Consider the following 72,089-nt stretch of genomic DNA (forward strand, 5'->3'; position numbering starts at 1 on the left):
CAAATTGACTCAGACAAGCACAGACTGGATTGAACTGACCGTTTGTTTCACTGCTAGCAATATTTTTAATAGGGGTACCCCCAAAGAAACAGATCTGACATCTTATGACATATTATTTTTTGGATCCATAAGTAGCTACCAATGAAGAATTAATATGCCGACTATTTAAATGAGCGTTTTCAAGTCTTTACATCTGCAGGTGAAAGCTGTTTTTTCCTAGTGCATCGTAGATGACAGCATTTGAAGTTGAACCAGAGATTGGGCTGTGATAAAGGTCTGCAGATAAACTAATCATTCGATTACAAGGAGAACTCAGCCACACTGGAGATGGAATCAAGTCGTGGATCAGGCCATCGATCAGCTGACTACTGGACAATGCACTTCAATTCCAGTCCAGGCATCATGGATACCTGCTGCCAAGAGCTCAACTGTACTGGTGATATTTGAGCTCAAAAAAAGATCATCGTGGATTCCGAATCATAGATGACATCTGTCTGCTTTTGTCCAAGACTTCTAGACGTGGTCCTTTCTACCTGGGATATTCGACCCCAACATCTTCAGTTAATCCTTATCAGAGAAGAAAATTTGTCCCACTTTTACTGTGCAGAGCTCAATATTCTTTACCGGAGCCTACTTTGACTGTCCACTTGTTTGACAACTAGCAACATCTTTTTAATTAAAAGTATTTGAGCCATAAAGTTATGAAAGCTATAAAAGGGAAAGCTAATTATTTGCAAGTAAAACAGAATATAGGGACTCCTAAATAATATGTATTTAATGAACATGATTATTATGAATTCAAAGTGGTTAAAAATATATATTTTTAGATAAGTGTTTGTTATATGCCTTTTGATATTTAGTATGAGATAATAAGTTACCTTTGAGGACCAATAATTTGTTATTTGTATAATCAGAATCAATCTAATATAACATAAGAGATCTATTAGAGATTGTTAAGTGATTGTCATTGCAGGGGCATTCCATCAGTGCTAGTTAGGGTCAGTCCAGTTTAGATATTCTAGGTTATTAATTGTAGTATTATAACAAATAATGTAAAGCTTAACGTTTAGGTACATTTATTTAATTAAAAAGAATAAAAGTAAGCCTATGGGATGGCACACATAACTAGTATTTTGGGAAAAGGGACACTTACTATAGGTCAGAACATCCATAACCTGTTCAATCTATATACATCAGACTTCCAATACGACTCGGAGTCCTGTCACGTGCAAAAGTTCGCTGATGACACTGCTATCATGGGCTGCATCAGGAGTGGGCAGGAGGAGGAGTACAGAAAGTTAATCAAAGACTTTGTTAAATGGTGCGACTCAAACCACTTACACCTTAACACCAGCAAGACCAAGGAGCTGGTGGTGGATTTTAGGAGGCCCAGGCCCCTCATGGACCCCGTGATCATCAGAGGTGACTGTGCAGAGGGTGCAGACCTTTAAATATCTGGGAGTGCAGCTGGATGACAAATTGGACTGGACTGCCAATACTGATGCTCTATGTAAGAAAGGTCAGAACAGAATATACTTTCTGAGAAGATTGGCATCCTTCAACATCTGCAGTAAGATGCTGCAGATGTTCTACCAGACGGTTGTGGCGAGTGCCCTCTTCTACACGGTGGTGTGCTGGGGAAGCAGCATAAAGATGAATGACGCCTCACGCCTGGACAAACTTGTTAAGAAGGCAGGCTCCATTGTAGGATTAAAGTTGGACAGTTTAACATCTGTGGCAGAGCGACGAGCACTAAGCAAACTCCTGTGAACATGAAGAATCCACTGCATCCACTGAACAGTGACATCTCCAGGCAGAGGAGTAGCTTCAGTGACAGACTTTTGTCACCGTCCTGCTCCACTGACAGACTGAGGAGATCGTTCCTCCCCAACACTATGCGACTCTTCAATTCCACCCGGGGGAGTAAATGTTAACATTAATTTTGTTTTAATTTTTTTCATGTTTATTACTATTTAATTTAATATTGTTTCTTTGTATCAGTATACTGCTGCTGGATTATCTGAATTTACCCTTGGGATTAATAAAGTATCTATCTATCTATCTATCTATCTATCTATCTATCTATCTATCTATCTATCTATCTATCTATCTATCTATCTTTAAAATAGGATGATACACTTTAGGCTAGCATGTTGATGGTGATACAGGTCAAATGATTAACATTATGGCTTGTTAAGCATATGTATTATAAAATTAGTGAAATGAAGTAATAATTTGGCCCATAGGAGATGGAGTGTCTTATACATACAGTGGTGAACGTGTGGTCTGTGAATTAAAAAGCCCAGATGAAGTCTGAAGATCTCTGAAGATATGATTCCTTAATGTGAAGTTTGGGTATAACCCTTGAAATTGAAATTGAAATGAATGTGACTTTAAAAATGACCCGGTGATTTGCATTTTGGAAAGTAGTGCTGACATCTTCCGAATGGAGGATTGACACCTACTGTCCACAAAATGGCTGCTTTAATGTGACAAAGGTGGCTCAAGATTGAGACCACAGCTGGGTGTATATTTGGGCAATTTTATGAATGAGTGTGTTAGGATGAGAGGATGATCAGGTGTATAAGGACTTTATCTCTGATTATCATTGTGCACAGCAGTGGCAACATAAAACTGAGAACATTTGAGTTAAGATAAATATGTATGCCATCTGTATCACCACCAACAATATTATTAACAGGTCTGATTGTGGATGAAAACACAAAACTAGGTACATTAAATAGTTCTTTCACCATATTTAGGAATTGGGACAGTTCTGACATTATCTGTAAATTCATTTTTAGAAACAAAAAAGGTGAAACCAGCATACTTAGTATTAGCTTTATTTGAACCTGGGAATCATGGAGACTCATGTTTGTGAAGAAGAAATTGCTCTCCTAATGGTATCATTATATTCTTGAATGGTATTTTGCTGCTTATTACCAGTTTTCTAATTAGTTACTACTAGAGTTGCTGTCAAACAAGTGTGCATCCAATTTCTTGAACCGTGAACATCTTCAGCTACAGATTTTGATTCTCTTCTTGATGAATGTGGATAATGAAATACTAAACCAGAAGAAACCTCTTGGGTGAAGTGCTAGTAACTGCTCCCCAGGGAGGTGACCCTCTACGGTGCGCAAAGTACCTGGGTTGAAGAAAAAATGATTATTTCACTGGAAATATATTTCTCCAAGTGAAGAAAAAGCCCTTATTATGGACAATTGTTTTATTATTTTAAGTCTTCTGTATTATTTTGTAACCATCATGGATTATGTTATATTCCCTTGTTATTCAATATTATCTGCACTGTGATTGATTATGCATATTTTAGGGTAGGGCCAGGAAGTCTGTTACTCCTCTTAGTTAATTGAAGTGGGAGATGTTTGGCTCCTGTGCTACCAGAGGAGGGGTATGGGTGTTGAAGATTAAGAAGAACTGTGAGGGGTCCGTATTGGGCTCCGAAGTAGAATTGAACCAACATCCCCTACCTTTCTTTTGGAATCAGGTTAGATGTTGAGGCTTGATTAAGCATCAAAAGGGAGGAGTGTCGAAGGAAAATTTTTATATTAACATAGAGAATAGCATAAAGACATATAACATAAAGACCCATAAAAAGTAATTAAAAGCTTCTTAAATATTAAGATTAAGCATAAATTAGAATGTTAAGCAAATATGATAGGTCGCGCAAATTAACACGCACACGTACCGGTCCCGGGACATAACAGCGTTTTAAAAACGTTACAGCCATGTGTGCATGCCCATCTGCCGTGCATCTCGACATACTACCCATCAAATGAAACTTCAAAGTCTCGTCTTTCCGATGATATAAACCATTTTGACACACAACAACCACAGCACTGACACTAAAGCCTTTTTTACAGAGAAGTACATACTTTTAAGAGTTGACTTTTCCTACCTTTGAAGGCTCCCTGCAAGTCAAACATCAATATTTCCGAGCAGTATTGATCCCATTCTGTCCGTAAGGCTCCAGCGAATATAATCCAGTAAAACGATTAGGTCCAAAACACACGATATATCCTCAAAGGGACAAAAACTCCAGAAAACGTTTCATAACTTGAGACCACGTACGTAATTTTTTTTCATTTCTGTTGATCATATCAGACGTAATTTGTTTCTGTCGGCGATAACCATGCTACAGCATGTTACACGGAAGTGTTAGCTTCTGATCGACACCTAAGTTGGCCAATTACGACGGGTCTGGGGTTGACTGGCACCTCGTATAGCCAACGAGTGTCACAGACAGCTGAACGATGACGTACAACTCCAAACCCTGGTAGAATCTACCAGTTTGATTGGACACTGTGAGTGACACTCAAAACTTACAGCCAATGAGCAGCCGAGCATTTTGATATGTAACTTGCCATACTAACTTGTAAACAAAACGATCGGAGCTGCGCGAAGGTGGCATTTGTGCCAGTCTGCAGAGTTGGTGCGTGGTTGTTTATTGTGATTTTTTTTCGCATTTTAAATATGAATAAAGTACAGATAAAGCGTAAATAAGCGCTCGATTAAATAATAGATGCATGTACGCGCCGTGAAAGTATTCAATCGGCCCTATAGACGTCTAATGGCAGAGAGCGACATGTGACACGCCCTTGTGCTTCGGCCTGCTAGTGATTGCTGCCATCAAGTGGCACATGGAAAAACGCTGAGCTGTGTTGTAACAGTTTGTAAAAAAATGTATATAGTTTGTGTGCATTTTATTAAAAAAAAAGTAAAAAATAAAAATATATATATATTTTTGGCCCATAAGACTTGTATTGACTATTTTTACATAGAAATGTGTATTTTTTATTGTTTTTATTATTTTTATAACTAATAGAGTGACACTGTGTGTAGATATAGATTCCTTTAGGTGTAAGCTTTCAGTAGAGCCCTCATTGATATCTGTGGGTTGAAGCATTCAAAAGTTATTACACTTTTCCATATGTTCCAAAATGTGGATAATGGTCCCTCTAAAAGCCCCTGGGCATGCCCACATAAAACTGGTGTAAAAAATGTCATTTTTACAGGTATTCTTTTCAAATTTGAAATGTGAGTAGTCAACAAGTTATTCTGTTGGTACATAGTGTGTTTCTGTCCTCACCTACCTACTGCAGCTTTATTTTCCTTTATTTTCATAAAAAAACTTAGGCGAGAACAAAAAAATTTGTTTTTTTTGTGAGTTCTAATGTGCGTAACTTTTGATCAGTCACACCTACAGTGATTCTGACTACTAAGGGTGAAACTAGAGAATGTTACCTTTACAAAGAGACCAAACATGTGTTTATACTCCAGATAGTTCAATAACAGCAATGATTCTAATTTGGAGAGGTCGAATTACAAGCGATTTAGCAAAAATGACCCCGTTTGATAAGGGGTTAACTAAAAATCAGTTATATTGTATCATTTTTTAAACTTACACCAAAATATCTAGTATAGGAAATTGGAAATTGATACACCGAAACCAGCTTCGGAGAAGATAAGAGTTTGACAACACCTGTGATCCAAGGCTTAGGAAGCTAAGGAAGCGATAACAGAGAAAAATGGCTCTCGAAGGCGAATATCGAAAACCAGCTGGGTTGATTAATCAGCAGAAAGACAACAAAAGGCTTTTGCTGTAAGCAAGGTCACACTGACATAATGCATGAAGAGAAAATCTTAGTAAATTCAGGCATTAGCAATAATATTAGAAGAAGATATTAGAAATTAACTTTAGTGTAGAAATTAAGACAAATCAAGCATGCCAAGCAATGATCAAATGAAAGCACATACTATACTTCTTTTTAATTAAAGCTTAAGCTTCAGGTCACTATTATAAAAAAGTTTGGAAGGTTTAAGAAAGGAAATGATGAGAGGAAACCCATATATGGAATTGAAGCCTTTGGCCAGTTAGAGAAAATGGGAACAGCATAGAAAAATAATAAATACCAGGAGGGGGCCAGTGATAGGAAAGTAAGGAGATAATAAGGGTTCCCATGGGAACTCAAGGTTCGGCCGGACAGGAGTAGAAGGGAGTCAGAGAAGATGGGCAAAAGAGGTCGGTAAAGATAGAAAGTGACATAAGAAAAGCCCAAAGATGGTAAGAGGAAGCCATCCAACCAGTCTTAGACCAATCAAAATAAGCCGAACAGACACCAAGAGGAATAATGGACAGTAAAACTAGGTGCAGAATGAGCTAATTGAATGAGTTAAAAATGATTAGAAATTGTTATAAAAACTTAATTTGCTGTAATGTTCTGGGCTCGATCTGATTTGGCCGTATTGGGTTGAGTCCTTGTTATTTTTTGTGTTGATTTATTGCAATAAAGCCTTAATACTCTGTCTGTCTATCTCGAGTCCTAATAACATTTATTTTTTAGGTAAAAAGCCTTCTGATGATGAATTTTTTGCCACGACACGTGGTGTTTATTAATGAGCAATAATACCAGTAGAGAAAAACATCAAACACAATATTGAGAGCAAAGTCTGGATATATATAGTCTTTAGGAAAAGATTACGAATCAATAAAGTTTCTAATGTTTTAACAATCTCCTGTCAAAAGCTGTAATGTCCAGTCCTATAGCATCCCCTTCTTTTCACAGGTTGTAAAGTAATCAACTACAGCTTAGACCACAGCATGTCTTCATCTCCCGAGCTGTACACCAATGTAGTCCTGGTGCCTTTCACTCCACATGTGATCAGATCATCAGTACAGCTGGAGGGTCTCCTGAATTCCTGCTCAGCTCAAACAGATGGCACTGTGATGGGTACAATTCAGGAGAACAGACTGACTTTGATGTTAACCATCTATGGCAGTGCCCTGTGTTTAAGGTCATCTGTTTGGTCTTGAGCTAAATATCATGAAGATAGAGAACACAATTTACAGACTTTACACAGCATGACAGGCTCATTTCAAACGTCATGTGACCCTGAGGGACACTGGCACCATGACGTCACTGGCATCACCGCAGCCACTATGACACAAACACTCACACAAGGCTCTGACCACTGTCACGAAAGAAAGAAAGAAAGAAAGAAAGAAAGAAAGAAAGAAAGAAAGAAAGAAAGCTTTGGAGTTTTCAGTATACTTTTTATTTTATTACTTTTAATGTCTTTTAGATGAAAGCGTCACCTAAGAGAGTAAGTGTAAATATAGACATCCATCCATCCATCCATCCATCCTCTTCCACTTATCCGAGGTCGGGTCGCGGGGGTAGCAGCTTAAGCAGAGAGGCCCAGACTTCCCTCTCCCGGCCACTTCTTCCAGCTCTTCCGGAGAATCCCAAGGCATTCCCAAGCCAGCCGGGAGACATAGTCCCTCCAGCGTGTCCTGGGTCTTCCCCGGGGCCTCCTCCTGGTTGGACATGCCCGGAACACCTCACCAGGGAGGCGTCCAGGAGGCATCCTGATCAGATGCCCGAGCCACCTCATCTGACTCCTCTCGATGCGGAGGAGCAGCAGCTCTACTCTGAGCCCCTCCCGGATGACTGAGCTTCTCACCCTATCTTTAAGGGAAAGCCCAGACACCCTGCGGAGGAAACTCATTTCAGCCGCTTGTATTCGCAATCTCCTTCTTTCAGTCACTACCCATAGCTCATGACCATAGGTGAGGGTAGGAAGGTAGATCGACTGGTAAATTGAGAACTTTGCCTTACAGTTCGGCTCCTTTTTCACCACGACAGACCGATGCAGAGCCCGCATCACTGCGGATGCCGCACCGATCTACCTGTCGATCTCACGCTCCATTCTTCCCTCACTCGTGAACAAGACCCCGAGATACTTGAACTCCTCCACTTTATATAGACATATAAACAAAAATATCTCTGGCACAGTAACATCACACACACACAGGACACACAGGACACACGAAAGAGCGCAGACCCTCAGATGTGGAATGGAGAGCACTGCTCAGGTCTATATGATCAATTTCACTGCTAAGCTTACAAATCAAATATTCAATCCAAATCATCATCTTATTTGTTACTCACCCCATTATCTTCAGAATTAAAAAGCATATTCTGACGTTTCCAGCGCTATTAAGAAATGGATCATCAATACGGAGTGTTATATCTTCAGATCAGACAACACAGGAGATGTGACCAGAGGTGGTGACAAGTCAGAAGGTCACAGATGAGCAGATTTGACAAATGTCAGTCATCCTTACTGTTTATTCACCAAACACCATTGGGAGTTTATTATACAAAATGTAAATTATTAGATTTGTATTTTGTAAATACATAACTGGTATTAAAAAGATTAATTCAAATAAATGTTCTTTTCTCACAGAGAATCTTCCATAACCTAACAAAGCTGCTCTGTCCTTAAAGCTAATGACAATATTAAGAAATCTCCACTAAATCTCCATTTGATCAAACCCAAATCTTTCCTCCCCCTCAGCCTTGCCATTCATTTAATACTGAGAGTGGCCACTAGAGGGGGCAGTTTGGCTACAGAAGAGTCAGCTCACCTGTCAGCTCTGAAGGTCATGTGACTGTGTGATCGTGTCACCCTTATTTTTCTCTTAATTCATTTAAATTTTAATTAGTTTTAGATATAATATTTAAAGTTCTTTATATCAGGTTTTTTATTCCTGTGTTTTTATTTCATTCTTATTTCTTTTACTCTATTCTCTTCTCCCCCTTCACTGTCCTTTCCCATGTGTGTAATATGGCGGGTGTCCACTAGAGGTCGCCACTGCACTTCAGTCCCACCCCTCAGTCCTCCTGTTAAAGTCTCCATTCGTCTGACTCTCTGATTGTTTCTCATTTTCTCCTTTCATTTTTCACTGCTCAGGATTTCACTGAATGCTTTCTGCTTTTATCTTTTAGATTTCCTTTTTGTATAAATTGTTGTGTAATATTCAGAGTGGCCACAAGAGGCAGTAGTTTGGCGACTGACCAATCAGTGACCCCTTCTGTCCATTCCTTGTCTTTCTTATCTGATTTTCAATTTCAGGTTTGTGGACAAGGTGGGCCAACCCTGGACGGGGTGCCAGTCCACTGCAAAGCCACACATGTGCACCCATGTCAAGTGTGTGCCAACTGACCAAGAATTCATTTTTGAAGATGTTGGAGCTTTCAGGGTACCAAGAGTGACAAATCTGGGGACAAGGAGGAGGTGCAGTTTAAAGTTTAATGTGACATCAACTAAAACACCAAACTCTGTCAGTATGGCTGACATCTGACTGACCGGTGAGTCCTCGTCTTCAGACATTCACAGTGAATTCATTCTGAAGTGAAGGACCCTTTAAGTGACCAATGGGGGGTCACAAAATGTCTGGTGAGTGGACAACACTCCAGTCCCATCTGTCACTCTCTGCTCCTACATATAGTCACTATTCAAGAGCTCTCGATACTGAGTCTGTATAGCGCCTTTCAGTTGTGCTGATCCAGCAGGACCACATGCCTGTCCTACTTAACAGGTGACATTAAGTGACACTTGGGGGTCTCAGTAGTTGTTGGGGTGTCAGCCTGAATGACATGTGGCTGTGAATCAACAGTGACTCCTGCTGATCAGACTGGTATTTGCAGGACTAAGGTGTCTCCGCCCCTCACTTTGACACACACACCTTATTCGCTACTCAAACCCAATAATAATAGACACCCCCCCATCCACATTCTCATTCGCAAATTCAATCACAGAGGTACTGCCCCCTCCATCCCACCGATCCTGTAAAATTAATTTCACCCTAAACTACAAACTCAAAGAGGACCTGCGCTTGTGGGGACATCAAGTGACCGGTGAAGGGTACTTACTGTTCAGTGGTCACATGGTGTCAGATGGCTGATTGTTACACTGGAGTGAAGACCAACCCAAAACCCAGGATAGAGTGGCTCAGTGAAGGAGGTGTTGAACCTGTGCAGGAGGGTCATTGTGCGTGAGACGCTATAAAATGACAGAGAGCCAGCAGGCCAGTCCAGAAACACACCTATTCTGGGGCTGTAGGGGGCACTGATTACAGTCCTCTTATTATTGTGATGCACAGAGTAATTGGAATGAGACCACTGCAAACTCCAGGACTTTTCGTTGCATCCAATGAGGCTATCTTTGCCCTTTCCTTTCCTGCTCAGTCCTTTATATGCGACTCCAATCATCATGAGCTCTCCACTGCACTCCACCTCCCAGTAACAGCAAGTCCCAGTCAGAGCCTCTCTGCACAGAACTTGTTCAAATCTGTCAGGATGATCAGGATACCTAGTCCACATCCCCTCCCATGTCACCTTCTTGTTCCCTTCAGACAGACGGAGGGCTCTGTGTGCCGTGTTGAAGTCCAGTGTGAGGGGACCGAAGTCTGAAAGGAGGGAAAAGAAAACGAGTGATGAAATCTGGGATTGTGTAACGGGACTAGGGGCGGAGCACAACACAGACAATTAACAAGAACCAATCAGGAGCTGCGCCGATAACAAAGAGCTCATCTGATTGGACAAAATCTGTTGGATTTAAAATAAAATTCTGGAATCACAATAAATCCGAATCCCTTTTATTGTCCAGTACTTCATGTGCAGGAATCTGACTTGGTAGATTTGGAGCTCCTTATAACAGAACACAACATCACAGACAAATAACAGAAATAGCTGAAGTGAAAAAGACAAACTTCAAACCAAGTGGTAGGATAATCCAATTATAAAGGAGATGTGCTGAGAGTGATGTGCCATTGAGAGTGTGAGTGTGGAGTGTGTATTCCCATGTTACACACACATGTCCTCACACTGTACACACACACACACACACCTACACACAGTCTCTGACAGAACACATGAATACACACAGAAGACGGCTAAGTCACTGCTAGGAGAGGCTGTCGCTCTGGCTAAGAAACTCTGGAGGTGTCTGTTAGTTTGAGTTTGAATTGACTGAAGCGTTTGGGAGTTTGTGTGAAGAAGTGCTGAGCTGCTGCGATGAGTCTGTGGTGGTCCTTATGAAACAGTTAGTGACACGAGATGTCTACAGTTCTGCACAGATGAGGACAACAGCAGACCGCATCACACGCTCTCATTTATTTATGGAGTGTGCCGTTGGTGAGCCAAACCAGACACCAATGGAGAATGTGATTACACTTTCAATTACAGCTTTGTGAAACTGAATGAGGATTGGCTGTTTAATATTTAATTTCTTTATCTGGCATAAGAAGTCCAATCGCCGCTGTGCCTTCTTAGTGATGTGGTGGTGTTCATGTCCCAGCTGAGAGTGTTTGTGATTGTTGTGATCAGAACTTTGAAGGAGTCCACCATATTGACTGCTGAATAATTCATTTCTAGTGTCAGAGTTTGTGACTGCTGTTTGTGAAAGTCAATGGCCATTTCCACTGTCTTGGGGGTATTGAGCAGCAGGGTGTTGAAGGTCACCAAGACACAAAACGAGACCCCTCTTTTCTAGAAGATGTTTCATTGCTGTTAGTAATTAGACCAATAATGGTGGTGTCATCAGTGAACTTAATGATTTAACTGAAAGATCAGTGGACCTGCTGTCATTGGAGTACAAGGAGTAAAGTAGGGGGGGCCATCCACAGCTTTGAGGGGCACCTGTGCTGATACACAGACAGTCTGAGAGGTGGGAGTCCACAAAATGTATTGTTTCAGGTTCATCAGAAAACTGTAAATCCATTCACAGATGGAAGGACTAAGTTCAGTGTGTAGTAGTTTTCTTATCAACAGCGCAGGGCCAATGGTGTTAGAAGCTGAGCTGACGTCTACAAACAGGATTCTGGTGGAAGTTCCTTTACAGTCCTGGTGCTCGAGCAAACAGTGAAAGCCCATGTTGATGTCATCGTCCACAGATCTTTGTGCTTGAAATGCAAACTGAAGATGGTCGAGATCAGTAGCATTGACAGACTTCAGATGGCTTAAAAGAAACCATTCAAATGTTTACATTAAAACTAACGTAAGAGCAATAGGCCTGTGATCAGTGAGACAGCTTATTTTATCACTTTTAGGAACAGAAACAGAAGATTTAAACCAATCAGGTTGAGTGAACTGAGTGAGAGACGAGTTAAAGATGTCTGTGAAGAGAGGAGCGAGCGGCCTACACAGGTTTGATTATGTCAAGTGAGACAGAGTCAGGGCCGGCTGACTTCTTACACTTCTGTGTTGTAAACAACTTCCTGGCATAACGTAGTCAGAATGACCCAGCGGAATGCAAAGTAAAGCCCGGTATGCGTTCTTCATGGAGTAGTAGCAGTCATCTAAAGTCTTATCATCCCTGGTGGGCCATTTAACAAGCTGTTTGTATCTGGGAAGGTCGATGGTGAGGTTTGTGTTATTAAAGTCACCCATCACTGTAATCAGGGAGTTTCCACGATTGTTCTCCAAACCAGTGATATAATCTGACAAATTCTGGGTGAGACTCTCACTGCCCAATCGGCCCACTCTTCTTGACCTTTGATGGACTTCTTCTCCCAACTGTAACTTCCAGCTCTTCCCATGGATATTGACTTAGCTCATATCGGACCACTTCAGAACATTTCAATGTGATTTACACCATATTTGAGAGGTCTTACTTGTATGTTCTGGAGGATCCATGATCTGCACTTCAAACAGAGCTTTGTGATGTTTGCTCCAGAATGTCTCGATGATCTTCTCATTTTATTGTGTCTTGCATAGATTCAGCACAGTAGCCCCCTAACATTAATGAGCCTCCTCCATGTTTTGTGTTTTTTCTTTAAACACTTGTTTTGTTTTCTGTGGACACAGAGTTGCTGTGACTTACTGTAAAGCTCTCGTTTAGTTTCATGCAGCACTGTGACTTGTCAACTTGTGTTTTAGAAAGCTCCAGTCAGTTATTTATTTTATTTTTTAGTCTTTCATAAGTGGGGTCTTCTACCACGGAGCCCACTTTCATTCAGTAAGTGATTGATGGAGCAAATTGAAGCTGTTGTACTTTGATCTTGGAAGTCAGCCTGAATCTGTCCTAATGTTTGCCTTGGTTTTTTCTCAACCACTGAAGCTGTCCTTCTGTTCAATTGGGGGTCCATTTGCCATCTGCAGCAGCATTCAGTGAGTTTGGCTACAGTCCAATGGACCTTTAACTTCTTGATGTTAGTTACTGAGGCCACAGGAACATGAAGCTCTGTGGAGATGGCCTTGTAGCCTTTACCTTGACTATGCTGGGCTGTGACCTTCTTCTTTTCCTCCTCTTCTCTTATCCATGTCCATCCAATGTGATACACACAATGACTCAGCAAAACTTTGTGAGTGCTGAGTGACTGAACACCCCTGCAATTCTCATAGTGGACTGATTCTTAATCAATTATGTTTTTTAAAATCTGATGGTTTCCACAAAATTTCCCATGCCATCTTCTTTTGGTTTATTTCCTACAATGTGTTAAGTCATGAATAAATAACAAAGTTTCTGCTCTATGGAGAAAAAAATAGCAGATGCTGAGTACTTTTGTCAGCTTTACCTTATTTCACATAAATTTGTGATTCATTTTTAATCCAATGCTTGTTGCTGCATCTGTATATCCATATACTGTTTATGTATATGTTAATGGTGAAGGACATTGGGGTTTTTATGTGAAACACACTGAGCTGCTTCCATTTAATGCTATATGATGCAAAAATGGATTATTATTATCAATATTATAAGAGAATGACTGAAGCAGAAAGCATCAGAAAGAAGACACTGGAATACAGAAAGAGATAACAGCAGGAAGTGCAAAGAAAAAAAATAAACAATAGAAAAAGGACAAAGGACACTGGAGGTGAGACTATTATTAGAGGTGGATATGGCGTAGTCAGCAGGATTTCATTTTTATTTCCCTTGAGTTCTCTTGACACTTAAGAGACTCAAGTCTAACAGACTGCTTTGGAGCTTCCCTGTCCTGAATCTTAATATCCCATAATGCACCAGTCACAGAACCCCCATCACTTTGAGCCCATCAGTCACACCACACTCACATAATTCTTTCTGCTGGCTACACTTTTACAAGGCCTGAGATATTAAAAGTGAAATGATGATAAATTCAATAAATTGACAGTCTTACATTGTAAAAACTCCTCTCTGCTCCGAGGTTCAGGAAGTTGTAGAATGAAGATTGGAGCTTCACGACCTGAAAATACAAAGAAACGAGAAGAATGGAGAATGTTAAGATTAGGGCTGCCAGTAGAAGTTTTTTTTCATTGTGTTTAATCCACGTTTGCTTATGAAATTAATCATGATTAATCTCACATTACATTGATTATTTCAGTTTTATTGGTATCACTAGATTAGGTGTCTATAAAAATGATGTACGTACCATTGAATTTACCTGTTTAATTACAGAGTAACTAGGTGTTATTACCTGTACTTACTGTGTAATACAGTGGTTAAGAACTTAACTGTATTTTTCATTCCACAATTTACATGCAAAACTAATAATTATGGACACTTAATCTGAAGTGATTCCATTTTATTATTATATCCTATGAACTGCATCATCAGAGCAGCAATAATTATAATAATTTCAGTATCATGATATACTGGAAATAATTCTTAGAGGATTTCAAATAATTCAATTTATTGTCAAAATGATGATAAACAACAGACAGTATTTTGGACATGTCTGTAACATTCCTCAAGGCCGCTGACATCATTATTTAACCTTCTTAACCAGTTGCTAAGGCACACAAGTTTGTTCACATTTTCAGATTCCAGAGTAGATCTCTTTTTGTGCACAATATATAAAAGAAAAAAGGTAGCTGCACAATGCATCATCGAACAGGAGCATCAAAGACAGATTTTGAAATGAAATAACAAACCACCTGAGTCACAACATCCTAATTTTTTTAGGTTGTAATCCAATAGTTTGCTTTTTTGTATTTATTAATAGTTAATTTCTATTTTATGAAATAAATAAAATTACTTAGCACAGCATTGAGAGTTGCCTCTGTGATTACTCGTCATGTTTATTTTGAATGCTTACAGTTGCAGGAGCTCTAGAATGAATGTCTAGTTAAAGAAGGCTCTTTGTTATCGAGGCAACTGTTGTTACATTACAGCATTAGGTGCCACACTGTTCTCAGCCTTTTTAATGCATGGTTTGAAGAAGTGATCACTTACATAAAATAACCCTAAAAGCAGCAATTGAAATTCAGGGATGAAAAATTTCAGGATTTAATCTCCTTGCAAATATTACACTCACAAAAAGCTGCCCTTTCTGTGTTCATAGTTAGCTTAATAACGAGACACTTTATCATCACTTCAACAATTACTAAAACAACAATGCTACAATACATAAGCAGATGTCTGGAAGCTCATAACTCACCCGCACAGTTCCAGTAGTTTCTCCAGCCAGGTTAGTTTTTGAAACTCTGCAGATGTTAACATGGCCAGCTCTTCATTGCCATGTGTGTATACTACTTTGATTTTATACAGAGAGATGTCTGAAATGTTAGTTTTAAAATGAAAGTTTCTGCTGAGAATAATCATAGATGTCTCTTCCATTGTTACATTAATGACTTAACTCTTTGAGGGCTGAATATTTTTTGCAGGCAACTCAATTTTCTGAAAAGCACACAAAGCAAAGATTTCACATGAAAATCAACGTAAAACATCTGTTGCTGGTGCCTGTTCAATATCTCTGGTGGTTGTGTAGGAGCAGCTCGTTAGCCGGTAAGAATGTGTGGCAAGCCAGCTGCCTGGCCTGTCTTCACGTGGCAGTGCGACACAATCTGATTTGTAACTCCTGTCATCGTAAGTGGTGGTCTTCCCAGGTGAACGCTGCCACTGGTGCATAAGCTACCTCACTTGCATTATTGATCTTCATCTCCAGATCACTTGCATCAAAATCGGAGCCCAACCAGTCAGTGTCAGATTTGGTGATAATACGCAAAATGTCGTCCATGGAGTACTTTGCTTTGTGCATTCGCTTTGGTCTTTCACCAGATGTCGATGCCATTTTAGAGGTTATTTGCTCTTTGCTACTCATGCATGCAAAGGTAATCAAGGTCAAATTAATGAAGCTAATATTCTTCTAGCAAAGAGAGTCGAACTAAAACATAATGGTGAGTTTTGTTGCCATTTATGGCGAATTACCTGAAAGAGTTAATCCCACATGAATTGAGAAGTGCAATGTTCATGATTTGTATTGGGATAAAACATTTGTATATACAGTAGTATATAAGGTAAAGTTCAGTTCAGGACATTGCAGCACACTGCATGAGATGAGAAGAAAGGAGAGCAGAAGAGCAGATCAGTGCAGTTCAGATGAGCAAGGGGTGACCAAAGAAAGAACAAGATGGTAAATTATGGAATTTCGCAATAACTTTGTGTTATATCAGTGGATCAAGGTTTTTAAAGTAAGCTCAAGTGTTAAAACATTAATGCTGACAGCTCTATTTAAGATGGAATTTTATAATGTTAAATTCTTTAACACTAATTACAAATGTAATGCAGTTAAAATAAAACAACAAAACATGCAGATCAAGTCTGCACACAGAGCCCACCAGTGTGTTGATGATTCAGTGAATCTGAGTCTAAGTTTTATTTACCAACAGCAGGGCAGATGTGAGGGTCTTGATTGTGGACTTGACTTCTGCTTTAGATACTAACATCTAAGAGCTCCATGATAAGAAACTGACCGAGTTCAACCTGCCCAGTCCAATCCACCATTGGATCTCAGACTTTCTTCCAGGTAGTAAACAGTGCCGGTGCAGTTGGGCGCACACACGTCTGACCTGTTAACCCTCGTCAGCTCACTTTCTGTTCTCCTCTCCTGTGTTGTCAGTTGGCCACAACTCAACAGTTCTGTTCATGACAGACATTGTTAGGCTCCATTTATGTTCATCAGTGCAGAACTGCTTTAGCTTACAGATTTGTTTAAACACACAGTATCATGATATGTAAACTTTATATAGTTTATAATTTGTAAAGTCTGTTATTGTGTTTCACCTGTGAACTTGTTATGTGCACTCAGTGGAGTGTTCAGGTGGTCCACACATGAGCCTGGGGTAGCAGGGTGGAAAATGGATTAACGTGAACTTTTAATGAGGAGCCCATGTGACAGAATGTAAAGGACAGAGAAGACAGCAGAAGCTCATTCAGATTTCATGATATTACAAAGCACTGAAGTTGATCCCAATTCAGTTTCATTTATGTCTTCACTGCTTTCAAGTTCACAACACTTCATTTGTACACCAAGCAGACCCTGCCAGTTTAATACAACTTTCTGTACCTTATTTTATGTTGGTCGTTATGCAGAGCAAATGCAAGGAATTCTAATGTCAAATGAAGAAGTAACTTTTAAGGGAGTGAACAGAAAAAGTAACTCTATGTACATAACCAATCACTGCACAACAACGTTTTTGCTTCTTGAACACTGTTGGGTGTTTCTTGTAGAATTTTGGATGCTGATCACGAATATCACATAAAAATCTACCCAACACGTACTGTTTCAGAGTTTTGTCATGATTTTTTCTTATATTTGTATCCAAACATTTTAGCTCCCGTAAGTGAAATGGTTTGTGCAGCCTGGTCATGTCCAGGTATAGAATCAGGCCAGGTTGGAAGCTGTTCTGTGGAAGTTGACATCCTGGGCATGTCTGAATGAGCTTGATGCTGTCTCAGCATGCTATAAAAGAGACTTGTATACACCGGAGATTTTTATCAGTGGTGGATGTCCATTGTTAAACGTCTTCAATATGAGCTGTAAATGTTTGCTTAACTTCAGTTTGAAATTAGTTGAAAACATTAAAACAATTGTGAGAGTAGACCATTTATCCCAACAAGTTCATCCATCCTATTCACCTCAACTGTCCAAAATAAGTCCAGATTTAAACGTCCCAAAAGTCGTGATTTAGTCGTGAAGTTGTGATTTATTCTGTGTCTATGGCTGGCTCTTTGCATAAAGAAATACTTTCCAACATTTGTATGAAATCTACCCTCACCAAGTTTCCAACTGTACCCCTATGTCATCTGCGAAATTTTATGATATGATTAGAGCTGTGCGTTGCTGCACAGTCATGAGTCAGCAGTATGAACAATAATGGACTGAGTACACAGCCTTGACGTACTCCAGTGCTCAGTGTGGTTGTTCTGGAGATGTTGTTTCCAATCCTGACTGACTGAGGTTTCTCAGGAAGGAAGTCCAAAATCCAGTTACAGAGGTAGGTGTTCAGTCCCAGCAGGCTCAGCTTTTCTGTCAGCTGCTAAGGAATGATCGTGTTAAATGCTGAGTTGAAATCGATAAACAGCATTCAAACATATGTGTCCTTATTGTCCAGATGAACGAGAGCCAGATGGAGAGTGGTGGCTATTGCATCATTTGTTGAACAGTTCCAGTGGTAAGCAAACTGCAGGGGGTCCAGTGAGTGGGGCAGCAGGGTTTTGATGTGCCTCATGCTTCTCAAAGCACTTCATGATAATGGGAGTGAGAGCAACAGGATGGTAGTCATGGAGGTTGGACACGAGAACTATGGTGGTGGTTTTGAAGCAGGTTGGGACGCTGGCGGTGTTCAGGGAGATGTTGAAGATGTCAGTAAAAATGTCTGCCAGCTGGTCTGCACATTTCCTTAGTACTCTGCCAGGAATATTGTCTGGTCCTGCAGCCTTCCGTGGGATGACTCTTCGTAGTGTATTTCTCATATTGGCCACAGTCAGATTTAATGCTTGGTCGCTAGGAGGAGAGGTGGTCTTCCTCATCACCATGTTGTTCTGTGCTTCAAACCGTGCATAGAATTTATTCAGCACATCTGGAAGGGAGGCGTCACTGTCACAGGTGGGTGGTGTTGTCCTGTAATTAGTGATAGCCTGGATGCCTTTCCACGTGCTCCGTGCGTCTTTGTCTTGTAGGAAAAGTCCATGGATTCTATGGCCGTGTGCATGCTTTGCTGCTCTGATGGTGTGGGATAGTCTGGCCCTCGCTGTTCTCAGAGCGATTTCGTCACCTTCCCTGAAGGCAGAGTCCCGGGTCCTCAGAAGCATGCGCACTTCCTCTGTAATCCACACTTTCTGGTTGGGATGTGCAGTGATGTACTTGGAGACAGTAACATCATCAAGGCACTTATAGACATAGCAGGTCACTGATGACGTGTACTCCTCCAAGTTGATACAGTCGCTGTTGGTTGCAGCCTTTCTAAATATGTCTCAGTCAGTGCACTCAAAACAGTCTTGAAGAGCGAAGATGGCTTCTGCTGGCCAGGTTCTCACCTGCTTCAGAACCGGTTTGATGCGTCTGATGAGCAGTCTGTATGTTGGAATTAACATGACAGAGATGTGATCTGAGTTTCTGAAGTGGGGGCGGGGCTCCACCATGTACGCGGCAGGAATGTTTGTATGAATAAGATCCAGCATATTCATCCCTCTCATTGCAAAGTCCTCAAACTGATGGAATTTAGGGAGCACTGACTTGAGATTAGCATGATTGAAATCTCCAGTGACAATAACCAGTCCATCAGGGTGTGTGCTCTGTATGTCTGTGATAGCGCTGTACAGCTCCCAAAGTGCTTCCTTAGCATTAGCACTGGGAAGGTATGTAAACTCCAATTATTTGGATGGTGGTGAATTCCCGAGGCAAATAAAAAGGTCAACATTTAACACCAGGGGCTGAAGATCCGGTTCTCGTAGCAGGCCGAGGTCACACAGTTTGTCCCACAGATCATTCTTTATGTTTTTATATGAATATCAGTAGCAGAGAAGAGTGTCATGCATATATACATGGACACTAGTTGTTCTGATATCCATGTACTACTGAAAAAGATGAAAAAAATAAAATAGCAAATACTACATAAAAACACTATTTTAGTCCGGAGAGGCCGCTGCGAGCTGCAGAGGCCACCTACCCATGTCAGAGTATGTGATGCAGTAAAACCAAAACTATATTTGTGCATAACCAGTAGGTACCTGTCACAATCAGCAAAAACTTTTCAGGAAGCAAGACTTTTCAAAAAAATTGTTGTGCAGTGTAAACTGTCTGACGTCGTGCCAAGGCATGTCATCCAGTGTTCACCAGAGGGCAGCAATATCCAAGGAACAGAAGAAACACAACACATAAAGAAAGAGGAATGTAAGGATTGGCATGTCTGGTGCACTGAGGTTCATAAATGTACAACATGTTCAAAACAGATAGACATACCATTGTACCATTAACACTGTTTAAAAAACTGGTGTTTCATTGTGCTAATAAGATATCTAATATTTACATTAAACATTCAAGAGCTATGAGAGTGTGATATCACTCAGCTAGTCCCTGTAAGGGACTTTATAAAACATTCTAAACAATAAAGACTTAGAGATAAATGTAAAAGAGCAGGCCTTCTTCATGCATCTCACTGTCTCTGTGATCGTCACTTTGGTCCTCCTAATGGACTCTAACAATTAACACCAAAAAGCAGATGCCACACCTGATGGAGTTCTTGCCAGGATGTCCCACTGGCTGATCTTCTCCAGACTCTTTTTCAGACCTGACAGCTCCTTTCTCAGGCCCTCAGAAGAAAAATCAGCCATGACAGTGAAGCTTATCGAGTCTCTATTTGCAGGAAGGACACAGCAAGATGAGAAAGTCTGCATCAGGAGAGAAGAGGGGACAAAGAGAAATAAAATGTAAAATGAATAAGAAGGACCTCCTCTGAACTAAACATCAGTGTGGTGGACGGTCGTCATGGGTTTACATAGAGAGATTACTTTTCATTCATTCATTTGTTATTTATGGTGAAATGTTTCATTATAATGGACCAAAAATGTCATCTACCTGGACTTTCAAAAAGCGCAGAAGTCCATAAGAGGTGTGTCGTCAGACTGTAGATAAGTGGACTGAGAGGGCAACAGACAGGCAGGTGAAAAACTGACTTAGCAGATAAAACAAGGCATTGGGCTCTTTAATGTACTGAGATGAAGTTAATTAGATAGATAGATAGATAGATAGATAGATAGATAGATAGATAGATAGATAGATAGATAGATAGATAGATGTGAAAGACACTATATAGATAGATAGATAGATAGATAGATAGATAGATAGATAGATAGATAGATAGATAGATATAGATGTGAAAGACACTATATGATAGATAGATAGATAGATAGATAGATAGATATGATAGATAGATAGATAGATAGATAGATAGATAGATAGATAGATAGATAGATACAATTTTTGTTCAAAGGGGGACATTTGGCAATTAAATTAAATCCAAAGACTTACACCAGGGGTGCCCACACTTTTTTGTCTTGCGAGCTACTTTTAAAATTACCAGGCCAAAATGATCTACCTACATTAAAAATGCTATATATATATATATATATATATATATATATATATATATATATATATATACACAAAGAGAGAGAGTATACTTTATACATAAAATATATGTTGTCGTACCTTGCATAACTGAATAACCTTTATGGCACAATAACAATTCAATACATTTATGAATACTACAGTTATTGGATTTAATAATCGTCATGTGGGTAAAGGATGACTCGCATAAATAAGTAGAGCCAAATAATGCAGTCAAGGAGCTTTTGAATTCAGCCAAGTGAAAAATAAGAGCTGTCCGATTAACTGCGATTTTAGTTCCCTCTCCTTTCTCTTTATCAGATTGCTTTTTGTAAGGAAGTCAGTATCGTAGTTTTTATGAACAGTTTGAAAGTGCCTTTCCACATTTTCCTTCTTTGGAATAGCAATGATAGATTGACAGATCACACAAACGCACTTCAATTGTGACATTGTGAGAGAAAAAAATCTTCTTCTAATTCCACATAAAGCCCATACCCTACTCAAACAATTTTTTAAAATCCCTTCATTAGTCAATATAAATTGGAAGGCTAACTAGATCACAGCCAGAGTTTTGCAGTCGCTCAGCAGCATTTGATGCGTGCATGCGGGATGACCAGTGTGTTAGAAGAAAGGAGATCTCAGACTGGCCGCCCTGTATGTCAATCAAGTGGCAAATGCCATAGAGAGGATATATGATAGACTAACATTTAAAATTATTATTATTTTTTTTTTATATACTTTATTAATTTTATTGCAGTCCATACAGAGCAATCAAGTTTTTACAAATAGAAAAATTGAGTCAAGAACAGATCGATCCCCACCCCTGAGAGGGAGAGCAAGCCAAACGGCATGAAATGTTATGGCTTGTAAACATATCTAAATTAATAAATTCTCTGTGCTTTATGAGCTTTTTTAAAAATATTACTGATTAGATCCTGCCATGTTTTGAAAATAATCTGTACAGATCCTCTAACTGAGTATTTGATTTTTTCCAATTTCAAATAATATAACACATCAGTTTCCCACTGACTTAAAAAGGAGAGTTTGGGTTCTTCCAGTTTATCAGAATGAGTCTGCGTGCCAACAGTGTAGTGAATGCAATCACAATTTGTTTGTCTTTCTCCACTTTAAATCCATCTGGAAGGACCCCAAACACAGCTGTTAATGGGTTAGGAGGGATTGTGAGTCCAAGGCTGTCTGAAAGGTAATTAAAAATGTTTGTCCAGAATAATGTTAATTTGGTGCAGGCCCAGAACATGTGACCAAGTGAGGCTGGGACTTGATTGCAGCGTTCACAGGTTGGATCATGCCCTGGAAACATTTTGGAGAGTTTTAGTCGAGACAGATGTGCTCGATAAACAATTTTAAGTTGTATAATTGTATGCTTTGTGCATATGGAGCTCGAGTGAATTCTCTGCATTGCTACTTTCCACTCCTTTTCTGATATATTAATTGAGATCTTTTTCCCAGTGTCCTCTTGGGTCTTTAAAAAGGAGGGACTGTAAAATGATTTTATATATTGTAGAGAAGGAGTCTACGTCCTTGAGATTGAGCAATATTTTTTCCAGTATGGATGAGGGTGCAAGATGAGGAAAATCTGGAAGGTTCTGTTTAACAAAGTTCCTGACTTGAAGATAGTGAAAGAAATGTGTAGCTGGAATGTTAAATTTAGAATGTAATTGTTCATAAGATGCAAAGACATTGTCTATATAAAGATCTCTAAGTAATTCCAATTTTTTTCCAGATATTAAAAACTGCATATGTTTGCGAAGGTTGAAAGAGGTGGTTCTTTTGCAGAGGTGCCACAGATAGAAGCTTCTCCATCTTAAAATGCTTTCTACATTGGTTCCATATTCTAAGTGAGTGGAGCACAATTGGGTTATTAGTGTATTGCCGATAACGTGTGTTTATTGGAGCACAGAGCAAGGAATACAAAGAAGTACTGCAGGATTTTACTTCTATTGCGGTCCAAGCCTGTGTATGTTCTTCTATTTGTGTCCAGGTTCTTATCGCCTGTATATTTGCTGCCCAGTAATAAAACTGAAAGTTAGGTAGAGCCATGCCGCCTTCTGCCTTTTGTCTTTGTAGGGTCGCTCTTTGGATGCGTGGATGTTTTGAGTTCCAAATAAATGAGGTTATTGTTGAATCTAATTGCTTAAAGAATGATTTATTAATGTATATTGCAATGTTTTGAAATAAAAAAATGAGCTTAGGAAGAATATTCATCTTATTGTCTTGTTTAATTTTGTTGATATAGAACTTTATGTTCACTTGTGATGTTTTACCCCTAGGTATTTAAACTGTTCTGCAATGATAAAAGGTAGGGTGTCTAATCTAATATTATATGCTTGAGAATTCACCGGAAAGAGTACACTTTTATTCAGATTAATTCTGAGACTAGAGATCTTTTGAAATTCTGTGAGTGCTGCTAAGACTGCAAGTACGGAATTTTCTGGGTCTCATATATACAGTACCATGTCATCTGCATATAATGAAATTTTCTGTTCCAGTCCTTCTCTGATAATCCCCTTTATCTGACCCGTATTTCGACAATGTATTGCCAGTGGTTCAATGGCAATTGCAAACAACAGTGGTGACAAGGGGCATCCTTGTCTAGTACCACGTTCTAGTTTAAAGTAGTATGAGCAAATGTTGTTGATTCAAACTGAAGCTTCTGGGTTAGTATACAGTAATTTAGTCCATGCACAAATGTTGGGCCAAACCCAAACTTCTCCAATGTAGTAAAAGGTATTTCCATTCAATCATGTCGAATGCTTTTCTGCATCCAATGATAATAATATTTCTGGGGTGTTTGATTTAGTTGGTGAGTATATTACATTAAACAGGCGTCGAAGATTTGAAGATAAGTGTCGGCCCCTAATAAATCCAGTTTGGTCTTGTGATATTACGAGGGAGCACTTTCTCCATCCTTCTAGCTATGATTTTAGAGAGTATTTTAACGTTTATTCAGAAGTGAAATTGGTCTGTATGATGCACATTGTAATAAGTCCTTATTTTGTTTTGGAAAACAGTGATTAGTGCTTGGCAAAGGTTTGTGGAAGAGATTGGTTATCTCTGGCTTCTGTAAATGTTGCTAATAGGAGGGAGCTAGCTGAGCGGAGAATTTCTTGTAAAATTCTGCAGGGTAGCCATCAGGGCCTGCTGCTTTCCCCTTGGAGTGACTTTATAGCATCTAGTAATTCTGATAATTGCAGAGGTTTATCAAGTTCCTCCACACTAAAAGTGTCTATTTGTGGTATCTGTAATGTATCCAGAAATGCATTAGATTGTGTATTGTCTTCTTTAAACTCAGTAGTATATAGGGATTTATAGTAGTCTCTGAAAGTGTGCATTATATTTTTGTGTTCGATTTTATCTCCGTTCGTTGGTGATTACGAGATTGCGTTGCACTTCTTGCTTGTGAATTTGTTGAGCTAAAAGCTTATTAGCTTTCTCTCCATGTTCATAGTAATGATGTCTGGATTTGTAAATTAGTTGTTCAGTTTCTTTAGTTGTCAAGAGGTTTAATTCTGAATGTAGAGCCTCCTTTCCTATGTAGAGTCTCGCTTGGTAGTCTGGCATGTTCTTCATCTATTTTAGTAATTTGCTTTTTATCTCTGCTACTTTCTTGGCTTATTTATTTCTGTGGGAAAGATATGAGATAATCTGTCCTCTTAAGAAGGCCTTAAGAGTTTCCCAGAGTATTCCTGCAGAGATCTCAGGGGATGTATTTGTCTCTAGAAAGAATTTGATTTGTTTGGATATAAATTCAGTACAATTCTCGTCAGCTAATAGAAGCGGGTTGAGGCCATCTCGGGGTGAGTGTATGGGGCTTAGTAATTTTAGCTCCAAGATCATAGGTGCATGGTCAGAAATAACAATAGCATCGTATTTGCAAGATTTAATCTTAGGCAAGAAGTTATTGTCTATAAAGAAGTAATCAATCCTTGAGTAGCAATGATGTACTGGTGAGTAGAAAGAATATGTTCTTGAATTTGGGTTTAAAACCTCCAGGGATCTGATAAGTTGTGATCAGTTATAAACTTTGTAATTATCTTTGCGGTGTTAGATGCGTTCCCCTGTGGAGAAGTCCTATCTAAAAGTGGATTTAGAACACAATTAAAGTCCCCAGCCATTATAACTTTATGAGTGTTCAGATTGGGAATGGATGCAAATAAATTTTGTATAAATTCCTTATCATCAACATTAGGTGCATAAACATTTATCAAAATCATTTTACAGTTAGATAAGTCTCCCATGACCATTACATATCTCCCTTCAGGATCCAATACTACATCTGATGCTACAAATGGTACTGTTCTATGTATGAGAATTTCCACACCTCTAGTTTTCTTTGTAAAACTAGAATGGAACATTTGGCCAGTCCAGTCTTTTGCAGCGGAACTGATCCTTGCTTAGTAAGTGGGTTTCCTGTAAAAATACTATTTTAGCATTTAGACCTGTTAGGTGAGAGAGTACTTTCTTTCTCTTTAATTCGTGATTCAGGCCTTTAACATTCCAGCTCACAAAGTTAACTGTCCCATCATGTAGACACTGATTCTGAGTTTTTGATGTCATTTTATAGTCTTAACTGGAAGTGAGTCAGCTTCGGCCTTAATTTCCTATTTCCCCTAGAGTTGTTGCCATGCAGCTTATTATTACGCTGGTAGTTATAATTATAAAGATTAAGAGGATAGATTAGGTATAGATCAAGCCTGCTCTCTTTCTCTTCCCCCCTTAACCCCCCACCCTCCCTTTTGCCTCCCTAAGTGAGGCTAAGGCCCACTTCACACAGTCCCAGTCCTCCGACATACCCAGAGACAGAGCACGTCCAAAGCAAAACAAGCCCCCATGCAGCGGTGTTTCAGTGTTAAAAGATAGAGATATCTATTACCAATATAATCTAAAAAAAAAAAAAGAAAAAAAAAAGAAAAAGTAAATAAGCACAATAAAACAAACAGATAGCGCCCTAGTAATATTAAGTAATAATGAGAATATATGCTGATAAAACCCCGTATTTTAAACAAATAGATCAGACAGTAGATTATTAATCCTTGCTATATCATTAACTATGACTCACTATTATGTATCAGAATAGTCCCGAGATCAGCTTTCTTAATTCCTTTTCTGCTTCTTCCTTGCTAGCGAAGACATAGAATTGACCCTTCCATTCCACTTTCAGTTTGGTCGGATACAAGTGGCTGTATTTGACGCTGGCTTGCCGTAACTGCTGTTTAATGTTGTAGAAGGTTGCGCGTTTAGTATCTGTTGCTGGAGAGAAGTCAGGGAAGATACGAATGTAGTTATTTTCATATATAATATCCTGCTTGTCTCTGAGGAGTGCCATCACCTCTAGCTTAAATGATAACCTTTCAAAGCAAATTATAAAAGATCTGGGTCTAACAGTGTTTGATTCCCGTTCGCAGTAAGCCGCTGCTATCTCAGATTCTGCTTTAAAGTCGTACCGGATTATTTTAGAAAAAAGTTCAGCTGCGAATTTCACAGGGTTTGGACTTTTTCGATTCTCAGGCAGACCTTCAATTCTGACATTATACCTTCTGCTTTCATCTTCCAAAGCAGCCAGTCTGTCTCCACGTTTTTCTCCGAGTTTTTTGCATTCGGAGCTGACATTTACTGCTTTTTCCTTGGCACTGGCAGCTAAATTTTTGGCTATTTCAATCCGAGTCGTGAATGTCTCCTTGAAATCCTCCAATTGATCAGTAAGCGTGCTCAGTTTAACCGCGTTTTCATGAATGTGCTCCTCAGTTTTACCCAGCACTTGTCGCAGTTCAAGTTGCATCTCCTGTCGCAGCCTTTCATTTGCCTGTTTCAACTCCTGTCTCACCTCCTGTCTCAGTTTTTCATTTGCCTTTGCTTTCTCATTAGCCTTCTCGCTTTTCTTTATATCTTGCATGAGCTCAGCGGCCATCATCTGCAGTCTAGACATTTTAATTGTACTTTCTTGTACCGTAGATGGAGCAGCAGGCTCTACTGTAGCCGGTGTCCCTGCTGCTCCTGGTTCGCGTGGAGTAATTGAAGCCGCGGACTGCAAGGCCTTTTCCAGTTTCAGGTGATCTCCGATCGGCGAGCTATCGAGATCTGCACTCACGATCGTACCTTCGCTCCCCTTTTCGCTCTCAGCCGGCGACGATGTAGCAGACCATGGTCCCGAGGAGTCTGTACTTTCGCCCATCTGATCCAGGTCTGTCTCTGAAAGGCCGTATCTTGAACTAGGGCTTGCTGTTCTTAGCTTGGATTTAGCTTTAGTTTTCGATTCTTTCGGACCCCCTTTTTTGTTGGCCATGTTTATATATGCTTACATATACTGTAGCAGTCCCTCTTGGGTTGAATAAATACAGGATATCTCAGGATAATAAGCAAATAATATGAAAAATAACACCGCTGCTAGTGGAGCTCCACTTCAGACATCCATCTCTCACAAGACGAGACCAAAAATTTTTTTAATGCAGCGCGATCTACCTGCACTACCTTTGTGATCTACCGGTTGATCACGATCGACGTATTGGGCACCCCTGACTTACACACACTATTCAGTATAATTTTATAATAGAAGGTCCACAACTAGAAACTCTTGGGAGCCTTTTGTGCGCTCATCACAGTTCTGTAATCTGCCCTGTAGAAAACACTTGTGAGACCACATCAGGAATATTGAGTGTTAGAGAAATGACAAAACAGTAGAAAAGAAAGTCAAGGAGAAGAAGAGAGACCAGACTTGACTGTAGGGTTTGAGCTGTGAGGAAATGCTGAAGGATTTGAATGTCATCAGTTAAAGGACAAAGACAGGAGGAGGTGACATGACAGGAGTGTTTAAAGATAAAGTTGGTGTTTTCTTTTCTCAGGTGGTGTCATTTAAAATGAGTCTTACTTAGAATAAATGTCATATAAATTTGTTTCATCAAACAAACAACTGTAGATTTACCTCCCTATCATGCAGATGAAGGCTTAGCTTTCAGATTTTTGCAAAAATTGGGTAAATATTAGGCAAATATGAAATTGCACTGAGTGGTCAGTTCTTTCCATTTGTAAAAACTCCTCAGCTCTTTTAAATTTCTCTCTAAATGTTCTCAGGTCACACACACCCCAGTCTGATCAGACTCCCTGTGAAGCGTCACTCTCACCTGTAGGAAGTGGAGATGGTCTTTGGTCTCTGAAAGCTCCTTCAGCTCAGCTTCTCTCCTCTTCAGCTTCTTGATCTCCTTCTTTATTTGCTCCATGACTCCTTCAGCCTTCTCCATTTCTCTCTTTTCTTGTTCTCTGATCCTCTCTGCCAGTTTCTTGTGCACTTCTTCGATGCAGTGAATCAGATCAGTGAAGCTCTTCTCGTGTTCCTTCATCACTCTTTCCACAGAAAGCTGTTGGATAGGAGAAAAATATTGAATTGAGTCACCTATTTAAAAATAAAAGTCACAAGACACTTTTGTTAGTATTTTGATGTTGTAGAGGAGAGTTTGAATTAGGGGAAGGGTGGTAGGAGTATTCCCTGTCTGGTATTCCCCTGGTACTCTGGGTAGCAGCATCTTCTTAAGGCACTTACAGGTCTGTATGGAATATGCAGTGTTAATAAGTGGTTCTGTAGGATCTATGGGAGCCATTGGCACAAGCTGCTAGGGTACAGCACTACTGTCCTGTGAGGACCCTACTAGTGTTTCACAGGGTGGTCTTTTAAAAGATCCTCTCCTGGTCAACCTGGGTTTAAGAGTGGATCAGAACAATGTTAACCTGGAGTGGAGAATGAGAGGGGGTGGTGAAGAAGCATGCTGGAATTCTATGAGGAGGCAACAAAAGGATACAATCAAAGTGGACCTTATGATATTATTTATCTGGACTTTCAGAAAGGAAGAAAGGTGCCATTTGAGTGGTTGGGCATCAAACTAAAAGAAGAGGGAGTTCAGGGTGTGGTGTGTAGGTGGGTGCAGAATAATGATTTAGATAGGAAACTGATTAAGTTTGCAGATGATACCTAGAGAGGAGGATTGGCTGATAATTTGGAACACCATCTTTGAAGAGCTGTCTAAATTGGTGAAGGCCAGCAATCATCTCCAGGGACGTGAATCTTGAATTTAAATTTAACTAGCAGGCTCGGTGAGCTCACTGCAGTCCTTTAATTATAATGGCTCAGGACTGACTGGGAAAACATTTTACATTTAAATTTTCAGATTCTTTCATTTCCACATTATAATCAGACAACTTGAACTCTGGAGTATTGTGTGAACTTCAGGAGGGGCTGAGGTGTGTATTTCACTCTGTATATTTTTATTCACATGTATGGCGGTTATTGTGTTGTTGAATGTCACTTTCATCTTCATGTCTTTCTCTTTTTAATTGTTTATTTTGTTCCTTTTCTGAAATTGCCTTATAACTGTCTTTTTGACGTATACTGTAAATATTCATTTGACTGTTTAGAGCTGATGATATCAATAGATGAATGTACAGCAGGACTCCTCATGGTCTGATATTGGCCTGTTCTTATATTAGTTTAAGAAGGTGAGTGGCAGCAATCGGCCCGTTTCAGCAGATCAGCATGTAAACAGGTGGAGGTGCGCGTTATCAGCACTCAGTCCAGCAGCCTAACACCTTCACTTATGGAGTCCAATAAAGCTGTAAAATATCAGAATGAACAGAGAAAGTCCATTAGGGAATGTTGTGTCGACTGATCCAACTCAGAACATCAGTGCCAACCTTCATTATGAGCTATTGTTAGGGGGAGTGAAGTCACCTTTAAGTGAAGGAATGAGAAACCTGAGGACATGAGGGTCTTGTGGTCTGAATTCCTAATGACTAAAACATGAAATGCTGTCAGCAGTGAAACGCCATGAAGGACACAATAAACCATCTTCTCTCCTTCTCAATCTCCCTGTCCTCACATGTCATCACCACAAACTCTCACAACCCTTTTAGTTTTTCTCCTCTCTTTGATATGAAGTGTTGTCTTAATTCCACTCACCTTCATCTCCTCCACTGTCCTCCTCGTTTCCCTCAGTTTCTTCTCTTTCTCTTCAAGTCTCCTCCTAATTTCACTCTGTGTCGCCCCCAGCTGTTTCTGTTTGGACACACAAGAGGACACATCAGAATTCACTTCCATTTTCTGAGCTTGTGGTGTCATTTTGAGTGATTAAATTTGTACAACACATTTGTTTCACATTCCATGACACAACTTACCGTTTCTGTCACACTGGTCTTCAGTTTGACACAGTAGGTGACACTCAAAGATTTAATTAAACAAATATTGAGTCCTTGAGATTTAGAGGACATCATATTGACAACCAGAATATCAGAGCCTCACACATAAAGACAGAAGAAACCTGCAAACCCAGGAGACTTCGGATGGTTAAGGACTGCAATTGTAGGACCAACAAGGCCACTGTGGAATTGAGACTTGTGAGAACTTTGTCAAGTGTTTGGTCATTTTATGGAGTCAAGTGAGATCACTGAGGCCGAGAAGACATGAGTGAGTCTGAGGAGTTCAGTAAAAAGTGAAATATGAAGAGGAGTTTAATGAGCTCAGAGAAATCTGACAATAAATCAAAGGAGTCACTAATAGAAATACTTAAAGAAAACATTATAACTGAAGATCAGAGAAATAAATAACACAAGTGAAAGTTAACTAACTCAGAGTTCAAATATGATGAAGAGCAAACGAGTCGCACACAGTGGGCTGCTTCATGGCTTGGTTGGCATGTGGCTTGGCTATTTTACAGAGAGTCGCAGATCCATTTGTCATTGTCAATGTCACAGTAAGTGACAAAATTAAGAGCAGGCTGGCAATTGTGTAAGAAAAGAGGAGGAGCTAAGATTAGGAGTAGAACACACCGGGTGGTCTTATCAGAAGTGCTGTCTGTGACACAAGACACTCCTGGGAGGATTGGAGAAATCAGAGAGTTTAACATGAGGCTCAAATTGGGTTTAAGATGGAGGGGCACAGGGCTAAGGGGCATTGGGGTGATTTTTACAGCAGGTGGCAGCTGCACCCCTGGCATGGGATCCACTGATGTTTTTGGAAGGCAAACAAGGAGGTCAGTCGTGGACTTTTAACAAGGAGTTTAAGAAGTCGAGGTTTACAAACTCATAATGAGAAACAGGCAGTGATATTAATAAGACTAAGGGATAAGCTGGGCTGGATAATAATAGGAAAGTTAAGAAAGTAAAAAAAATACACTAATACAAAAAACAAATATAAAATCAACTAGAGGGCTGGAAAACAAAAACATAAGGCTAATAAATTGAAAGATTATAATAATAAGAGTAAGTTACAAAAGAGTGAAAACCTCAAATTAGAGTGAAAGTGAACACAAATCATATAAATTTGTAGCAGTAAGTGAGTTTATGAAAGACAAGGCTTAAGGTCCATGAAGCGGAACAGGCCATGAGAATAATAAAAATGTCAAAGGTAACTTTGAAATGTTTTGACTACAGGGGATAAGTCAAAATCAAATTGGCAATGCATTTTAAATAGGAAATCTGAATATGCGAGGTCACCAAAAAGAAAACAAAAGAATGGCAGTTACAGTCATATGAAAAAGTTTGTGAACCCCTCTCAGCCTGCATAATAATTTACTCTCCTTTCAACAAAAAAGATAACAGCGGTTGTCTTTCATTTCCTAGGAACATCGGAGTACTGGGGTGTTTTCCGAACAAAGATTTTTAGTGAAGCAGTATTTAGTTGTATGAAATTTAATTAAATGTGAAAAATTCGCTGTTCAAAAATATGGGTTCCCTTGTCATTTTGCTGATTTGAATGCCTGTCACTGCTCAATGCTGATTACTTGCAACACCAAATTGGTTGGATGAGCTCGTTAAGCCTTGAACTTCATAGACAGGTGTGTCCAATCATGAGTGGTAAAAGGTATTTAAGGTGGTCAATCGCAAGTTGTGCTTCCTTCCCTTTGACTCTCCTCTGAAGAGTGACAGACAGCATGGGATCCTCAAAGCAACTCTCCAAAGATCTGAAAACAAAGATTGTTGAGTCTCCTGGTTTAGGGGAAGGCTACAAAAAGCCATCTCAAAGGTTTAAACTGTCAGTTTCAACTTTAAGGAATGGAATCAGGAAATGGAAGGCCACAGGCACAGTTGCTGTTAAACCAACCCAGCAGGTCTGGCAGGCCAAAAAAAATACAGAAGTGGCATATGCAGAGGCAGGATTGTGAGAATGGATACAGACAACCCACAGATCACCTGAAAAGACCTGCAAGATCATCTTGATGCAGATGGTGTATCTATACATCATTCTACAATTCAGTGCAATTTGCACAAAGAACATCAGTATGGCAGGGTGATGAGAAAGAAGCCCTTTCTGCACTGACGGCACAAACAGAGTTGTTTGTTGTATGCCAATGCTCATTTAGACAAGCCAGATTCATTTTGGAACAAAGTGCTTTGGACTGATGAGACAGAAATTGAGTTATGTGGTCATAACAAAAAGAGCTTTGCATGGCAGAAGAAGAACACCGTATTCCAAGAAAAACACCTGCTACCTACTGTGAAATTTGGTGGAGGTCCCATCATGCTGTGGGGCTGTGTGGCCAGTTCAGGTACTGGGGCCCTTGTTAAAGTTGAGGGTCAAATGAATTCAACCCAATATCAACAAATTCTTCAGAATAATGTTCAAGCATCAGTCACAAAGTTGAAGTTACACAGGGGTTGGATATTCCAACAAGACAATGACCCAAAGCACAGTTCGAAATCTACAAAGGCATTCATGCAGAAGGAGAAGTACAATGTTCTGGAATGGCCGACACAGTCCCCTGACTTGAATATCATCGAAAATCTATGGGATGATTTGAAGCAGGCTGTCCATGCTCGGCAGCCATCACATTGAACTGAACTGGAGAGATTTTGTATAGAAGAATGGTCAAAAATACCTCCATCAAGAATCCAGACACTCATCAAAGGCTATAGGAGGCGTCTAGAGGCTGTTAGATTAGCAAAAGGAGGCTCAACTAAGTATTGATGTCATATCTTTGTTGGGGTGCCCATATTTATTCACCTGTCTAATTTTGTTAAGATGCATATTGCATATTTTCTGTTCATCCAATAAACTTAATGTCACTGCTGAAATCCTACTGTTTCCATAAGGCATGTCAGATATTAAAAGGAAGTTGCTACTTTGGAAGCTCAGCCAATGAGAAACAAAAATCCAAAGAATTAAGAGGGCTTCCCAAACTTTTTCATATGACTGTATATGGAGGAACACATAAATAAAGTGACTGCAGGAAATGAAACCTGACTAAAGCCAAAGGAGGCCAAGAACAGAAATGGATACACAAAAATTAGAAACAACAGTGTGTGTTGGTGGTGTAGAATTTCATTAATAACCAACTATTTCAAATCTGAACCTATAGTGAGTGTACATGGGTTTGACTAATGAGTATCAGAGGTACAGGCCTAACATTAGGAGTGGGCTACAGACCACCAAATAGAGATAAGAGTGGCAAACAGGCATAAACAGCATTAAATGGCTGAGGCCCACTTATTGTATGTCTCTAAACTCACCCACCAATCACACACTTTTCTCTTTCTCTTCTTGTTCCAGTATTCTGCTGTTCCACTTCTCCACTGCCAAGCTGTTTAGTAGCCCATGACTAAGACACCCAAGGAGGCCTTGGAATTGAAGAGTTAAAGGACTGATTAGCCTGCCCAGCACAGACGTATACGGTTGAAGGACCAGCAGGAGATGGAGAGCCAGTAAGTTGAGGTCTTCAGACGTGTCTGACTTCTGTCTGTTCATAATGGCTGCTGAACCTACAGAGGTTTATTTCCTCCAGATTTGCTGACAGTTGTAGTTTCTGATTTCCTCTCCTCTTTTGTTAACTGACCTCGTCTCGATAATGATATTAATGAAGGTGTCCTGTTTGATCCTTTTATGTTACTCAGTTGAAGTTGCTTTGTTTAATGTCTGTTTAAACTAATCTTTATTCTTTTGTGTGTACATGTTGTAATTTGAAAAGTTTGTAATTGTATTTTAAATGTCAGCTTGTCTCCAATGAACTGAGCCTGCAGCAAGAAGGATAATACAAAAAGTGCGGAAAACTTAAAAAATACCTTCAAGTTTTTAACAATTTGAAAAAATGCAAATTTACAGGGGATATGATAGTAATGGTGGACTTTATTATCCAAATATTAACTGGGAAACACTATGAAGCAGAGATGGAGTTCATCAGTGTAATTCGTGACTATTCGTGACTATTTATTAACACATTAAACACCAAAGAGAGAAGAAGCAGCCTGTCCAAAGTCTTGTGTAATAATCAGGACAGAAGTCAGGGGTTGCTGTCATCCATCTATTAGGATCAAGAGATCAGAAGGTGTGGACTGAAAGGTGCAAAGAAACCCCAAAGTGGGTGTGTGACAATGCGGGTTCTACTCCATGCTCCCATTCAGCTTCTGGGAGCTCTTGAACCCGACACCGTCGGTAATGTCACTGATGAGCTGGACAGTGATGCACAAAAATGAAGCAAGAGGATGGTGCAAAAAGTGCAAAGTGCTTGTATTAAAATCAAAAAACTCAAAATGTCCAAAATCAAGTAAAGTGCAGTGCTTCAAAAATAAGTCATTAAATAAATAATACAATAAAAACAAGTAAACTAGTGGAGGTTGAAAACACAATGGATACATCCTTTAAAACAATGAGGTCAAAATAATGGCTTGAAGCAGTCTTTTAAAACACAAAGTCCGGTACATCCTTCTTTAACCTAGTAACTCCATTGCTTCTCCCTTTCGGGCCCCACAACATGGTAGTCGCCCTACCAGCATATGCAGCTCCTTCAATACTGGTCCGGTAGCCCTCCGATCATCGGCTACATCGGACTCCAACTGGACTGAGACTTTGGTTTCTTCCCCAGCAGCCAGGGTGCTCATGCTGGGGCACAACACACCCAAATCCTCCACGACTCCCGCTATCGTCAATGGCCAGTTGACTCTACTGCCGATCACTCCAGCTTCCCCCAATTGCTCAGCTGGAGCGACTGCTTCAATCTGCCTCCTTTGAGAGTTGGCCACTCTCCTCCGGAACTGTCCTACCAGCTGTCTGCCTTTGCTCAATCGAGCCTGCTGTCGCTCGCTCCCTTGGACAAGCTCCCCACTTCTCCAGCCTTCTTCTCCCTTAACCTCCTGTTCTCTCTCTTTCCTCTTCTCTCCTCTTTCCTTCTCTCTTCCTAGCCGCCTCACACTTCTATTTATTACGAGGACGTGGACCAGGTGTGGCAATTCGCAGCTCATCACCCGGGAACTGCTCCCGCCACACTACCATGCCCCCTCACTAAGCCACGAATGCAGCGACTATTTATTCAAAAAGTGGCCTTTTTGACTTGAGTTGTGGGTTCGCTACACCACAGGGTCAATTCTAGTGAAACAACTGGTAGACATTCGAGGGCTGCAGTGTTAGGTTTAAAAGTCAGCAAACATGGAAACATTACAGAATTTTAAAAGAGCTGTACTGAGGATGAACAATGTCATGTGTGGATCTGCAATAAAACGCACCAGGTCAGCATGAAGACATTTTGTTTTTCAACACCTTTCATTACGATGTATTTTATCTCTGAGTGCTTCTGGAAATGAACAGTTAAGGGATAATTTGCAACTACAAGAAGCATTGGTGATAATGGACATCCCTGTCTGGTTCAACATTCTAAACTGAAAGAGTCACAATGGATCTTGTTTATACAAACCAAGACTTCTGAACTGCTGTACGGTAACTTAATCCATGCACAAACATTGAATCCAAATCTAAATTTGCACGATTCAGTACACAAATATCTTTATTCAAGTGTCAAAAGATCCTTCCTCATCCAAACACAACAGAACCATTAGAAACTCAGCCACTTTAGGGTGAATATATTAAATTAAGCAACTGCTGAAAATTTAAAACCAAATGTTTACCTTTGGGGCATCTCAGGAATTGAACCAAATGAACAAACAGTTAAAAAATAGATGACATAAAAAGACAAGGAGTGAAAATCAGATTCTCATCCATGGTCCATCAATTAGTTAAGTGATTCAAATAAATTTAATAAACAAACTTTAAACTGTTGCTTGCTAAATGTTTGCTTTATTGGAGTAAAGAGCAGAGTCAAATAGCCTGGCCTTGAAAATTAGAATCCTTTGACTGGGAACATGAGTGTAACGTGTCTCTTAGAGAGGCCTGAGGTACTCGAGACACAAGTGATCAGAACACAAAGAACCTCCGCTCAGTTTAATGAGAGCAATCAGCTCACTCGACTGTCCATGGATCACACTGTGTATCTCATCCTGGACTGTTTGATGTCTTCCACCCAGTCTCCCCAGGGCAGGCTCCAGCTTCCTGCTGTCCTACACAAGCAAATTCAGACTCCCCAAAGGAAGGAATAGATGTATCTCTCAGACTACATTTATGTATCACTTAACTCCTTTTGTATTGATTTTCCATTAAACTCTAAACTCCACTCACCTGTTTTCCTTCTCTTTCAGTCTCCAGTTCAACCTTTTCATGACCATCATGTTCAGTCATTCCACACATCAAGCAGATGCATGTCTTGTCAGTTCTACAAAACATCTCCAGAATTTTCTGATGTTTCTCACAGAGTTTCTCCTTGAGATTTCTATCAGGATCAACCAGTTTGTGGTGCTTCAGGGCCGCTACTTCATAGTGAGGCTGCAGGTGAGTCTGACAGTAGGAGGCCATGCAGGTCAGACAAGACTTCACCACTCTGAACTTCTTCCCAGCACAGAAGTCACACTCCATGTCTCCAGGGCCAGCATAATTCTTAGATGGAGGAACACTGAGTGCTGTCTTTTTTAATTTCTTGATGACTTCATTCAGCAAAGTATTTCTTTGCAGTGCAGGCCTTGTCCTGAAGTTCTGTCTACACTGCGGACAGTAGAACTCTTGTCTATGATCCCAGTAGTCGGTGATGCACTTCAGACAGAAATTGTGACCACAGGGAATGGTGACGGGGTCAGTCAGGGTTTCCAGACAAATTGGGCAGATGAATTCATCAAGTAATCCACCTAGCTGGGTTTCAGCCATCGTCAGTCTGAGGAGAGGCATGCAGAGAGAATCAGTCAGACAAACAAGGCAGTGACTTGTGAAGAAACGAAAGTGAAAGTTTGTCTGTGGTCAGTGACAAGGAGGAGGAAGAGGAGGAGATTTAAAGAGAAAGCTGAGAGCTTACAGAGACAACATTTGAGGAGACACTGAGGGTGAACAGTTAATGAGAGACAGGAGCTCAGAGAGTGATGACCACAAAGTGACAATAAGACATACAATGACAGAATAAATGACCTGTCACAGGGGATTTAATTCATGTCACTATTTATTATTTATTTATTGCATACTACAATCCACATTAGACAGACTCAGAGCTCAGTGCACATTTACAAATGGAATAAAATGAAAATAAAACACAACATATAAATAACCATGAACAGATTTGTAATACACAGCCCTCAGCACACCAAGACAGCGAGCTATTAAACTGATTATTCATTCTTGTTATGCTGGTGCTCTTTATTAAACAAATTGTCCATCCCATAGTAATTTCTTTTCTCTAATTTATCCAAGTTATAAGAATGTTAGGAGAAGAAGCAATTGATGCTTGCTGCCCCATGCGCGACCTTCGATGAAATAATTTATTGCAGCAGTACTGTCTCTTTCAATTCGTGTCCTTCCTTTTCTTTCTCCAAGTACCCAATCACCACACAATAAGCTCTTTAATAAATGTCAAGCCATCTGTAAGCTTAGAACGCTGATTCTTCAAAACTTTTAAGGAACAATGAAATATCTTCATAGTATATGTTTAATTATTCGGGCCATCTATCCATCCAGGGTCACGCCAGTCCCAGCAAGCATACAGCATGAGGCAGTAACAGTCCCTGAATGGGGTGCCAGTTCATCACTAACGCTGTACACCGTGTCGACACATTTGATCACAATATACATTATTTAATGAAGTTAAAAATGTATCTGTATAATGTAATATATATGCTTTACTGCATTTCATCTAAAAAATGATATCAAGAGTTCCAAGAAGATAGAGCCTGGACATCTAAATCAAGTTAGAAGCCAGTCGTCATTATTTGTAAATATATGCTCTTTTCTATTGAATTGAATTGAATTACTTTTTTGTTACTGTATGGTACAATTAGATTCAATATGCAAATCCTCCATAAACTTATGTTCCTATAAAATGGTAAAATAACAACAACAAAAACAACAACAACAACAATAATAATAATAATAATAATAATAATATGATAAAAAACAATGAAAAATATACAATACGAAAGCATAAGTGGCTCAGGTTGTGCCATATTACAACTGAAATGCAAGTTTACAGTGAGATGATTGTACTTATAAGTACAAACAGTTCTTCAAAGAGCACTTGATGGACTGATTGAGTGCGTTTATAGTAATTGGGATGAAACTGTTTGTGAACCGCGAGGTCCGTACAGGAAAAGTTCTGAAGCATTTGCCTAATTGGAAAAGTTCAAACAGACTGTGTGCGTGACTGAGGCAGCGTGTACTAGATGCTGTACCCCAATATTTCTCTCCGCTCTTGACACAGCCAGCCATAGAGCTTTCGATCAGCTGCTGTAGAGCTGTGATTCCACATTCATATACGGTGGGTTAAAATACTCTAAGTGGTGCAGTGAGAGTAACAATACTAAAGCAGCTATACTATTTGGAATAATTTGGCCATTCTGTGCACAATTATATGGTCACAGGTTGTTTTATCTTGGTAGAGTAATATATATTGCTCTACTTTCCCCTATTGTATTATTAATATGTAGCCTTAGAATGCCTAATCTCACAGACTTACCGCTGTATATAACTTATCCCCATCTTCCCTTCTATATCTATAACCACAGGCAATAAATGTAGTAAAAAGACAAGCAGGAGTTAAGTTACACATAAAATAATGTATTACTGATAATATTCATAAATAATAACAAAATGCAAAGTACATTTGAATATTGGCAACCATACAACCTGATAAAATGGTGATGTGTAACTCAAGTGGTACACACACTTGTAGTTACTTAAAATGTCTCTAGTTAAGGCATCGTTGGTGCTCAGCTTTTAGCCACATGTCTGTTCAAAATGGCTGAAGCTGTGCTGTTCATTGTGTTGTCTTCAGTTCATGGTGTGATGGTCTTCTTCAGTTTTTAGCAAGAGAAAGATACTTATACATCATCACAGGTTAGCAAGAGAGATGTTTCTTCATCATACGAGGTGTGGCAGAAAAGTAATGAGACTGGCAACACTGCAAGCGATCTGGCAACGCTGCGCTGTTGTCCTTGATAGAGTACGTGTATCAGTACCCTCCCATAGCTCAGTGCGAGTTTCAACTCCTTCCGTTAACTACGTGATTTTTGTGACTGCTATTAGCGAAGTTTGTTTTTGGTTGTGCGTCACAAAAGGGGAATCGTCCACAAATAATTTGGTCCTCCAGGACAAACTGTCAACCTAGTTTTTTATAAAGACGTCCTTGAAAGGCTCAGAAAAAGGGTCATTCGCGTGAGACTAGACATTGCAGACAAATGGATGCTCCATCATGACAACGCCCCATGTCACACTGCCCTCTCCATAACAGAATTTTTGACCTCAAAAGGCATTCCTGTGGTTCCCCAGCCCCCTTATTCAATCAATCAATCAATCAATCAACATTTATTTATATAGCACATATTCATACAAAAAAATGTAGCTCAAAGTGCTTTACAAAATGAATAGAGAAATAGAAGACACAATAAAAGATAAACATAAGTCAACATTAATTAACATTATTCACACACCTTTTTCCTAAACTGAAAAATGTCCTCAAAGGACGTCATTTCGGGACTTTAGAAAACATCCAAAAGAGTGTAACGGACATGCTGAAGACCATACCGGTTGAAGACTTCCAGCTCTTCTACCAACAGTGGGAACAACGTCTCCATCAGTGTGTAGCTGCCCAAGGGAACTACTTTGAAGGGGATAACATTGATGTTTGAAAAGAATAAAAACTTTGGTAAATAAAAAATCAGTCTCATTACTTTTCTGCCACACCTCGTATATTGGTCAGAGAGAGAATGTGGTTGAGCAAGTAAATTTATAGGTTTTCTGTCCAATCCCTACAGCCAATCCAGACAGCCATATCTCAGATCAATGGGGGAAATAGTACATCTTAACACCTGTAACCCCCCAAGACCATATGTTAAGCTAACCTGGCTTTGTGTGGGGAATGAGACAAAGACTTTAGCATCCCCCCAAATCCTTTCATAAAATTACAGCGAGACAGTTGTAAAAAAGGGGGGACAAACACGAATACCTCTCACCAAAGTAGCACTAAATTACATTTGTTTGCCTAAATTATAAATAAAGACATACAAAACATTTATCAAGTTATATGCAAAATCTCACATCACAACACAGGTTGATTACAATCAGATGCCTTATACTAAAAAATGATATGTGGTTAATGTCAGTGTATCTGATAAAGCTGTGTCAGGGATAGGAATCAAAAAAATAAGAGGAAGCCACCCAAGAACAGTAGCACTGCTTTGATGCTGGGTGCCGCCAGTTTGCAAAACTTACCTGAAAACTTGCGTACGCTCTGGTTTGATCTGGCGTGACAATGTGCGTGGCTTTATGTCAAGTTTAGTTTTTGTACATCATGATGTGAGCGTGGAAACGGGCATACACAACATTTTTGTACATACGCACTGTTTATACATGAGGCCCCTGGCCACCTATATAGTTGACACACACAGTGTCAAGTTCAAAAACATTTCATTGGTGACCTAGATGAGTGAATGCAACCAACGGGTGATGCTGAGAGAAAGGAGAAATGAGACGAGCACCACAGAACACATCTTGTACACTGAATTCATCTCATAATCAGAAATATAGACGTGTAACTGTATCAACAGCATTAAGAGAAGATGGCTAACCATTAGTAATCAGAGTTTGCAGGGCAGCTAGTTCACTGTAAAATACAGAGGCAGAAGCAAACTCACTCAGTGACAGGGCAGTTAGAGCCAGAGACAAAATCACCACAAACTCCGGTTCATTGTCAGAAATGGTCTCAGCAGTAGCAGGGAGGACAAGCAAAAGAGGCAGTCAGCATTGTGGTTCTGTGACCCTGCATGATAAGCTGCAGTGTAGTTAAAACAGTACAGTCGTACTGCCCAGGGTGCCATCCACATGCCTGGGCAAACAGACACTTTGGAGGACAACAGAATGGCCAAAGCCTGATGATGGTGTGGACAGGAAATTTCAACCCCACAAGCAAGCCCTCCATTTGTCAACAGCCCACATATAGTGCATCCGGAAAGTATTCATAGCGCATCACTATTTCTATATTTTGTTATGTTACAGCCTTATTCCAAATGGGTTAAATTCATTTTTTTCCTCAAAATTCTACACACAACACCCCATAATGACAACGTGAAAAAAGTTTACTTCAGGTTTTTGCAAATTTATTAAAAATAAAAAAAACTGAGAAATCACATGTACATAAGTATTCATAGCCTTTGCTCAATACTTTGTCGATGCACCTTTGGCAGCAATTACAGCCTCAAGTCTTTTTCAATATGATGCCACAAGCTTGGCACACCTATCCTTGGCCAGTTTCGCCCATTCCTCTTTGCAGCGCCTCTTAAGCTCCATCAGGCTGGATGGGAAGCGTCGGTGCACAGCCATTTTAAGATCTCTCCAGAGATGTTCAATCAAATTCAAGTCTGGGCTCTGGCTGAGCCTCTCAAGGACATTCACAGAGTTGTCCTGAAGCCACTCCTTTGATATCTTGGCTGTGTGCTTAGGGTCGTTGTCCTGCTGAAAGATGAACCGTCGCCCCAGTCTGAGGTCAAGAGCACTCTGGAGCAGGTTTTCATCCAGGATGTCTCTGTACATTGCTGCAGTCATCTTTCCCTTTATCCTGACTAGTCTCCCAGTTCCTGCCGCTGAAAAACATCCCCACAGCATGATGCTGCCACCACCATGCTTCACTGTAGGGATGGTATTGGCCTGGTGATGAGCGGTGCCTGGTTTCCTCCAAACCTGATGTCTGGCATTCACACCAAAGAGTTCAATCTTTGACTCATCAGACCAGAGAATTTTGTTTCTTATGGTCTGAGAGTCCTTCAGGTGCCTTTTGGCAAACTCCAGGCGGGCTGCCATGTGCCTTTTACTAAGGAGTGGCTTCCTTCTGGCCACTCTACCATACAGGCCTGATTGGTGGATTGCTGCAGAGATGGTTGTCCTTCTGGAGGTTTCTCCTCTCTCCACAGAGGACCTCTGGAGCTCTGACAGAGTGACCACCGGGTTCTTGGTCACCTCGCTGACTAAGGCCCTTCTCCCCCCAGCACAAATTTTTCTGTAACCTTCCGCAGATTTGTGCCTCAAGACAATTTTGTCTCGGAGGTCTACAGACAATTCCTTTGACTTCATGCTTGGTTTGTGCTCTGATATGAACTGTCAACTGTGGGACCTTATATAGACAGGTGTGTGCCTTTCCAAATCATGTCCAATCAACTGAACTTACCACAGGTGGACTCCAATTAAGCTACAGAAACATCTCAAGGATGATCAGGGGAAACAGGATGCACCTGAGCTCAATTTGGAACTTCATGGCAAAGGCTGTGAATACTTATGTACATGTACTTTTTCAATATTTTTATTTTTTATAAATTTGCAAAAATTTCAAGTAAACTTTTTTCACGTTGTCATTATGGGGTGTTGTGTGTAGAATTTAATCGATTTTGGAATAAGGCTGTAACATAACAAAATGTGTAAAAAGTGATGCGCTTTTTAGCAATACAGCAACTTTAGATAATAGCTTATGAGATGACTCTTAGTTTCGATAAAAAAGCACAGCTTGCCCCAATCCTCTTTTGTTGAACTGAAACTGGCTGAAATAAGCCTGGCTGGTTGATTTGGGCCATGCTGACTAACTGAGTGAACTAAGTGGCATATCACCTCATGTTCACAGTAACAGAGTGCTGCCTGGAGAAATGATTAAATATGAAAAGAACATTTACAGGTATTATAAGCTCAGACATGAAAACAACAGCCATACTGTACACTCCATTACAACCCATAGAATGCTGACAGACAAGCACAATGGAGCAGAGATGGAAGAGTGGAAAAAAACATTATTTGGAGTTTAGGAGCAGCTAGATAGAGCCGATGGCAAGAAGTAAACTGTGAAAATGAACTTAACAACTCCAGAAAAATGAGGAATGTCACTGGTGATGACTTTTCCTGACAGAGCTGAACCACCAATTGTATATGCTGTTTGAGGATGTCCTATTGTGTTCACCTGTCGGTGCTCTACTGGCTCTACTGTACATATACATATACACATATACACACATAAATATATATATACACACACACACACACACATATATACAGTATATATATATATATATATATATATATATATTTATATATATATATATATATATATATATATATATATATATATATATATAGTTACACACTTGCACTTCTGAAACAGTCAACAAGCCCTAAGGTGAGCGATATAACAACGGATGAGGGTTTGTTTCAGGGTACTAATGCCTCTCTCTCTGACATTACAGAACCAAAGAAGACAAATAAAACAAACATTCACATCCTAAACAATAATTCCGAGACTGGGACATCCACTACTTCATCTTCCATATCATTTCTGGCTCCTGGCGATGACCTCACTTTCCGGTCCCTCCATGATGACATCACTTCCGGTTCCTGACGATGACGCCACTTCCGGTCACTCCGTGATGACGTCACTTCCGGCTCCTGACAATGACGCCAATTCCGGTTCCTCCGTGATGTCGTCACTTCCAGCTCCTGACGATAATGTCACTTCCAGTCCCTCGTTGATGACGTCACTTCTGGATCCCCTTGGATGACGTCATTTCCCATTTTGATAATTTCCTGCAGCCATTTTGTCTCTCCTATTAAAGCCACCATTTCACCAATGTTGTCTGTCGAATATTTGTTTTTTCATTTACTTTGACCACTTTATTGCAACCAAGCAATATACGGGGCAATTCCCCAACACTTTTTGAGTTGTTGTGTCAACTTACTTATCACAATTGGCGTAGTCAGCAGGATATTTTTTATTGTCCAAGGATGAGTAAAGGACAAGACTTGAACGCCGTTTTGAACACTCTTGCTGCTGAACTTCAGCAAGTAAAAATTCAACTGCGGCAGCAATACGGGTAGAGACGTCACGGTCAGTGCCTTCTTTATTAACCTATCTTACTGAAGAAGATGACGTCGAAACCTACTTTCTGGTGTTCGAGTGGAATGCTAAATACAATGCCTGGCCACAATTGGAGTGGGCCTACATTCTGGCACCTTACTTGAAGGGGGAAGCGCAGAGGGCTTATTACGATATAACGGAGGAGCAGGCTGCCAATTATGACACTCTTAAACGAGAAATATTTAAACGCTATGGCGTATCCGCGGATCAGCAGGCGACTGAGTGGAGGGAGTGGAAGTTGGATCAAACCAGATCAATCTGTACACAAGTGTACGAAGTCTGTGGTAAAGTGGGACGCTGGTTAAGGCCAGATATAAATAGTCCCCAACAGATGGCAGAGATACTAACCATTCAAACATTTATTAATGGTCTCCCTAAAAAAGTCTCCCAGCAAATCCGCAAACAAGAGGTCTCCACTATGGTTGATCTCGTTAAAATAGTGGAGCATCATTGGGCAGTCTGTAAGTCCGAAGGGTCGGAACAGTACTTTCGCCCACCCCGACAGGTTCATGTACCTCCTAATGAGCCTGCCCGATCTATTCCTGACATCTCTACCCAGAAAAAAGAAAAAACAGACTATCCTCCACGCTGTTTCAAGTGTGGGGGGGTAGGACACCTGTTTACTGCCTGCCCGACTCCGGAGTCAATGGACTGTTCTTTGGGAAGAGTAGAGAGGTACTGTTCTGTGATCAATCCCTTGTCTTTGCCGTATACGGGAGCAGTAATTCTTAATGGAAATAAAGTTACCGCTATGTATGATTCCGGGAGTAACATCTCTATTGTTGCTCGCCATTATGTCTCATTATGAGACAGTGGCTAATGCATAAGATTAGTCTCAGATGTATACACGGAGATATTAGATATTACCAGGCCGCCTGTTGTGTCATCTCAGTGGATAATGTCATGCGATCCATGATAGTGGCTGTAATGACTAATCTACCATATGCATTGATACTCGGGCACGACTGGTTAAATGCGGTACAGACAGTGCTCTCCCATTAATAAAAGAGGGCTTGATCATGGATCGTAAAGAAACTATTCTGACTGCTTCCACGCCGTGTAATAGATCTCAGAATCCTAATTTAGACAGTATTGATAACGGAGATGAAGGTACATCAGGCACTACGGGAGGCAACCCACCTTCCGAAGGGCCTGAGGTGACTGAAACTCCACCCCTTAAGGTAGCACACGATCCCATAACAGAGTTGGCTTCACAATTTAAAATTACCCCTTCTTCTTTTAAAAGAGAGCAATGGAATGATGATTCCTTAAAATTTGCAAGATATGCAGTTGTTTCAGTAAACGGACAAATGTCTATTGATCCTATACCACAGATACCTTACTTTGTAATAAAAAATGATTTATTATATCGCATGGCTGAACATGAAGGTGAAATAAGAACCTTACTATTAATCCCACTCACTTATCGTCGTCAAGTGTGTGAACTGGCTCATTCTCATTTACTCTGAGCTCATTTGGGGACCGATAAAACATTAGAATGGATCAAGTTCAGATTCTATTGGCCGGGAATAAACAAAGAGGTCCGACGTTTCTGTACTTCATGTCTGAAGTGTCAGGTTCGTCTGATTCCTAGAAGGGACTGTGCTCCTCTTATTCCTCTTCCCCTCATATATATTCCCTTTGAAAGAGTTGGTATTGATCTCGTAGGACTCATTGAACCTTCGCTACAAGGTCATAAATATATTTTAGTTTTGGTGGATTATGCCACGTGATTTCCTGAAGCTGTCCCATTTCGCTCAGCAACTTCTAAAAATATCGCATGGGAACTAGTAGGGATATTAGCACGTGTGGGGATTCCCAAAGAGGTTTTAATGGACCAAGGAACTCCTTTCACTTTGGAGACGTTCAGGGAGGTTGCTAAGTTACTGAACATTAAACGTCTGAAAATGTCAGTTTATCATTCACAAACTGATGGACTGGTTGAACGTTTTAACCAGACACTTAAACAGATGTTACGCAAAGTAGTTTGCGAGGATGGGAGAAACTGGGATCAGTTACTTCCACTCGTACTCTTCGCTTATCGGGAAGTACCACAAACTTCCACAAGCTTTTCTCCGTTTGAACTCCTTTATGGAAGACAACCACATGGGTTACTGCATATGCTAAAAGAAGTTTGGGAGGAGGAGGTTCTCCCATCCTCTAATATCTTGGAATATATCGCGCAATTACGCAATAGTTTAAATAAAATTAGACCAGTTTTAAAAGAACATATGGAAAGGGCTCAAGCAGCGCAGTCGCGATATTATAATCGTAACACCACCCTCCGGGAATTCCGCCCGGGAGATCGTGTAATGGTGCTCATTCCGACTTCACATTCAAAGTTGTTAGCACACTGGCAGGGACCTTATGAAATCATAGAACGAAAAAGGCTCGTTGACTATTTGGTCAGACAACCTAATCGTCGACTGAGCGAGCATGTTTATCATATAAATCTGCTGAAACCGTGGAAGGAAAGAAAGGAGGAGCCTAACTCCGGTCATCCACGCTCTCTTTTCGTTGCCTATCACCCACTTAATTTTGGATCTAATTTGTCTTGGAGACAACGACAGGAATTAGAGGAAGCTATCCTGTCCATTCCTGAAGTCGTGAGTGAACAACCCGGTCGCACTACGCTGATTGAGCATGACATAGTTACAGACCGGGGTGTTATTGTTCGAGAACGGCCATGCAGACTTCCCGAGGTGAAGAAAACTGAAGTAGAGCTGAAAATTGGGCGAATGCTGGACATGGACATTATTGAGGAGAGCTATAGTCCTTGGTCTAGTCAAATCGTCTTAGTTCCTAAACCAGATGGGTCATGGAGATTTTGTAACGATTTCCGACAACTCAATCAGGTCTCTAAGTTTGATGCATACCCTATGGCTCGGGTTGATGATCTCCTTGAGCATTTGGGTAATGCTCAGTTTCTAACTACTTTGGACATGATGAAAGGGTACTGGCAAATTCCCTTAACATCCTCCGCTAAGGAAAAAAAAGCTTTCAGTACACCTAGTGGGCACTGGCAGTATAAAGTCCTTCCATTTGGGTTGCACGTGGCTCCGGCAACTTTTCAGCATCTGGTGGATACACTGCTATGGCCCCACAATTCATATAGTGCTGCCTACCTGGATGACGTAGTCATTTATTCCAGCACATGGAAGGATCATATACAGCATGTGTTGGCTGTTCTTTCTACACTTGCACAAGCACTTGGATTAGCGAGTTACTATAGTCATTTTGTTCTTTGTTTTTCTGAGAGGGCTATGCCTCTTACTAACCTTACAAAAAAAGAAGTGCTCCTTTAAAAGTGGTATGGGATGACAATACTGAAGCTGCATTTTGTGACTTGAAATCGGCCCTAACATCAGCACCTGTATTGAAATCTCCTAACTTTTCTTATCGTTTTATTCTCCAGACCAATGCATCGGACACAGGATTGGGTGCCGTGTTGAGCCAATGAATCGATGGTGCTGAACACCCCGTATTGTTCCTGAGCCGGAAACTGTTGGACAGGGAGACCAGATATGCAGTGGTGGAACAGAAGGCTTTGGTGATTAAGTGGGCTGTGACTCAACTTCATTATTATCTGTTGGGACTGGAATTTACTCTTGTGACAGACCATGCCGCTTTACAGTGGAATTGCAACCTTTCAGATTTCAGGTCACTTATTGTTGGGGTGCTCTTCAGGGCAATGCTGATGCTCTCTCCCGAACCTTTGACCTCTTGGTACAGGCCGCCCGACCCTATGGGTCTGGGCTGAGAGGGGAGTCATGTCACACACGTGCGCTCCAGAAGCAGTCAACAAGCCCTAAGGTGAGTGATATAACAACGTAAGAGGGTTTATTTCAGGGTACTAATGCCTCCCTCTCTGATGTTGCAGAACCAAAGAAGACAAATAAAACAAACATTCACATCCTAAACAATAATTCCGAGACTTGGACATCCACTACTTCATTTTCCATATCATTTCTGGCTCCTGGAGATGACCTCACTTCTGGTCCCTCCGTGGTGACGTCAATTCTGGCTCCTGACAATGATGTCACTTCCAGTTCCCCTTGGATGACGTCATTCCCAATGTTGTCTGTCGAATATTAGTTTTTCCATTTATTTTGACCACTTTATTGCAACCAAGCAATATACGGGGCAATTCCAAAAGACTTTTTAAGTTGTTGTGTCAACTTACTTTTCACTATATATATATATATATATATATATATATATATATATATATATATATATATATATATATATATATACTAGCAGAATACCCGTGCTTCACAGTGGAGAAGTATTGTGTAAAAGAAGTTATGAAAAAGAAAAGGAAAAATTTTAAAAATAACGTAACATGATTGTTAATGTAATTGTTTTGTCATTGATATGAGTGTTGTTCTCATATATATAGCAAAATACCCGCGCTTGGCAGCGGAGAAGTAAAAAGAAAAGGAAACATTTTAATAATAACGTAACATGATTGACAACGTAATTGTTTTGTCATTGTCATGAGTGTTGCTGGTATATATATATATATATATATATATATATATATATATATATATATATATATATATATATATATATATATATATATATATATATACATATGTACATATAAACACACACACATATACTATGGGGTGCCAAACAGGCAAATACATTGATTTTCTGAATATATAAAGTCGGCGTCAGAATATATAAAGTCAGCGTCGGTATATATAAAGTCAAAACTTTTTTCTGAATATATAAAGTCAGCGTCAGAATATATAAAGTCAGCGCTGGAATATATAAAGTGAAAACTTGAATATATAAAGTCATTCCCGAATATATAAAGTCAAAACTTGAATATATAAAGTCTAGTTTATTTATTTAGTCATCATTGCATAACTATTTCTTTACCATAGAAATTTAAAGACTAAATTCAACTTCCATTCCTACCAAAAATATTTCTGGCGACTAAATAGAACCTACTTATATCCAAATTTGAGCTATTGAGCTGTCGCCTGCCTGCCTGAATAAGTCACCCTCGCTTCGCTCTTACTTTTTTACCGTTCATTTAATCATGGCTAGTGGTGTAAAAATTATAAAATGGAAGGAGGATTACACTGAGTATGGCTTTACCAAAACAATTATTGATGGCGAATCGATTATTCATAAAGATTCAATTGGTGATCTGTTTTTCTTTGTTAACCTCATATTTTTTCATACTTCTCAAACCAATTGGGTGCGAGGGTAAAATGAATCGGGAAACGCTGATCAATGTAATCGGTGTACCAGAAAATCATGCATTGAGAGAAGCTCCCCTTTGCTTGGAATTGAAAGTGTGATTAAATGCATTACTTTTTAACGCGTTATGGAGCACATGCATCAAAGCTTCTCAGCTGTGCTTGTGCTAAGAAAAGGAAACATTTTAAAAATAACGTAACACGATTTTCAATGTAACATTTTGTAAGAAGTTCCTGGAGGATTCAGTTTGGAGAAACTGTAGAGACAGCGTGTGTATTAACTTGTGGATTTTTCTGTGAGTATTTGGCAGCAGCGTCACAAAGTCACTTCTGTAAGACTGCGTTAGCTTTGAAGCTCAGCTCAGAGCGAAATGAGGTGAATGGGAGGGGAGATGATGACGTGACTCCCCCACCTGCCTTAACTGTCAATCCCCCACAAACACAGTATCTCGGAATTTGCATAAGCACAGCCCTTTACCTGCAATTTTAACTTACAAAGTGATCAAAACTCTCGTTTATATCCTGCGTCCTCTCATTAAACTTGTATCCCGCATTACCCGTGGGCATTATAAATGCCAGCGGCAGCCTGTCTATGAACTTAATTTAAACTTTAGGTTTACACCGTGTTTTGTTTCCGAAGTAGCAGCACTCATGAATATGGTTGTATATGTCAGTCGCTCGCTTCTTATCGTTTCGCTGCCTTCTGAATTATACAGTATAATGCATGTTTTCTTCAGTGCTTTTTGGAGCTCTTCCTGGTTTTCTATGTACTGCGTTGACAGTCAGTTCACATGATTACGTGGGAGGCATGATGATGCCACACGAAACTCCGCCCCCCACGGCTTTCGAGCTCAACTCCATTACAGTATATGGAGAAATATACCTTCCAGTTATGACCATTACGCGTAGAATTTCAAAATGAAACCTGCCCAACTTTTGTAAGTAAGCTGTAAGGAATGAGCCTGCCAATTTTCAGCCTTCTACCTACACGGGAAGTTGGAGAATTAGTGATGAGTCAGTGAGTCAGTCAGTGAGTCAGTGAGGGCTTTTCCTTTTATTAGTATATATATATCCCCATCTTGCTCCCCAAAACATGAAGCTGAGTCTCAGTACTTTAACACCAGCTTTATTCAGCTTGAAACAGCAACAGCGCTGTTATTTATTGTAGCGGGATCTTTATAATGTTCCTTGTATGACCCATTGACGACAGGCGCTTATAGCATGTCTGCGATCTTTTTGGATGCGCTTATACGGCGAACTGCTACAGCGCTGGGAGACTGCGATTGCTTTGGGACGCTCTTCCGCATGTCGTCCCGTTGGGTGGAATCCCACATGAGTTTAGAAACTCACACCCCAGCCATGATTCTTTTTAAAGATAAAGTGCAGGTTAATTTGTATTATGTATTTTACTTTATATTTTGTATTAATCATTTTTATGTGAATAGTTTTGGGTTGTGGAACGAATCATCTGAGTTTCCATTATTTCTAATGGGGAAATTCGCTTTGATATATGAGTGATTTGGATTGCGAGCATGTTTCCGGAACGAATTATGCTCGCAAACCGAGGTTCCACTGTATATATATATATATATATATATATATATATATATATATATATAGTGACGGACAGCCGGGTCCCATGCCTGGCAGGGACGCCCCTGCTGTGGGAGCCACCATGGGCAGTCCAGTACCTCCCCCGGGACGCTTGGTGGCAGACTCCCTGGCTGACGATGATTCCCTAACCACCCGCAGGGCTCCATGGGAGATGGAGTCCTCCACAGCCTGGTTGGGGGTTCGGATGGCCGCTAGGGAGAGCTGCATGGACTCAGCAGCCTGGCTGGATGAATCTGCAGCCCCACCCGGAGGTGCAATTAGGACCAGGTGGTCAAGCACCGGGAACACTTCCGGGTGGGTTATATAAAGGGCCAGCCACCACCACTCAAGGAGCCAGGGTCGGGAGGAGGAGGACTGTGCTTGTGAAGGAGTGGTGGTTAAAGGAAAGGTTGTTGCTGTGAGGTGAAATAGTGCTTGCGACTGTATATTGCCTGTGGGTCATGAGGAAGACGTGCACCCACGGGTGAAGAAAAATAAAAGTTTGTGTTTGTTTTATACATGCCTCTGTGTCCTTCTGTGTCGGGTCAGGCGCCTATATAGTGCCTTTTGTTAAAATATATATACTAGAGTGCTCTTCGCGGATCTGCCACTCACATATGGGGATGTGGATGTACAATTTAAACAGATTGTTCTTTTCCTTGGAATTGTTACATATGCCTAATAGAACTAGCTATTTTACATTACAGTGAGTAATTAACCATAGTAAAAAAGAGTAAAACCTAATAAATTGAAAGAAAATTATATTTCATGTTGCTTTAGAGGTATTTGTTGTGTTTTACATTTTTATTTTGTTTGGCTTTAAAATTAACACACACATACTTTTTAAATTTAAACTTTTACTGTAAAATTTCAGTAAAAACTAATGTTTGAATTAACTTTTCATCAATATTGTATTGAATTTTGATTTTGTGTTTGGACTTACATCGTGACAATGTAACTTATAACTGCCCGTGAGTGAATTTGGTTTCTTTCTCTCTAATAAATAAACCAACTTTTTTGAATGTTTGTCACTGAGATTTGTTAATTGTCATAGCAAAAGCTATTCTAATGGGAAACAGTAAATGTTTTAATATGAATAGCATATCAAGATCTCCTTTTGTGTCTAATGTTATCCACTGAAGATGTACTACATTACCTTTCTTGTTGCCTGTTAAAATTTTACATGTCAGAATTGTTTGACCAATTTTGAATACAATTAATCTTGTCCTATTGCATAGCTCATCACTCAGACATAAATTATGCAATAATGATACATTATTATGATACATTATTACGATACATCCTTCTTTCAACAGTAATTCGAAGACCACATGGTTTAACAGTTGTAGATATTCTTTGGGATATTGAAAGTTGATGTTTTCCTCTTCCACAACATCACCACCAACTGTTTCAACATAGTCTATTGACACGCATTTAACCAATTTACCATGCAACCGATTGACAATTTTAATTTATTTGACTTCATCATTTCTGATGTAGTGGACACTTTAATGTTTATGAATGTTTCAACACTCAAAAGCTGGATGCGATATTATCAATGAAGCCGGTTGTGTGCTTACAACGCTTGACAGATGCTGAATGTCAGTTCAACACAAGTCCTGCAAATGCTAACATAATTGAAACAAACCATGAAACTCAAACCGATTATGACAGCAGCAAACCAAGCTGTGAGAAAACAGTAAAAAGGAGGCGTGTCAGACGTCGTACTACATTTTCTGATGCAGCTAGATTGTAACAACTTTGTGACGCTGCCGCCAAATACTCACAGAAAAATCCACAAGTTGATAGACATGCTGCCGCTAAATACTCGCAGGCAAATCCTCAAGTTAATACCTGGAATGCCTGTTAAACATCTTAGATTCACAAGTAGCGATTTGGGTAGTGAACACTTTGATGAATGAAACCTGTTATCTTTACAAATGGTTGACAAACATGGAATATAACTTGAACACAACACGTCCTCCAAATACGAACCTGATTGAAAGAAATAATGAGAATCAAATCCTTGATGACAGCAACACTCAATAGTCACAAAACAATTACATTGACAATAATGTTATGTTATTTTTAAAATGTTTCCTTTTCTTTTTCATAACTTTAACACACTACTTCTCTGCTAAGCGGTATTTGCTAGTATATATATATATATATATATATATATATATATATATTGTGAGCACTGCCGCAAAGGGACTCAGCCACCTTTCAGAAAATAATTTTTGTTTTTGAAGAAAATTTTGTGGTAGCATTGCTGTGGTGCAGAGACCCATTTTGGGAAGTTGGAGGGGTATGAGGAGGTGTGTAACACGCTATTTAAAACTGCACTGTTTAACTAATCTGTTTCTGCATATCCCTAACACAATTAATCTTTTTGTTATTTTTAAAGGTTAACTTGCTATCTTAATTAGTAAAACTTTCAGCTGCTCTCCTTCACATCGTACTTTGTGACAATTTGTCTGTTATGTGCAGTGGATGTCAAATTTTGCTGGCTATGTTATGGGGCCTGCTGAAGTAATAACGTTAAAGAGTCGCTTGTTCTGCTTGATTTTCAGTTATTTGTCTTCAAGTTCAGACAAGAGGCATCTGTAGCTCCTCATCTTCAAATATGGAGGAGCCCATAACATCAGTGCCAGGACTGCAGGAAAGCCTTGCCAGTTCAACAGCCTATTTATTTATCTATTTATGTATTTATTATTTAATTATTTTGAAATAAACATTTAAATTTGAATTTATTTCTTTGCCAGACGCTTTTATCCAAAGCGATTTACAACAGAGGTAAACATAATTGAGTAACATTACGCTGGGAAGTGTCGTAGGACAGGTAACAAAAGACGATTGGTACAAGTGAAAGATGTGATAACTAATAATTAACACACATAGATTGTAATCAATAAAGTAGTTAACCTTAAACAACAACTTAACCAACAATATAAAAGATGACAGACCATAGTTATTGTGTATTTTCCTTGTTTTTGACCCTTTATCTATTCACAACACAGACGGGTCTTCTTAAATGCATTGAGGGAGTCAGCAGGTCAGATGGAGGTTTGCACCTCAGTCCACCAACTGGGAACTCCACAGGAAGAGAGTCTGGACTGAGACTTGATACCCCACAGAGGCGCCATCACCAGACGCTGTTCATGGCAGACCCGAGTGGCTGAGAAGGAGCAGAGCGCCTCACCAGAGGCTCCACATATGCAGGGTTAAACCATTTGATATTTGGTGCCTTGTATTAATCCCTGAGGGGTCCTTTCACGTGACCTTTAGAGGTCCGAGTGCTGGGTCAGTCATTGCACAGCACCCCTGTGGTCTCTGAGCCGCTAAGGATTTTTATTACCTCCATTTAGCTTTATTATTATTTTTATCTTAAGAGAAGTGAACTGTACTATATAAGTTATTTTTAACTACGTAAGACTGCTTCATGTTTGATGTTAGTACAAAAGAACATGAAACGGTCAGAGAGCTTGTCTGGTCCTGAGTCAGGCGATGCTTGTGGCCATCTTATTTAATGCCTGCTAATGACATCTGTCTGTGTCCGCTCTCACAATGGGGGCTCCCTCACATCACTCACACAGAACTGTTAAAGGGAGTTTTGAAACCGGTGGACTCTTGAGATTTCTCTGTCAAAAGGACACAGCATCACAAATGGAGAGGTGAAGAGCAGACTTGGAGAAACTCGCTTGTTTGACTGTTCACTTCACTGGCAGATGGACACTAAGCTTGGACGCTCTGACGAGTTCAATCCCAGCTTCACCCGAGTCATTTCCAGATGACTTCAACTAAGCGAGCTGTTTGACCCTCATGTAGAGCAATCAGCTTAAAGCCTTCTTGAGGCCAACACAGACGACAGCTGGGAAACATCAACTTTAAACTAAAAGGATCGTTTTACAAGTGACATGAAGTAAACAGAAAAAAAACTAATATTGACTTTCGACCACACAGCATGTTTGATGGATTTGTGAAAAGACCAAACAAGACCAATAACAACTAGAAACTGCCTGCCTTGAGATACAATGAGCGATGAACTGGTGCAGGGCCTGCGAGCGCCGTGCAGGTGAAACCACGTGATCTGTGAGAACTGCACTCAAGTAAGACCAGAAAAAACGGGATTTACAGGAAACACACGGCTGCACCTCAAGTGACAAGCAGGGACTTCTCAGGTACTGTGATTATTATGGGCCACTTCAGGAATCTGTGACTAAGCTATCAGTTTGTAATTCTTTAACACAGAAACACACTGTAGATGTGTTCAGGAGGGGCTTCATTGTCACATATCAAAGACACACGGGGTCTGACTTATCAGAATTCTGTTAGATTAAGTGAATGAACAAAATGGACCATCAGGCCCTACAAACACTGCTGTAGTCAGCAAGTGAGCAAAATGAACAGCAGTTTGACTAAATAGTGAGGTGGGCTACAACCACTCAGTGCTCACTTTGCACTCAGAACAGAAGCTTCAGTAACGGGCACCTTGTCCATCTGTGCCATACATACGAGGATTTGAGAATTCCAAAGTCACCAGTAGTTTAGTAGAAACAGTGAAATGGACGGAGCCTCAGACTTACAGTAAGCATTTGTGAGAATGTGATAACCAAACACCTCTGAAAGATGACCAGTTCATGAAAAGGCATCCTATGTTGTAGACCCCGACTTCTGTGATTTCTTTTCAGATAAAATTGCCCAGCATCTCCACTCAAGATGTCTTTTTAACTGTGTAGTCCACATTTTATCACAGCTACATAACAGAAGTATGCAATGCTGTGTTCTTGTTGTACTTGAAACCTTTCCTCAGATGTTAACAGTCAGCCATGTAGATCCTGATCTCCATTGATCCTCACCGCAGCATCCTCTGCCCTCAGACCAACACTTGTTACCAAATCTCTCTACCCAACCATCTGCCATCCTTCAAATGTCTTTTCATCCACCAACAGCATGCATTTCTAACTGGGGGTCCACACCATGTCATCCTACTTTCCATGATACTCCTGACATCTTGTTGACATCCTTATTTATTTTTCTTTCTATCCTGATCAGCAGCTCCTACTTCTGTTTGATGGCCCAGATTGCATCCTCGTTCCTCAGCACTGACTGGACTTCTGTCTTATACCACTTACAGTTACATTTTCTTGACAGTCTCTGACCATTTGTACCTCCTCCCACTTTCTTCCATTTTTCAGCTCGGTGTCAGTTCCATGATGGCTGTTTGTCAAGCACCTCTTGTGTCAAACACCCAGGCCAGATATGTCACTTGGTGGACTTGTTTGAGCTCAACATGTCGGCTGTCTATGGCTCAGATTCTCTCATCCCCTCCTTTATGGCTCATGATAACATCTGCCTTTCCAGCATTTACTTTTAGTCCTTTTTTGTGTTTTATTGAAAAATATTTATTTTAATTTCCAAACTTTAAATTACGGCCAATGAAGAAGTTATAGATGGCCTTGAAAATGGCTTATCAATCACCATCTACATGACACCTGTCAGAACTTCAGTAATTTGACAAGATAAAATGAATGGGGACAAATGAAAGAGCTGAGAGAGAGACACGTGAGCTCAGACTACAGGCTGTCATGGCTGCCATCTACTAAACACTGACTTGAAGGGGGTGAATACTCCTCTGTTACTTGGTGTTTTATATTTGTAAGTAATTTAGACCACTTTACAGGGACCCGTTATCCACTTTGACATGTTTTTTTGTTGATTGCTGCCAAAAAACCAAATGAAATCCTCTGTTGTATAACAAGAAAATGTGAGAACTGCCAAGAGGTGAATATTTATAAAGGAGCATCTTTAAATAAGTTACAAATAAATAGTTAAAAGGGCAGAAGTGTATTCAGCAATATACATACCAACACACTAATAATCAAGAAAAAGGCCTGAAAAAGACACAAAAATGGGTAAAAAAAAAATCAAAATAAAATCAAATCCTAACAACCAGCAGCACAGAATGAATGAGCAGAAATCGCTGTAAATGAAACACGAAGAAAACAAAAACTCAGCTGTAAAAAAAGTTAAAATCATGAGATAAAACTTGATGGAGATGTCAACAGCATGTTGGAGTCGTTAGAGATTTAGAATTCCATTTTCAGTGACACATTAGCCTTTAGTCTCAATGCACTATCAGGACTGTCAAGAAAAAGTAAAAAGAGAAACAGAGAGCATGGCAGCCAAGAGTAGCGACTGAACTTGAAAATAAGAACTTCACTCTGCTCTGTACGTGTGACAACACACTTACACTAAACACGACTAAACAGACAAAGAAAGGATTTTTACATTTAACCTCTCTAATAACTTTCATTTTTCTGTTGCTATTTGTAAAGCACACACATAGGTGTGAAACTGTGCTACACAAAGATATAAATGTCGATGTTGTTTAAGATCTCCAGGCCAGGTAACTCCGTCCTGCTCCATCAGCTCAGTATAATTTAATGTCTTTGTTACCAACAGTCAAATACGAGATTCTGAAAGTCACCTGCCACCCTCCAGGGTCCTGCTTGACTAGAATATCACACGTTACTCTGAGCAGTTTTTTAGTTCTGCTCTCCTTACCTGTTTATGTCCCTGATATCCGGTGAAGTGACAACATGACTTTATTCAATATGCCGCTGTGGCCCCCCGAGTTCAGCAGGCGTTGTGAGGCCAAACCTGAGACTGCAGCAGGACTCGGTGTGTCTGTCAGCTCTCCGGCTGATCTTCTACATTAAAAACACAGCATAACCAGGAAGTGCGGGTTTGTGAATAAAGTAACCTACAGGAATGCTGTCTGGTGAGTCTTCATCGGTCAAGGGGCCCACTTTTCCACCTTATTAACAGATATTAGCAGACACAATTACAATACTGACATGCCTGCCTTTCTTTGGATTACAGACACACAGACTGCTGGCCCCTTTACCCTCACTGCTCCATTTCTCCCAGTAGGATGTAATCCATTTCTTCTGAGCTCACACGTTATAAAAACAGGATGAGCGCCATGCTTTGTTCAAGCCACAGTAAGTAGAAATTCACATCAATAACCTCATCTGCCTCTTGTCAGTCATCTACTTTTGTTGTGTTCTCCCAGAATTCCACCACGTTATTCAAACTCCATCCCATCTACACCCTTGATGACCTTTCATTTGGATCAAATGCTTTTTGTGTTTCCTTTTGTATTGCAGTTTATTATTTTCAGTGAGTCCCAAATTGTCAAGAATTTCTTAGGTTTCTGTTAGTGCAGGTCTGGGTTTTATTGTGTTCAGGGTTCAATACAGTTATTTTATATCACTAATAGTTATGCAGTTTGAAGTGTTCTATGTCCATCCATCCATTTTCTAGCCCGCTGAATCCGAACACAGGGTCACGGGGGTCTGGTGGAGCCAATCCCAGCCAACACAGGTCACAAGGCAGGAACCAGTCCTGGGCAGGGTGCCAACCCACCGTAGGGCACACACAAACACACCCGCACACCAGGGCCAATTTAGAATTGCCAATCCACCTAACCTGCATGTCTTTGAACTGTGGGAGGAAACCCATGCAGACACGGGGAGAACATGCAAACTCCATGCAGGGAGGACCCAGGAAGCAAATCCAGGTCTCCTTACTGCGAGGCAGCAGCGCTACCACTGTGCCACCGTGCCGCCCCATGTTCTATGTTGTACCATTTATTATGATTATTATTGTTACTTTTTATTTCTGATTCATGAACACCTCCATGTTGTTGAAGACAACTCCACCGTTGATAAACCACTGCACACAACTTTGCATTTGAAAACAAAAAAGACCCCATTGACACTGCAGCGCTATTCCCAATTTATCACTCATGTGTGACAACAATCTGAAATTTAGAGAAATATTATTTGCAAAAAGTATAATGAACTCAAAACCTTGTCGGAAAGTATTTCTACTGGTCTTGTAATGACTGTTTTATACCCAAACCGTCCACATCACTCTTAGTATTCTTTGAGCCTCTTGTTCCTATGTTCAGAAATGAATTTTTTCAAAAGCTTCTTTATGTCAACATCAGCATCCAAAAATGTTAAATGTGTGGAAGTGTAAAATACGAGAGTGTTAAATCAGAGTCCTATTGTAAACGCATTATGTTAGAGAGGGGCGCACACCTCCATTAGTAAGAGGGATGTTATATCTGGAGGCAATAATATTACATGGACAATAGGAGAAACATGGAGGAAGGTTTAAAGTAATAAACTGTAACAGGTTCTTGTTGCTGAGTACACAAGAAAATGATGGATGAAAACTGCAGGACACCGCGAGACTAAACATCTGCCATTTGAGTCTGCAGAAGGGAAGGAGCTCCAGTAGAAAAAGTGTGAGTCCAAGTCCGATACTGGTCTGGAATATGCAGATACCCCTGAGGCATACACTGGGGGGCCAACTCACTTGGGACAGTCTGTACAGACCACCATTGAACAAGAGAACTGGCCGTCTGCAATGGAGAACTGGACACGGCATTGTGGGGCTCATTCTGTGTTGTCTTTAATTAACCCGACGTTTCAGAGATGAGTCCTTTGTGACAGCAGAGAGAGACTGAGCTTCACTGTTTATTGGATTGGTGAGGAGTCGATCTCTTTGAGCTGAACTTGGTGGGGTTTGGAAGAGTTTGGGGGTCTGTGTTAATGATCAGGCTTGGGCCGGTGGTGCTGCAAAAAAGAATTTAGGTGGTTAGCAAAAGTGTTATTAAGTCAGGAGAAGGTGGCCATTTTTGTGGCAAGGAAGGAGAAGATGAAGAGAGACAGAGAGTCTGACTTGGGGGGGTTTCTGTAGGGCACACAGAGAATTCTGGGAGATTATAAGTTTTATAAGATGCATGAAGCAATGAATGCAGCAATTGCTAAGTGTGTAGAAATGACTGCAAAGAGTGAAAGCTCTTTGTTTGTGAACAGTTGCTTTCTCCAGTATGCTGAATGTGTTTAAAGAACTTCTGCCTTAGCCAAGTAAATTACTTAAAACACAGTTATTCAGAGTCTGGGGTGGCAGATGCTCTTACAGTTGTGAATAAGGCGCTATATAGGTGCCCGACCCGGCACAGATTCACTCTGAGGCACATGTTCAATAAACAAAGTTTTATTTTTCTCTTCAGCCATGGGGCACGTCTTCCCCGTGTCCCACAGGCCCAACACAATCCCAAAACACTTCAACACAATACAGCCCAAACCAACTCTTCCTCTAACGGCACCACCACTCCTCTCAGGCAACCTCTTTCTCCCGATTCTGACTCCTGAGTGGTGGTTGCTGGCCCTTTTTATAACCCACCCGGAAGTGCTCCAGGTGCTTGATCACCTGTGGCTAATTGAACTTCTAAGTCGGGCTGTAGAGGTGTCCATAAAGGCTCCGGGATCCATGCAGCACCCCCTGGCAGCCACCCCACATGGTTGTGGAGAACTCCATCTCCCATGGAGCCCTGCGGGAAACTGAGGCACTAATGTCACCCAGGGAGGCTGCCACCCAGAACATATGGAGAACGGGCGTCCCGGCCGGGCATGGGACCTGGCTGGCCACCACATAGTATATGTCATTATTTGTAAGTTTGTGTCTATTAACAGTCTGTGCTTCTTTGTCTGTCAGCTGACTAATCAATAATGTAAAACAAAACCCTAAAAGATGGGAGACGTCCCACATAATAACATAATAGCATAGTAGTAGGGGATCATATCCAAATTTAATTGTATTAGTAATACATGTGAATATCTAAAACTTCTATAGCAAGTAAAATCAAAAGTGATCATAAGAATAACTTGATTGGTATTTGTAATGCATCCTGTTGCCTAATCAGTGAGCCTGGAATGTCTTTGAATTCTACAAGCAGATGCAGTGCTAAATAAAGATGACCTACTGAACTTGTAAGTTTAACTGAATACAGGAGGACACCCTGTAGCGTGGTCAGTTAAAGAGTTAAGAATTTAAAAATCTGAATTTCGAAAAAAAAGTATTATAAGCATAAAGAATATGTAACTTCAAAACTATAGATGTTCTTTTTCTCCAGATTCTGCAAACCCTGTGACCAATGGATGAAAAATAGAGCTTATTCCTATACAAGCATAACATCCTGTATAATAATAATAATAATAATAATAATAATAATAATAATAGTAATAATAATACAATATAAACTAGACTAATTTCTTTCTCTAGTCTTCATATAAAAACAGTTAAGAGGGTTCACATATTTTGATGCATGTCAAATGATTATTATTATTAACACTTCAGTAATAATGAAATGTATTAGAACTGAATACATGCATTCATTTGTATCTGTTAGTGATTGATTTTATGAAGATTTTTTGTTACATTAATGTATTAAGGTTAGTGCTCAGTGCACAAAGCAGAATGGATTGTTAAGTCAGTTATACAGTACATTAGGAAATTTATATGATATAGGAATAATTCAAATGTTAACCATTAGTCTATATAAACTGTGCTGTTGTAATATCTTAAAGACATTTAAGAGATTTGTCTCTTGATAAGATAAGCTACAGTTTGTTATAGGGTATACATGTTGTAAGATTTCACTTTAGACAAAAATGAAAACACTTAAGTTCCAATATGTAACATCTTGTTATAATTTAAGATATCTGTGATGTAAAAGTGATGCAATGTGTTAATTTCGTTTAGTGTATTATCCTAGTGAAGAAACATTTCCAGTAGCCTGGTTTAAATGTATTAATTTATCTCTAACTGTTATTTATGATATGAGACTGAGGTTGTAAGGCCTCTCCAACTCAGTGGTGGAGCTTTATCAATGAAGAAAAGGTGTTGTTCTACAAATAAAGATTTAAAGAGACAGTACTGCACTAATGACTCTTGGTCTGCTGCACATACCTGAGAATAGCTGGTGAAGAAACGACTCGCTTTTCCAGATTGGAAGGAGTGTGGAATCAAGCAAATATTTTAAGTCCAGCTAAGTAAATCTGATGCCATGATATGGTTGTGTAGACATTTGTTGCAGAAACAAAGTTTTTATGGACTTTAACAGAAACAGGCTGTGAAATGCCACTGAAGTGAGATGACAGCTGTTGAATGTGAAGGGGTCCCTTGATTGACTGTTGTATCCAGTGCAGGAAAAGTGAAGTGATCCTCTGCAAAAAGACAGTCACCATGTGTGCATCTCATGAGCTCTCTAATGGCAATAAGACTGTTTAGTTTCTGTTCCAGTAATGGCAAAGACTATTCAGTTCCTCTACCAGCCACACATTTGTTCGGAGGGATCTGCAAAGCCACCAAGCAAAAGACTTTGTCTACAAACAACTGGGTTGGACAAGGCATGTATATAGAAAGCAGGAATAGACTTGAAAATGTTATAAGAGGGGCTCAAAGGTATGAGGATATGCATAATTTACCACCAATGATGTTAAATTGTAAATTGAAAGGGAATTGAACATTTGATAGTGAAGTTGGGGAGGATAAAAAATAGTGTACAATTTTGCAATAATACTGGTTAAAAACAATTATTAATCATAGCAATAGATCTAGAATAGCATCTGATTTATGTTACAAATATTGTAACTCATAAAGGGTATCAGATACCAAAGGGTGGAGCACATAAAGCAACATACTGTAGCTAGAAATGTTATAAGTGGCAAAGAATAGTGAAGTCCATCAAGATGCTCTATAGATTTATAATGTAATCTGAGGCTATGGTACCCACTGCATGGGCTCAGTGATATTCAGATACAACACTGACTATGTAGAACATAACAGGAGATCTCCACCTACACCACTGGTGAGATACAATGATCACTACTTAGTAACACCATGTTAAATGTAACTGTTTGTCCAAGTGTACTGTAACTTATTGTTAATACTTATTTACGCTGGTATATCAGATGAATGAAACAGGAGCTACAGTGGCACTACACCCCACATTTCCACAAATGTTCTTGAAGAACAGTCTACACTGTGAAGGGGGATCGAGTACCTTTTGCTTTGTGGATAAGACCTTCAAGTATTATTTTTGTCACAGATCCAGTAACAAAGGGTGGTTTGTGATAAGAATATAAGTATATTGACACTGTGCTCTGTACAAAAATCCACTCACATGTACAGGTCATGCCAAAGTTAGCACACAGGGGCTCTCAGTATTTAGAACTGCTAGGCAAGCATTGAAGAGAGAAAGGTACAACTATGAAAATTGGCACTGTACTATTTCTGTATGTTAGAGATGAAACTGAATCTCCTTGCCTTGTTTGGAACCTAAGTAATGGCCTGCAAGTGTCGAAAACAGTATAAAAGACTTGGACAGCAACCAAATACTTTGAAGCTGACGGACGGATGGGGGATATCGTCATCCGGTCCTGAAATCCCAGCGAAGCAACGGAAAATGGCAGACTGTATACATCGAGATCCCACATTGATAAAAGTATTGTCTTACAATGGCTTCCTCCATCTGTAATGCTACATAAATCGTCAGTAAAGAAAGCTACGTTATTTTCTCTTATGTGATTTTTTACCGCCATATCACTATGAGAGGGATATTGCCTTTTAATATCATATCTGTATAGTTTCCAGTTACTTAAAATGCCACAATTACAAAAGAACATTCCAACTAGGGAGCTATCACTTCCTAAAGGAACAAAGATGAAGTCAGAATATCTGATGGTGAATCTGCTTCTGTGGTAAAGACTCCAACATTCATATTTTCATTGGCTACCATTTAACACAATATTAGTTTCTTATAGAGAAACATATAAAGTTGCTTAAAGAAAGATTTAAGACCGCAGTTAGAGAAGGAAGTGTCTGCTCTCTTGACACAATTTAATATTTTCTTCATTTAAGTGACAAAAATGTAAAAGATTGTTTCTAATAAAATGTTTGCAGATTTGAATATTTGTGATGATTTGTGTTTTGCCCACCTACAGTATTCTTAAAGACCATACTGCAGTAGTGAGACTTTATCACATATTATGGTATTGTTTATCATGTACAGTGAAATTATATATATATATATATATATATATATATATATATATATATATATATATATATATATATATATATATATATATATATATATATACTGTGTAGATGAACCCTCAGACTATACTCCAGACACCAGGTAAAAGTCCAAATATATAACTTTTTATTAATGCACAGTGCGCAAAGCACCCTCCTCTCCACAATACTCATTAAATAATCAATACAATCAATAATCACAATCCTCCACTCCGAGACACGTTGCCACCTTTCCACCCAGAACTGGGATCTCCCACAGTCCTTTTATAGTCCTTGACCTGGAAGTGTGTTGCCGATTAAATGCAACTGACGGCAGGCGAAAGTTATTTTTCTTTCAGTTCTTCTTTATTAAGAGTCGTGGAAAGCAGAGAGGTACAGACGCTGCCTCAGCCGGCTAATCTGCCCCCTGATCAACAGATGGGGGGAATTTTTATACCCCTTTATCTCATGATTAGTTAGACAAAAAACATCCCTGTCATCAAAAATTTAAAAGTTGAGCAATATATCTAGCTAAGCAACTTTTATTTATGTCCCCAGATCTGATCACAAAGCAGACACCTTGCACTCATGACCTCATTAGTCTGAAACATTCAATTTGAGGAACTTAACAGAAAAACAGCTTAGGACATCATTATGTGGCAACATATTTTTGTTAGTTCATAAATCAAACTCTCTCTACTAGCAAAGTTAAAAGTATTGCTTATGAAACTCACCCACTTAAACACACAGGGCACAAGGCACCAAGTAGAACATTCTTCTTTTACAAGTGTTTCTTCTGTCTCCATCCATGTGACTGGTAACACTTCCGGGTCAGATAAAAACTCCTTTTCTGCAACCCAGAAGCACGTCATTCCTCTTGTCCATGTGACTCGGACATACTTCCGGGGTGTAGGGCAAATAGTCGCTGCTCCTCCCTGCAGCGCCTTCTAGCGGCCCCCGTGGTATCCAGCAGGGCTGTGGATAAAAATTCCATTGTCCATAATTCCCTGCCTCCATTCGGGGCACCTCCATGCTGCAGGAAGGGCTCCACCTGGCGGCCTGGGGGTATTGGCCGGGATGACTGGTCGCCCATATTCCACTATATATATATATATATATATATATATATATATATATATATAGTGATAGACAGCTGGCTGTTCATTCCGGTCGTGACATCCCATAGCAAGAAGAATGGAGGGTACTGCCTCCCCCAGGACCCTAGGTGGCAGTTCCCCTGGACGGCAACGGTTCCTTGAATTCCCTTAGGGCATCAAGGGACATGGAGTCCATTTCCTCAGCCCTGTTGGAGACCATGGGTGCCGCCAGGGAGAGCTTACAAAGAACATGGGGATTTATATTATTACTACAACCCAGAAGTACTTCAAAGTCACAAGGACGGAAGCCAGCAGTACTTCAGGACTATTTGAGGACTAAAGATGTGGCATTTGACATGGAGAAGGAACACTTCCGGGTCATGGACTATTTAAAGTACTTTGGGAAACCCAGCAAGCTGAGCCAGAGTTGAGCGGTAGAGCGACGGAGCTGCTGGTTGGAGAGGAGGATTGTTTACTGTATTGTTGTGATTATTGTTGGAGAATTGTGAAGTGTGCGGTGCTTTGTGCACTATATCTGAAGAAAATAATTAAAAGATTCTTCTTGGTGCTTTTACACGTGTGTCTTGGACATCTGTCTGGTGGGTTTAATGGGGCAACAGCGCCTCTAGCATCCACAATATATACAGTATATATATATATATATATATATGTGTGTGTGTGTGTTTAATAAATATGTCAAAGCAGATGTTACCAAAAGATTTTTGGTATAAAAGCCAGTTTCTTGTTGAATCCAGAATGATGATCTTATCTAGAGGTTGTCTGTTTACACTTAGTAAAATAGTGATTATTTTAATAGCTTTATAGCCTTAGGTTTTAAAAGCATTACTGTTATGTTCTGTACTTTTGCCACTAGGTGGAGATAGTGAAGAGGGATATAAAAAGAGTGTAAAGGAATCGAGAAAGTTCGGAGGACGATTGTTTTCTGTTGTTGCTTCCAGTTGTTGGATTAAAACTTTAACTGTTGGGCACTGAGTCTCTTCATTTATCCTCTGACAACTTAACAATTTACTAGTGCAGTTGCTTTCTATAATATTTTGAATTAGTTTAAAGGAATGCATTAAAAATACCAATGGCCTAATCAAAGCTTTCTTAATACGAGAGCATGTAGGTGTAGTTTGTCTCAGAAAGGCATTTATTTCCGAACCATTAATCCCACCAGAAACTCACCCTCTAACCACAAACACTTTACGGTAAACTAGAACACACTCTCGTAAAATGTACATATTGAAAACATAACACTTTCTACAGTATTTTGAAATAGTTTAAGGGAATGCACTAAAATACCTACGGCCTAATCAAAGCTTTATTAAAGTGGATCTTGAATAATGTAAAATTAAAGTAATATATTTCTTTCATTACATAATTATTCAGTGTTAGGACAATTTTTTTTGTGAACAGGTCGTTCAACCCAACCAAGTATTTCAATCTTAATCTTAATTTAAGGATTCTCTTAATATATTGCAAATCGTACATAATGGCCTAGGACAGTTTTACTCAACCTGTGGGGCGTGAAAAAAAATGGAAATCAAAGAAGAAGCTATTCATTAAAACAAACTCATTTATTACAACTGTTTATGGTAGTAAAATCACACCGAGTATGTTGACTATCGGCTCTGTCTTCGTGTCAATGACCGCGTGTTGTGATGTGTCGTTCGCCTCTAAGAGCCGATTCTTTGTAGTGAACAAGAAAAGCCAACTCCCGTCAGGCAGAGCCGAATCTTCAGCCACAGAGGATCCAGGCAGGCAGGGGCGGGACTTTATTTTGATGGGCACACTATGCGGCCAATCACAAGCAAAGACAGACTAGGGTCATACCATTATGTGAAATAAGGAAGGGGGAAAGATACTCCAAAGACAGTGAGTGTAGTGGTACAGGCCAGGTACACACAGCGACAGAGAGACAGGGAGTCGGATTGAAATGCAAACGAGATTTTGGTCTCGTCCATTGCGAGAGATGGGCGTCTAAAGTGGAGCTCCGCTAGCAGCGGTGTTATTTTTCATATTATTTGCTTATTATCCTGAGATATCTTGTATTTATTCAACCTGAGAGGGACTGCTACAGTATATGTAAGCACATATAAACATGGCCAACAAGAAGGGGGGTCCGAAAGAATCGAAGACTAAAGCTACATCCAAGCTACGATCAGCAAGCCCTAGCTCGAGATACGGCCTCTCAGAGACAGACCTGGATCAGATGGCCGAAAGTACAGACTCCTCGGGACCACGGTCCGCTACATCATCGCCGGCTGAGAGCGAAAAGGGGAGCGAGGGTGCAATCGTGAGTGCAGATCTGGATAGCTCGCCGATCGGAGAAGATCACCTGAAGCTGGAAAGGGCCTTGAAGTCCGCGGCTTCAATTACGCAACTACCAAGCTGGGAGCAGCAGGGACACCGGCTTCAGCAGAGCCTGCTGCTTCATCTTCGGTACAAAGAAGCACAATCGAACTATCTGAACTGAAGGTGCTGCTCGCTGAGCTCACGCAAGATATAAAGAAAGCGAGAAGGCTAATGAGAAAGCAACGGCAAAGGCACTTGAGAGACTGAAACAGGATTTGAAACAGGAGATGGAAAGGCTGCGTCAAGAGGTGCAACTTGAGCTTCGACAGGTGCTGGGTAAAATTGAAGAGTGCATTCAGGTCAAACTGAGCACGCTTACTGATCAATTGGAGGATCTCAAGGAGACATTCACGTATCGGATTGAAATGGTCGAAAAGGCAGCTGCCAGTGCCGAGGAAAAGCAGTTAATGTCAGCTCAATGCAAAAACTCGGAGACAGACTGGCTGCTTTGGAAGATGGGAGTAGAAGGTATAATGTCAGAATTGAAGGTCTGCCTGAGAATCGAGAAAGTTCAAACCCTGTGAAATTCGCAGCTGAACTTTTTCTAAAATAATCGGGAGGACTTTAAAGCAGAATCTGAGATAGCAGCGGCTTACACGTACACGGATCAAACACCGTTAGACCCCGACCAAGATCTTTTATAGTTCGTTTTGAACGATTAGCATTTAAGCTAGAGGTGATGACACTCCTCAGAAAAAGGAAGATATTATATATGAAAATAACCACATTCGTATCTTCCTGACTTCTCTCCAGCAACAGCTACTAAACGCGCAGCCTTCTATAACATTAAACAGCGGTTACGGCAAGCCAGCGTCAAATACAGCCTCTTGTATCCGCAAAACTGAAAGTGGAATGGCAGGGTCAATTCTATGTCTTGCTAGCAAGGAAGAAGCAGAAAATGAATTAAGAAAGCTGATCCCGGACTATTCTGATACATAATAGTGAGTCATGGCGTTAATGATATAGCAATGATTAATAATCTACTGTCTGATCTGTTTGTTTTAAAATACGGGTTTTATCAGCATATATTCTCATTATTACTTAGTATTACTAGGCGCTATCTGTTTATGTTTTATTGTGCTTAATTATCTTTTTTTTTTTTTTCTAATTATTTTATCTTACCCTAAACGAGACTGTTCAATATCATACCCTTGGTTTATTGTTATTGCTATTACTGCATTAAGACTTGTTATGCTTATTCTGGACACATTTTAACACCATCCCGGGTTTATTATCTGGGTGTATCATCTTAATGCACTAAAATTGCTGAAGACTATATATATATTTTAAGTGCAAAATTCTTTTTTTTTTCTTTTAAAGACTATATTGGTAACAGATATCTCTATCTTTTAACCTAAAGCGCACTGCATGGGGCTTGTTTTGCTTTGGACGTGCTCTGTCTCTGGGTATGTCAGAGGACTGGGACTGCGTGAAGTGGGTTTTAGCCTCACTTGGGGAGGCAAAAGGGAGGGTGGGGGTTAAGGGGAGAGAAGGAGAGCAGGTTTGATCTATACCTAATCTATTCTCTCAATCTTTATAATTATAACTATCAACGTAATAATAAGCTGCATGGCAACAACTCTAGGGGAAATAGGAAATTAAGACCTAAACTATCTCACTTCCAGTTAAGACTATAAAATGACATCAAAAACTCAGAATCAGTGTCTCCATGATGGGACAGTTAACTTCGTAAGCTGGAATGTTAAAGGCCTGAATCACGAATTAAAGAGAAAGAAAGTACTTTCTCACCTAACAGGTCTAAATGCTAAAATAGTATTTTTACAGGAAACCCACTTACTAAGCAAGGATCAGTTCCGCTGCAAAAGACTGGACTGGCCAAATGTTCCATTCTAGTTTTACAAAGAAAACTAGAGGGTGGGAATTCTCATACATAGAACAGTACCATTTGTAGCATCAGATGTAGTATTGGATCCTGAAGGGAGATATGTAATGGTCATGGGAGACTTATCTAACTGTAAAATGATTTTGATAAATGTTTATGCACCTAATGTTGATGATAAGGAATTTATACAAAATTTATTTGCATCCATTCCCAATCTGAACACTCATAAAGTTATAATGGCTGGGGACTTTAATTGTGTTTTAAATCCACTTTTAGATAGGACTTCCTCCACAGGGGAACGCAACTAACACGCAAAGATAATTACAAAGTTTATAACTGATCACAACTTATCAGATCCCTGGAGGTTTTTAAACCCAAATTCAAGAACATATTCTTTCTACTCACCAGTACATCATTGCTACTCAAGGATTGATTACTTCTTTATAGACAATAACTTCTTGCCTAAGATTAAATCTTGTAAATACGATGCTATTGTTATTTCGGACCATGCACCTATGATCTTGGAGCTGAAATTACTAAGCCCCATACACTCACCCGCAGATGGCCTCAACCCGCTTCTATTAGCTGACGAGAATTGTACTGAATTTATATCCAAACAAATCAAATTCTTTCTAGAGACAAATACATCCCCGAGATCTCTGCAGGAATACTCTGGGAAACTCTCAAGGCCTTCTTAAGAGGACAGATTATCTCATATCTTTCCCACAGAAATAAATCCGAAGCCAAGAAAGTAGCAGAGATAAAAAGCGAAATTACTAAAATAGATGAAGAACATGCCAGACTACCAAGCGAGACTCTACATAGGAGGAGGCAGGCTCTACATTCAGAATTAAACCTCTTGACAACTAAAGAAACTGAACAACTAATTTACAAATCCAGACATCATTACTATGAACATGGAGAGAAAGCTAATAAGCTTTTAGCTCAACAAATTCACAAGCAAGAAGTGCTTAATGCAATCTCGGTAATTACTAACACTAATGGAGATAAAATCATCGAACACAAAAATATAATGCACACTTTCAGAGACTACTATAAATCCCTATATACTACTGAGTTTAAAGAAGACAATACACAATCTAATGCATTTCTGGATACATTACAGATACCACAAATAGACGCTTTAGTGTGGAGGAACTTGATAAACCTCTGGCATTATCAGAATTACTAGATGCTATAAAGTCACTCCAAGGTGGAAAAGCAGCAGGCCCTGATGGCTACCCTGCAGAGTTTTACAAGAAATTCTCCTCTCAGCTAGCTCCCCTCCTATTAGCAACATTTACAGAAGCCAGAGATAACCAATCTCTTCCACAAACCTTTCGCCAAGCACTAATCACTGTCTTTCCAAAACAAAATAAGGACTTATTACAATGTGCATCATACAGACCAATTTCACTTCTGAATAACGACGTTAAAATACTCTCTAAAATCATAGCTAGAAGGATGGAGAAAGTGCTCCCTCGTAATATCACAAGACCAAACTGGATTTATTAGGGGCCGACACTTATCTTCAAATCTTCGACGCCTGTTTAATGTAATATACTCACCAACTAAATCAAACACCCCAGAAATATTATTATCATTGGATGCAGAAAAAGCATTCGACATGATTGAATGGAAATACCTTTTTACTACATTGGAGAAGTTTGGGTTTGGCCCAACATTTGTGCATGGATTAAATTACTGTATACTAACCCAGAAGCTTCAGTTTGCATCAATAACATTTGCTCAGACTACTTTAAACTAGAACGTGGCACTAGACAAGGATGCCCTTGTCACCACTGCTGTTTGCATTGCCATTGAACCACTGGCAATACATTGTCGAAATACTGATCAGATAAAGGGGATTAGCAGAGAAGGACTGGAACAGAAAATCTCATTATATGCAGATGACATGGTACTGTATATATCGGACCCAGAAAATTCTGTGCCTGCAGTCTTAGCAGCACTCACAGAATTTCAAAAGATCTCTGGTCTCAGAATTAATCTGAATAAAAGTGTACTCTTTCCAGTGAATTCTCAAGCATATAATATTAGATTAGACACCCTACCTTTTATCATTGCAGAACAGTTTAAATACCTCGGGTAAACATCACAAGTAAACATAAAGCTCTTTATCAACAAAATTTCGCAGTCTGCATGGAAAAAATTAAACAAGACTTGCATAGATGGTCAACCCTTCATCTCACACTAGCTGGAAGAATTAACACTGTTAAGATGAATATTCTTCCTAAGCTCCTTTTTTTTATTTCAAAACATCCAATATACATTAATAAATCATTCTTTAAGCAATTAGATTCAACAATAACCTCATTTATTTGGAATTCAAAACATCCACGCATCAAAAGAGCGACCCTACAAAGACAAAAGGCAGAAGGCGGCATGGCTCTACCTAACTTCCAGTTTTATTACTGGGCAGCAAATATACAGGCGATAAGAACCTGGACACAAATAGAAGAACATACACAGGCTTGGACCGCAATAGAAGTAAAATCCTGCAGTACTTCTTTGTATTCCTTGCTCTGTGCTCCAATAAACACACGTTATCGGCAATACACTAATAACCCAATTGTGCTCCACTCACTTAGAATCTGGAACCAA

At 39.9% G+C, this 72,089-nt stretch overlaps 1 protein-coding gene across 2 annotated transcripts; it reads right to left on the reverse strand.

Annotated features, from left to right (window-relative positions):
- Positions 1–9,102: 9,102 nt before the first annotated feature.
- LOC120528397 (tripartite motif-containing protein 16-like) lies at positions 9,103–57,873 on the reverse strand. 2 transcript variants are annotated; one of them, XM_039752552.1, is made up of 7 exons: positions 57,798–57,873; positions 36,618–37,203; positions 30,141–30,236; positions 28,315–28,548; positions 20,298–20,457; positions 13,964–14,029; positions 9,103–10,273 (listed from the first exon to the last, which is right to left on the reverse strand). In XM_039752552.1, exons 2-7 carry the CDS (start codon positions 37,194–37,196, stop codon positions 9,741–9,743), a joined length of 1,668 nt encoding a protein of 555 aa, XP_039608486.1. In that variant the 5' UTR covers positions 37,197–37,203; positions 57,798–57,873; the 3' UTR covers positions 9,103–9,740. The 2 variants fall into 2 exon arrangements, with proteins under 2 accessions (XP_039608486.1, XP_039608487.1); XM_039752553.1 differs by lacking the exon at positions 57,798–57,873 and having other exon boundaries at positions 36,618–37,206.
- Between the last annotated feature and the right edge of the window lie 14,216 nt (positions 57,874–72,089).

The sequence above is a fragment of the Polypterus senegalus genome, chromosome 4, assembly GCF_016835505.1.
Source record: "Polypterus senegalus isolate Bchr_013 chromosome 4, ASM1683550v1, whole genome shotgun sequence".
NCBI classification, from domain to species: domain Eukaryota; kingdom Metazoa; phylum Chordata; class Cladistia; order Polypteriformes; family Polypteridae; genus Polypterus; species Polypterus senegalus.

Excerpts from the sequence above, each read along its gene's own strand:
- LOC120528397 (XM_039752552.1), bottom strand. The coding sequence starts at position 37,196 with ATGGCTGAAACCCAGCTAGGTGGATTACTTGATGAATTCATCTGCCCA. Across the intron at positions 28,549-30,140 it reads GGACAGTGGAGGAGATGAAG|CTTTCTGTGGAAAGAGTGAT; the intron begins GTGAGTGGAATT and ends CCTATCCAACAG. Across the intron at positions 20,458-28,314 it reads ACCATCTCCACTTCCTACAG|ACTTTCTCATCTTGCTGTGT; the intron begins GTGAGAGTGACG and ends CTCCTGATGCAG.